Source organism: Apodemus sylvaticus, chromosome 9 (assembly GCF_947179515.1).
Source record: "Apodemus sylvaticus chromosome 9, mApoSyl1.1, whole genome shotgun sequence".
NCBI classification, from domain to species: Eukaryota; Metazoa; Chordata; class Mammalia; order Rodentia; family Muridae; genus Apodemus; species Apodemus sylvaticus.
This window is the reverse complement of record NC_067480.1, coordinates 61,123,268-61,195,356: the sequence shown is the minus strand read 5'-3', so window position 1 is coordinate 61,195,356 and position 72,089 is coordinate 61,123,268.

Here is a 72,089-nt window from a genome sequence, read left to right as displayed (position 1 = left end):
TTGCAAAGCATAAACATATAATTGTTACTATTTTATTTCTTTCTAATGATATTCAAATTATAAAGTTTGACATGTTCTATAGTTCTATGATTCCAGCACTTGGGATGCTAAAGAAAGAAAATGATTACGAGTTTAATTCCTGCCTCAGTCAATTTCAGTAATGCATAGATAAATGCAAAGTGGGAATTTCTGATTTAGCATTCTTGACTCATTTGTGTCATGTGAATTTTTGAAAACTATTATATGAGAGGATGTTTTACTGAATCAGACATGTAAGAGTATGTTATGCTGAGAACGGACACAGGGTGTTTTTCTGGAAGCAACTTGATGAAAAGTTATGGGGACAAAAGGGTGCGGGGGTGGCAGCGGGTCCTGCATAGGAAAAGACTGAGGGTCAAAAGCTATATAGGGGAAACACTGGCAAGCAGCACTCTAATAGGAAATAGGGAGATGGGGGATACTGGCTAGGCCTGCACACTGCACCAGGATAGGGACAGTGAGAGCCCAAGTACCTGTGGAGCAAAAACTGGCTAGTAAGAAGGTTTTTTCCCAGAAGGTGGGACCATGCAAATACCTGTAGAAGAGCTGCTTGGTTGAGAAGAGGCTCAATCCTTCCCTGGTGGCTGGAAATGCTGAGGCCTGCTCCATGCTTCTAAGCAGGGAGGTTGATAAAAAGAGACACTTCATAGTTTCAATGTTTTATTATAGAAAGGTAGGAAGAGAAAAGGAGATAAAAGGTAAAGAGAAAATAGAAGCATGGCCATGACCATGTGGAAAGAGGGGAAAGAATGGAGAGAGAGAGAGAGAGACAGAGACAGACAGAGAGAGAGAGAGAGGCAAGAGAGGTCAGTGGGGGAGAGAGAGGTAAGAGGAGCAAGAAGCCTTCTTTTATAGTAGGTGGGGAAAACCTGGCTGTAGGGGTGGAGTCCAGCCAGAAGGCAAGGGGCTTGGGGCATGGCCATATGTAACCAATGGCCACAGTATTATGGAGTTGAGGAGCCAGCAGTCTCCTCAACTTACGGGTTCTTCCTATAAGCATAGCTTATGGGTTCCTTCCCTTGTAGAAGGCTCTACTGGGTCTCTGGAGTGACTTTGCTCAATTAAGCTACAGACTGTCTCATACCATGGTCACACAAAAAGGCATGCAATGTTTTGCTGGAAATGACTCTTAAGAAGACAAGTGATGTTTAGAAAGAGTATAAGTATAACCCAACATACAGTGGACAATGCTCTTGCATTGGTTCCCCTTGCAACACTTTGCTGGTATTATTTGGGCTTTGCTGGCATTCCTCTCTTGCATTGGTTTACCTTGCTTTCATCTTCTGATCTTTGCTTGTTGTGACTGCATAGAGAAAAACAAACCAAAGAACATCTAATGGTATCCAGCTGCTTCTTGCAGCTTAGACTGTCACTGCTACAGATTCATGCTTTGTGCTCCCTGAGGGGACTGGACTGCCACTGCTTATCTGTGTTTGGTGTTTTGATAGTCAACTGGACTGCTGACAAAAACAAAATAAATAGCCCCAAAGAACTATTTCTAAACAGAAACACAACCCCTGTTTCCTATTAACCTTTCTTTCCCCCAACCTCTAGTGCATGGTAGGCCTGAAGGAAGGTTGAAACACTAAAGAAAACATAATTAAATAGGTTTTAAAAGATCTAAGTATTTGAGGCCATTCCTCAGAAACAAGAGCAATCAAACAACATAAAATCCATAAACATAAAAGAAAAACATAAAAGAAACAAATGGGTTTTGTGTGAATATCCAGAGAGGCAGATGATGGAAACTAGGCAAAAAGGTCTCTCCCCAAGCAAAACACTGCTTTGTCCCATCCCCTGTTTCTCTTTCTTTCTCTTTTACTCCATTTTCTCTGTATAAAAGCACTGGATGTTCTGAAGGCAATATGTAGACCAGGCTGTCCTTGAATTCATGGAGATCTGCTTACCTCTGCCTCTAGAGTGTTGGGATTAAATGCAGGTGCTTAGACTTCACAAAGCAAAATTCTTGAATCAATGTCAGGATCCCCTTAATAACAATGAATTAATCAATGAATATAGAGAAATGCACTATATGACTCCTTTTATATTTTATTTTGGAAACAATAAGATGATAGATTATGCTTTTCCAGGTCATAGCTCTTATAAAATTTTCACAGTTCGTTTGAGAATATGTTGGACTTCTAGGGAAATTATTGACACCTTTATTTTACCTTTTAGTTTAGATGCCAGGAAACATCAGACTATTTACAAGCCTTCCAAATTCTGTTTTAAATCATGTAGTGGTCATTTACAAGTATGTTTTTGTCATATTTGTGTCTCTCAGCAATAGTGTTTTTCAGGTCTCCATGAATAAGAATATAGGACTCATTACATTAAAAGAAAAGTAGCCCAAAGACAGTCTAAAACAATCTAATTCGGGGATTATTTTGGGCCAGTTGTAAACCTTTATCATCTATACACCATCTGTCTATCTATCTGTCTATCTATCTATCTATCTATCTATCTATCTATCTTTCTTTCTATCTGTATATATATAATCTGTCTATCTATCTATCTATCTATCTACCTATCTGTATATATATAATCTATCTGTCTATCTATCCTTCTATCTCTGTGTATGTGAATATCCATATGTAGTGGGTATGTGTGCATGTGTATGTCCATAGATAGTTCATGCTGGTCTTAAGTTTGAGATATCTAGCTTTCTCAAATCTAGAGATTTGACATCTCTAGAATTATAGGCATGTACCACTTACCAATTTGTAAGCTTATTATTAGCTGGACTCATGGATGCTTGCTCACATAGATGAAAGTTTGATACCATCAAGTACTTTCCTGATATATCCTTTCAAATTATATATAGTCTGTCTGTCTCTCTCTCTCCATATATTACACACACACACACACACACACACACACACACACACACACACATATATATATATATATATATATACATAATTTATATATATATATGTGCATATGCATGGATGTGTACATGTACGTGAATATGTGAATATATAGATCCAGTTATGTGAAAATGATCATCTTAGATCATCCATTCAGTAAGGCCAATCTTGTATTCCTGTACAGATGCACGAGTGTGTTCACTTATGATATAGTGAATATATCTCAAGCTTGCAGAACTCTTCTGCTAACTTAAGGTGTGTCAAGAACAATAAATTTGCCTGGTGGTTTATGGCACAATTCTATGATTTGAGAGTCAAAAGCAGGCAGAACACTGAGTTGGAAACCAGCCTGATCTACAAAACTAATTCTTGATCTGCCAATACTACAGAAAAGAACCCTATCTCAAAAAGCAAAAATAAAGTGAAAACAACAAAATAATAGTGATTGCCAGTTTTGATATAGGCCACTATATATGTAATTTATTAGGTAGTAATAGCATCCAAGTAATTTTTTTCATATTACTTTAATTTAGTAAGACAATTCCTCTTCCCAACATTTTCCATACTTTCTTTTTAGGTTTGTGTGTACTGCTTTCAAAGTGTCTACCTATATACTATCTTAAATTTATAGGTTTTTAAGATTTATTTATTTTATTTATATGAGTACATGGTAGCTGTCTTCAGACACACCAGAAGAGGGCATCAGATCCCATTATAGATTGTTGTGAGCTACCATGTGGTTGCTGGGAATTGAACTCAGGACCTCTGGAAGAGCAGTCAGTGCCCTTAACCACTGAGCCATCTCTCCAGCCCCTATGTTTATAGTTTTATTCCACCTAAAGGTAGAACATATTTTAAGTAAAGAAGGATTTAATTGTTTACTTTATTTTTTTTTCTGCTGTGTCTCAAACTCCTACAAGCCTCCAAATGGGAGAAACAACAAATGAATGTTTAGTCACTTAGTACTTCCTAGCAATTTAGTGTATTATTTCATATAGAATATTTGGTTCTCTTACCTAAATAAAGATTTCCTTTGTTCTTTGGTTTGGTAAATATGTTCACAGTTACAAATGCTGTTATCTGTTAATCATACTAAAACATTAATATAATTGAATATAATCAAATGTATAGGAGTAACACTAAAATTACAAAATAATATAATAAGTGGACAAACCACAATTACTTCCTTTAGCATATATATATATATATATACATACATATCTGTGTGTATATAAATATATATCATGACTTTATATACATATGTATACATATATATACACACAGATATGTATGTATATATATGTATATAAAGTCTGTTTCTATACACAATGTGAATTACTTATTTGTGGGAATTTCTCAGGTATTTATTATTTCATTATCTCCAATAATGAAATAAATATTGGTGATTTAGAAAAACAACAATGTTTATTTGTACCTTGCATCCCCTTCACACATGCAAAAATGTTAATTTGAAAGAGGCATGTATAGTTTTTAGATCGGTATAAACATAGTAATTTGCTGCATCTGTCATGATATAGTCATTTGTATATTTCAGAGTATTCCCTTAAACATTGCATTAAATTTGATATTAAGATCTGTCATCTCCAATTAAAAAAAAAACTACATTGGCTTTGGCACAATTTTACCAGTATTTGATACTATATTTTATTAATGAGAGGATCTTAATGTATTTTGTGGGAAGAAAATATATGAAAATTGTTTCAGACAAATTATGCTCCTTTTACTGATATTCAAAGCTTATAACTGCAATATTTGAGAAGGCATTTTCTAAAACGTCCTTAAGGTTTTTTTCCTAAAAATTAAAATCATGATCATTATGTTTAACAACCTTAGAAAGTGTTGTAAAATATTGGGAACATCTCTGAGTTTATAATAAAACCACATAGTTTTTCAAGGCATAATAATTATGCAGTCTCTCACCCCATTACTGATATAATGTGAAGCTAATAAGCCAAGTCATTAGTATGCTTTAGGTCAGGCAATTCACCTCAGTAACTGAAGGCCAAATGAAGACAGAGCTATGTAATATTAAACATACAATCAAAGGAGCAGTAAAACATTACAATGAAAACCTGAAAGACCCCTTAAAAATTAATTGATTTTTGTTTGATTGTGGAAAAAATATAAGAGATTAACACCTTCTGCTACACTAGTAGATATTTATAACAAACAATACACTATTAAAAGAAACACACATTATACATGTATGTCAATTATAACCTAATGTGTGTTGTTCTCCAACGACTATTATAGTCTCTTAATTATAAGTAGATTTTGTTGTAAAAGGAGTAATAAGTTTACATCAATTAACTCTGAATCAAAACTGAAGACCTCTGAAGGAGGCAGATGCTGGAGGAGGGCTCATGGGACAATATGGAGAAGTGAGTTCATGGTACATAAAGGAGCAGGAGGTAAATAAGTTCTTTTGCAGTGCATTATAATGAAAGTCTTGCTTGGATGACTCTTCTGAGTTAGCCAAAGCTAGATGAGGTGCCAAGCCTTTATAACCTAGCACTGCTAAGTGGCCAGTGCATTTAGACTGCACCAGTACAACTAGACTTTTCTGTAATGCTGAATCCTAAATTCACTGACAAACAAGTGTTATTTTCTATACATAAAACTCAAATAGGTTCTTGATTTTTGAGACTTGTCTCTGTCATATAATGCAATATCTAATATTCTGGCCATGTTTTTGCTTATTTTTATTCTAGAGTTTTCAGATGTGCTGTCAAGCCACTAGTGTATGCTCTCCCCAGTTTCTTTTTGGAGGCACTTGGAGCTATAAGTTTTCCTCTTAGCACTGCTGTCAATGTGGCCCATAAGTTTGCATATGTTGTGGTTTCATTTTCAGTAAATTCTAAACAGTCTTTAATTTCTTTCTTTATTTCTTCTTTGACCAAGTTATCATTAAGTAAGAGTGTTGTTCAGCATTCATGTGTATGTGGGCTTCTTGTTGATTTGTTGTTGTTGTTGCTGTTGTTGTTGTTATTGCTATTGAAGAACAGTCTTAGTTTGTGGTGATTTGATAGGATGCATGGGATTCTTTCAATTTTCTTATATCTGGAAAGATCAAATAATAAAGAAAACGTCAGCATTTTCACCATTTAAACCATGCACATCATATGAAACTTAAAAGCCCTAAAGATGATAATGAATCACAGCAGGGTTTGTGCTGTGGTGCACACACCTTTAATCCCAGCATTTGGGAGGCAGAGGCAGATGGATTTCTGAGTGTGAGGCCAGCCTGGTCTTCTACAGAGTGAGTTTCAGGATAGCCAGGGCTACACAGAGAAACCCTGTCTCAAAAAACAAAAAACAAACAAACAAACAACAATAACAACAAAAAGACAAAAAAAAAAGAATCACAACTCCAATGTATTGGGGAATTAAGTTTTGGGACACACTTAAATTTTGTCAAGAAAGGCCAATAGATGTCTTCATCTTTTTGTGCCCAGAGTTAAAAGTTCTAAGGTAGATCATGCTACTTATTTTCATGCTCAGAATGAATCTACCCCCTTTTCCTTCAACAAATTGAATTTACTACTAGGCTCTTGAATTGTTCTCCTTTTTGTTGTTGTTTATATATTTTCCCTAAACTCTCTTTGTATCCTGTTATTATAGCCCCATACCTAAGTCTAAGACAAAAAAAATATATTTTCTTTTATTTATTAAAAATCATTTAATTCCTCTTTTGCAGAAATCAAATATTTCAGACACAATATAACGTAATGTAAGTGTTTAATAAGTGTACAGAGCCATATTGGGGCAGTCTTGCACTTGGTCAGAGTTTGACTTTGGTCAAGGTTAACTTCTCCCAGAAAGCCAGGATCCTGCTCCACCTAGGGTGGAGCGCTCGTAGTAAAGGTTAAGTTCATTGTTCCTCCAGGTATAAGAATTCCTGAATTAAACAGGTGACCCACCCAGCTGCCGGAGCAGTCAAGACGAAGACCTCCAAGAGAAGCTAGACAACTTCCACCGGAACTCAGCCTGGAGTCTGGGGGGAAGGGTTTGCTCAAACTGTTAAAAGGTCTGGCGCCATTAAAGTTTACGGCTTTGATCAGTGAACATTGACTTAGCCGCGCTTTCTTTTCGCCCCTCTTCCCTATAACCCCAAAATTCTCTCAACAGGTAACCCGGTTTACATGTGGCTGCTGGCAGCTACATAATTGGCGCCTGAACGTGGGGCGACCTGGTACGAGAGAATTTCCTGAGGTAGCCCTATCCAGCGAAGCTTCGCAGAAAAGGTGGTAAGAAGTAGTATCCACACGGTAAGCAACATAGAGATCAAAACTAGCGCTAGTGAATTCGTGTCTATTGTTGTGAGTGCAGGAAGGGATACAGTTTTTCAAGCAAACTGTGCAGACCCGGCACAGGGACTGCTTGGGTTGAAAAGATAGGGAAATATGGGGAAGGAATTTGGTAGGCATTTGCCCAAAGCTCGTAAGAGCTGATTTCGGCGAAAAGAAAGGGGTTTTTAAAAATAGGCATATGCCCACAGCTTCTAAGAGCTGTTTAAAGAGGAAAATGGATGCAATTGCTTAACAAGCACGCTTAACTTTCTGTGTATCTTTCCGTGTTTGTCCCGGTGCACCGACTGTCTATGTGTATGTTTATGTCCTCTCTGTGTCTTTGTGTGAATGACTGTTTCATGTTAAAAAGGAAAATTGGTAAGGATTTCATCTGCTGGCAACCTCTTGAGCCAGCCACAGTTTGTGTGGAGATTGATTTAAAGGCGCGCCGCAGCAGCGTAGCTCACTCACCCAAGAGGCAAGCATGGCTGGGGAAAAAGCCGCTTTTAATAGCCCAGAAACCTCAAGATTTGGGAAGACTTTGGTTTGGCTTGTGAAATTCATGTAGTCGCTTTATACTTGTTTCTAATTGGTTTTAATGGTATAAGGCTTTACATTTCTTGACTAAAGAGTTATAAATTAATTGGTTATTATGTAAAAGGTATAGTGTTATTAAGAAAAGGTTAGTTTAAAACTAGTGATTCAGTGTTAGAGCCATCTTAACTACACGTGGCCTAACGCCACTCATGCTTTGTTCTTGTTTATAATTGGATTTAAAGGTATATTTTGCATGTCTTGACTATAGAGTATTGGCTTAAGTCACTGGACATGATTTAAAAGGTATAATGTTATTAACAAAAGTTAGGTTAAAGCTGGTAGTTTAAGGTAGTCGCCATTTTTAAACAACACGTGACATGATGGTTAAAGCTGGTAGTTTAGGGTAGTCGCCATTTTGAACAACACGTGGCATGACGCAATCCAGGAAATACAGACCTTTGGGACGCTCCTAAATTGGCATGGTGTTTCATGTAAATCTTGGCCTAGAGATTGGACTTAATGAAGATTAAGATTTAAAATATTGTCTCTTTAATAAGTTACACTGTCATACACTTGAACATAAGAACTGGCAGACAAACCTTGTGCTGTAAATATGTGTTTGCCATTGATTTTAAAGAAAATAGATTGTTTAAAATTGGGATTTGCTTCCAAAATTACAATTGTGCTCTAATATTACAAGAAAACATTGAGTTACAATAAAAATCAGTGTGTCATTGGCTACAGTTTTCAGTTTGCAGGCTCATAATTGTTAACATTTTATAATTATGATAATTTTGAGAGTGATGCAGCTATGGGTTTTAGAGGCCCATTGCCACTTTTCCACAAGTTTATAGGCTACAATGGTAGGAGCAAAATTTAACCCTCCAAGATTAAAAAGGATATCTCTGTGGAAATGTATTTGATATCAAGTAGGTTCCTTTGACCATGGAATTACAGGTTTCTTTTGTTTAATCCTGAAAACGTCCTAGCAGGTTTGGGTCTGGTCTTAGTTAAAAGGCTCAGATCTAGTCCTTGCCAAGGACTAAAGGTAGATCCTAGGGCAGATAAATTAAAAAAAATGTGTTTTGTCTCTGTTTCAATACTAGAAGTTAAGATCTTAAAATTTTCAGTGTATAATGTTCATAGAATGTTTGTTACAGGCCCTTGCTCCTATGGACTTTTAGAATTTTTAGGTAAATGGCTTTCAAAGGTTGTTAGGATATATTAATTGGCTTTATCTTATTTACCTCATTTTAAGCTTGCCACAAAAGGTCTTAAACCTCTGTTTTCAAGGTAGGAAACGTTTGTTCCTTGCTTCAAGCAACAATCAAATTTATTATTAATGGTTGGTCTATTACATGGCAAGCATTTTTAGGCAAAATTAATAATTGTTATCCAAAAGATAATTTGTACTATCAGATCACATGTTTATTCCTTTAAGTTTCTCCCTGCTTCAACACAGATACCTGAATTGGGTGCTATAGCAGCTATTTTTAAGATGTTAAAGGTCAAGCTTTTAATAATAGTAGATATATATAGCTCATGGTTTATAATTGCTTAAAATTGGTCCATTTTTAATACTGCTAATTCTTAATTTCTACAGTTTATACAAATGTGATTCAAATTTCTAAGAACAAAGGATATGTTCTCTAAATGACTGTCCTTTAGGTATTTGAAATAATTTTATATTTTGTGCACATCAAATTGTAAAGATTTGTTCTTGATGTCCTCAATTTCTACCTCTACCACGTAATGGTGTTAATCCTAGAGGACTTAGTTATTACAGATAAATTATATTCATATTTCTAATTTAGAAGATTAAAAAATATGTACATGTGACTAATGATTCATTTTTAGGCTGTCTAGTTGCAACTGCTCTAACAGAAAAAACAACTAAAAATGCTATGTTTATTTTATATAATTACATAGTTATTGCCTATGTTATGGTTTATACTTTGTGTTCCAACTTAAATTAATAAAACAATATCTTCTTGGAAGAAAGAAGAGAGGGGAAATTGTGTCCCTGTGCATATCAAATTATCCTTACATGTTTTTAAGAAAATTTTAAAATTTGGATGCCAAGAAACTCCTTGCTAAATGTATATGACATCTTGTAATTAGACATATTGATGTCTAGGTGAAATGAAAGAATTCACTTACTAACATATGCCATGATCCTGATTTAATATTGGGAGAGAAGACATGTCCTCTGTTTTTTCCACAGAATGCTACAGAAGATATGCTGACTGTGCTTGCTGAATGCCCAGACCATGGTAACATAAGAGCTATATTGGGTATATGTTCTTGACTTACCTCAATTGTTAAATGTCCCAGGTTAGATAAATTGCCTAGCTTCAAGCTTTTAGACTTTGTGGGACAGAACATAGAGACTGTTATGCTAGCTTAGGAAAAATTAATCTAGAAGAGTTAAAATGACTCTTCTCCTTATTGTGTTCAGCTGACTTAACCATAGACTAGTCTAGAAATAATTCCAATATTGAAGATTCCAATTTTGAAGATGGCTAACAATCTTCAGCCAGCTGTGTTAATTTAACATATAGTCTCCACTTTTCCTGAGAAGTAACAGCTTATTTCTTGATTCACAAGGCTACCTCTCCCACCTCAGAGGCCAAGCTTTGGGTCCTTAAAGTTGTTAATTTACAACTGAATTGGATACTTCAGGGACAAGTTAATCCTATTCCACCTTTAACTCTTGACCTTGTCTGTTAAGCAGACTGGCTGTCTCCACCCAGGCTCACCTGGATGGAGAGATTACATGTCTGTTAAAGACACTTGCAGACCCCCCTGGCTTCAAAACTTACACAAGTGGATCTCCAAAGAGAGAGCCACATAGAACTCAGATCTATGTGTGTTTGTTTATGAACAAACATGGGTACCAGCGAGACGTGCGAGGCAAAGCACTGCATGGGGAGGTGAATTTCTGCTTCTGAGTCCCCAGGAAGTACACCTAATTACATAGGGGTTAACGTCGAGAGGCTGTCCTTAAAATAATAAGGGAGCCTATTACCCCTCCTCTGAAAAAGACGTTATACAATATTTAAGAAGAATTACGGTCAATGCTTCCCCTCCTGGTTAAGGCCCGCCTTCTTATGAAAGATATTTATCCACTTGTTTTCTACCTCCTCGTGTTCAAATTAATAAAAAAAGGGAGGACATGTACAGAGCCATATTGGGGCAGTCTTGCACTTGGTCAGAGTTTGACTTTGGTCAAGGTTAACTTCTCCCAGAAAGCCAGGATCCTGCTCCACCTAGGGTGGAGCGCTCATAGTAAAGGTTAAGTTCATTGTTCCTCCAGGTATAAGAATTCCTGAATTAAACAGGTGACCCACCCAGCTGCCGGAGCAGTCAAGACGACGACCTCCAAGAGAAGCTAGACAACTTCTACCGGAACTCAGCCTGGAGTCTGGGGGGAAGGGTTTGCCCAAACTGTTAAAAGGTCTGGCGCCATTAAAGTTTACGACTTTGATCAGTGAACATTGACTTAGCCGCGCTTTCTTTTCGCCCCTCTTCCCTATAACCCCAAAATTCTCTCAACAGGTAACCCGGTTTACATGTGGCTGCTGGCAGCTACAAACAAGAAATATTTTATTTCCCCCAATAAAATAAAAGGTACTCATTTTATTGAACCTATTAGGTTCAATTTCTTTTTAAGTATTTACATTGAAAATGCTTATTCTTTACTGAATCTGGTAAAGAATATCTGGATGTCTCAATGTTATCCACTATTTTCACATATATTGTAAGCTTCATATTGTGGTCTTAGTATTTTTCAACCTAACTCACATCAGAAAATGATAAAAGCAATATATTGGAACCTTGGGCTAGACTTATATTTGAATAAATACAATGGCTACTCTATGTTCCCATATTGAGAAACTATAGCTGTAGGACTATCAAAGTCACTCTGAAATATTCAGTTTATTGCTTACATAATATCAGACTTTCCAATAACAAACTTTCTCCTGTACTTTATGGTTTTTGCAGGCCTTTTTTCACTCAGTGGAATGAATACACCTTAGACATTACATAAATCACCTGTAGAGGAATGTGTGTATCTGTCAAGCTGAACAAATATTCTACACTCCATTTATTGCCATGAATCTACCAGCTGACTGCTTATATATTCATTGTGTTTTGCACATCTGATTTATTAAGGAACTAACCTACATGATTGGGTGCTGTAAGTACTATACCAAATTTAATAGTAAACAATTTGAAAGGTTTGGTATAGTTAAAAAAACTATTCAATTGTAATTAGAACCTGAAGGGCTTAAGTCTGCATAACTTTCAATGTAAAAAACAACCTAAAACAAACAGAATGGGCAGATGAAAAACCCTTGGCACACATTTGAAGCCTCTGTGGCCTTTGTTTATTCAAACTCTTCTCTTGTATTTATCAATATATTGAGAGTCATAGGAAGCTACATGTAATTATTTTCTGCTTCCATATAAAATTTACTTTTTCATAGATAGTAATTGAATTAGGTAAGTAGTATCTAATAGACTTCTGCTTAATATAAATATGAAACATTTCTACTTTGTCTTTTCCTGCTAATGATATATCTATTCATGTTTTAGTCAAAAAAGTTTTATTAAGCCTAGGGCCTCAAATGTTCACTGCATCTCTGGGATAAATCCCCAGTTCTTGCCTTTGCCCTCAAGTAGGCATTTAAAAATATGACTCTGAAAATTGATGAATCAAAATCACCTTTGCATCCATAGACTTTATTCTCTTGATATTACTGCTCAGAACCTTTGTTGTGTCTAGCACTTGTGAGTATCATCAGCCATCCATTCAGACAGTGTTACTCAAGGGTGACTGAAAAATGCAGTGTTCAAGATGCATATTCTATCTTAGTACTTTAAGTTCTATGCCTTCAAATTACAATTTTATCCTTCATTATGCAATTATAATATATAAATATCCATTTTAACAGGCTGATCCTGTCATTTTCTAATTATTCTAAAATTTTTGCATTCATTTAATGATATATTTGGTTTCACAAATATTCATAATCCAAGATGGCCAAAAAAGTTTTCCTTGCACTTTTCATAATTTTTGCTTGTGAATATATCCATGAAAGTAGAAATTAATCATTGAATATTATACTAAAATTTCTATCTATGGGTTTAACATCATGACCAAAATTAACTTGAGGAACAGTGGTTTTGTTTCATTTCATTTTGCTTTCTTATTTATCTCACTTTATAGTCCATCATTAAAGAAAATAATTTGGAATAAGAAACTGATACAAAGACCATCAAGGGTTACTACTTATTGGCTTGATCCTTACAGTGTATTTAGTTTTCTTTCTTATAGTTCCTAAAATATGAACTCAGGTGAAGTACCACATATGGTGAGTTGGGTCTTCCATAAGAATATTCAATCAATAAAATGAACTACAGGTGTACCCAGAGGTGAATTTAACAAAGTATTTTCTCAATGGAAGTTTTCTCTTCCGAAATGACTGTAGCTTATGTCTAGTTGATATAAAATTAGCACGACTGCTATCATGCCTAGATTGTTGCTTTCTATATGGCTGTTTATTAATTCTTTCAATACATGCAGTAAAGGCTAAGAATCCCTTCCCTGGATCATCCTTTGGTGGTTGAAGGATCCATCTTCACAATGGTAGGCTTGACTCGCAGGAGCTATGACATAGCCAGGACTTCAGGATCACAGAATCCTGGAATCACAGGATCACTGAGATGGCGAGACTCTGAGAAGATCTGACACAATCAGAATCATAAGAAGGACAGGCTCAGTCAGTACAGCAAGAGCAGGTAACACTAGAGATAATCAGATGGCTAGAGGCAAGCATAAGAACATAAGCAACAGAAACCAAGTATACTTGATATCATCAGAACCCAATTCTCCCACCATAGCAAGTCCTGGATAAACCATAACACTGGAAAGTAAGAATCAGATCTAAAATCACTTCTCATGATGATGATAGAAATCTTTAAGAAGGGCATATATAACTCCCTTAAAGAAATACAGGAGAACACAGCTAAACAAGTAGAAGCCATTGAAGAGGAAACACAAAAGCTATTAAAGAATTACAGGAAAACATAAACAGGCAAAGGAAATGAAAAAAACTATCCAGAATCTAAAAATGAAAATAGAAATAATAAAGAAATCACAAAGGAAGACAACTGTCGAGTTAGAAAACCTACAAAAGAGATCAGGAATCATAGATGCAAGCATTACCAACAGAATAAAAGAGATGAAAGAGAGAATCTAAGGTACATAAGATACTATTGAAAACATTGACACAAAAGTCAAAGAAATGCAAAAGGCAAGAAGCATCCAGAAAACCCCACTCCATGACACAATGAGAAGATAAATCCTAAGAATAATAAGTATAGAAGAGGGGAGTTCCCAACTTAAAGAGCCATAAATATCTTCAACAAAATGATTGAAGAAAACTTCCCTAACCTAAAGAAAGAAATGCCCATGAACATACAAGAAGCCTACAGAAACCAAGATAGACTGGACCAAAAAAGAAATTAGTCCCATCACAAAATAATCAAAATACCAGAAGCACTAAACAAAGAAAGCATATTAAAAGCAGTAAAGGAAAAAAGTCAAGAAACATATAAAGGCCAAACTCTAAGAATTACACTAGACTTCTTACCAGAATTACACTAGACTTACACGAAAGCTGGTAGACATTCTGGCCAGATGTCATACAGACCCTATGAAAACATCAATGTCAGCTCAGGCTACTATACCCAGCTAAATTTTCAATTACCAAAGATAGATTTCTTCCTCCTAAGCACCATATTTTTTCTGGGTTGAATCATGGGCCTTGTGAGTTTTGAGGCCAATAGCCACTTATCAGTGAGTACATACCATGTGTGTTCTTTTGTGACTAGGTTACTTCACTCAGGATGATATTTTTCAGTTCTATCCATTTGCTTGTAAATTTCATGAAGTCATTGTTTATAATCTCTGAGTAGTATTCCATTGTGTAAATGTACCTTTTTTTCTACATCCATTCTTCTGTCAAAGGCCATTTGTATTGTTCCCAGCTTCTGTTTATCATAAATAAGGCTGCTGTAAACAGTGAAGGATGTGTCGTTGTAATATGTTGGAACATTTTTGGGGTATGTGCCCAGTAATAGTATAGCTGGATGTTTGGGTAGAAAAATTTCCAGTTTTCTCAGGAACCGCCAGATTGATTTCCAAAGTGGTTTTACCAGCTTGCAGTCCCACCCACAAAGAAGGAGTGCTCCTCTTTTACCATATCCTTGTCATCATCTGCTGTTACCTGCATTTTTTATCTTAGCCATTCTGACTAGTGTGAGTTAGAATCTCAGGGTCATTTTTGTTTGCATTTCCCTGATGACTAAGGATATTGAGCTTTTTTTTTTAAGTTTTTTTTTCCCTTTTTCTTCTTCTTAATATTTTTTATTAGATATTGAGCATTTTAAATGCTTCTCAGCCAGTTGAGATTCCTCAGTTGAGATTTCTCTATTTATTTCTGTACTACAAATAGATCAAAAGGGGCAGGAAGAATTTATCTATTTAGAATCGAGAATAAATTGTCAGGGTGAAATGAGATAAGTTCATGTTCTTCTCTGAGACCATACTATCCTAAAGTGACTAATACTGGTTTGTTTAGGTTAATCTACTCACTGAAAATTATTTTTTTAGAAAATTACCCGAAATGAATAAAGATAAAATATTGGATGCTTGCCATGTATGATGTTGCCATAATCTGCTTATAAGTCTAGCTTATATGTAAGTTTGGCTTATATGTAGCATAACTGCTACATTCTTATATACTGTTTTTTAAACATTTTATATAAAATATTTGGTATCCACACTTTTAAAGTTTTGATGTGACTATTTCTATATTGTGAGTTATAATTTTTACTTTTATATACCTTTTTTCCTATTCACAGAGTTAATGTCTATTTATTTTCTAACTTATTATATCTATCCTTCATTTCAAAACTAAAGTGATAAAAGTAGGTTTTTCATTAAGTTCTTATATTTAGGAGGAGGCATTGCTTTTACTGCATACCTCCCACAAATTGTTGGAAAAGTACTGAATCAGTCAGTGAATATTGAATTCAAGATAGGCAAAATAGCATAATCTCATTGTACTATTAAGAGATAGTATTGAAACAGATGGAGACTGCTACAAAAAGTGGCAAACAATCAAAATATGTAAACTTGCAAAGCCCAGTCACAGTGAATACATCTACAAAACATTCCTAAACCCAAGACTCAGAAAACTTAGAAACAGTATAAGAGCCTGGGTATCAGGAATGTGGTATATGTAAGATTGTGTTTGTTAGTAATCTCAAAGAATATACACAAAAAGCCTCACCAACATGAACTGGCTAAGTATGGATTGAACTAGGACTATACAACTAGACATGCCAAAGTTGATGGGGAAAGACAAGGATAAGGGGCTCTGTGAGATTTTGTCTCCAGTAGCATCAAAAGCTGTCTCAGCATTATGACAACTCAAACATGTCAAAGAATTTGAATGTATGTGTATGTGTATGTGTATGTGTGTGTGTGTGTGTGTATGTGTATGTGTATGTGTATGTATATGAATGCATACATATACATAAATACATACATATACATATAAACAGCGTGCAATAAAAATTGGGTTTTTTTTTAAGAGGCCATGAATTTGAAGAAGAGTGAGGAAAAGAATATGGGAAGGATAGGAGGGAGGAATGGGAAGGAGAAATGCTGTAATAAAATAAAATATAAAAACAAATACATCACTTCTTGACATTTTGGCTAAGATCAAGTACAAAAACAAATACAATGAAAAAACAAATAAATGTTTTAATAAAAAAAACATGAATACCAGATCCAGTATAAAAGTTTAAATGTTTTAAAGCATACCAGAAACACAGAATTTATGTGAGTAATAAATACATGATAAAATATATTAATACTCATAATCTCTACACTTGAAAACAATAATTAAGCTAAAAATGCAAATGAAAAGCAAAATTCTTCAGTGATGAACTCAAATTGCAAAATGCAAGGGTACCCATAAGCATAAATGAAACTTTACTAAAGCTCAAACCATACACTGAAACTCAAAAATTAATACTGGCACACCTGAATACCTGACTCTCACCAATACACAGATCATTGAAACAGAAACTAAACAGAGATGCAGTGCAACTAACAGAAGTTGTGAGCCGAAATGATTTAATAGATATCTACAGAACATTTCACCCTCAAAGAAAATGTCTTCTTCTTAGCACCACATGGAAACTTCTCCAAAAAATGACCATATAATCAAACACAAGACTCAAAAGATAGATTGAAAAAAGTCCCATGCATGCTATCAGATCCCAGTGGACTAAGGCTGGAGTTTAATAACAATAAAACAATGGAAGGTCACATACTCATGGAAACTAAAAAAATATTTGCTCAATGATAACTTGGTCAGGGAAGAAATAAAGAAATAAAAGACACTCTAGAATTCAATGAAAATGAAGACCCACCATATCCAAATTTATGTGTCACAATTTAAGCAGTATTAAAATGAAAATTAATAACAATAAGTGCTTTCATAAAGAAATTGGAGAGACCCAATACAAGCAACTTAACAGCACACCTGAAAGCTTTATAACAAAAAGAAGCAAGCATAAAAGAGGAGTAGAAGACAGGAAACAGTCAAATTCAGGACTCAAATCAACCACTTAGAAACAAAGAGAACAACACAAAGAATCAACAAATCTAAGAGTTGGTTCTTTGAGTAAATCCACCAGATAGCTCTAACCAAACTATCTAAAGACCACCGAGACAGTATCCAAATTAACAAAAACAGAAAAGAAAAAGAAGACATAACAACAGAAACTGAAGAAATTTAAAAAAAAATCATCAGAACCAATTACAAAAGCCTTTACAAAATAAAATTGGAAAGTCTAAATAAAATGGATGATTTTCTAGACAGAAACTATGTACCTTAAATCAAGATCAGATAAACTATAAAAACAGTCACCTAACATTTAAGGAAATAGAAATAGTCATTTAAAAACTTCCCACTCACCCATTCCCCCCATTCCCAAAAAACAGGGCCAGATGGATTTAGTGCAGAATTCTACCAAACATTCAAAGAAGAGCTAATACCAATACACCTCAAATCATTCCACAAAATAGAAACAGAAGGAACACTACATAATTCATTATATGAAGCCACAGTTACTCTCATACCCAAATCACACAAAGATACAACAAAGGCAGAGGACTTCAGACAAATTTCACTTAAGATTTCTGAAGCAAAAATACTCAATAAAATTCTTGCCAACCGAATCCAAGTACACACCAAAATTATCATTCACCACAATCAAGTAGGCTTCATCCCAGGAATTCAAGGATGGTTCAATATATGAAAATACATAATGCTCTATATAAGCAAAATCAAGGAAAAAATATTGCAGGATCATCTCATTAGATGATGAAAAATCCTTCCACAAAATCAAACACATCTTCATGTTAAAAGTCTTACAGAGATCAGGCATTCATGGCACATACTTAAACTTAATAAAGCAATAGGTAGCAAACCAACAGCCACTTTCAAATTAAATTGAGAGAAGCCTAAAGCTATCCCTCTAAAATCAGGGACAAGAGAAGCTTGCCCATTCTCTCCCTATCTATTCAATATAGTACTTGAAGTTATAGCTAGAATAATTAGAAAACAAAATGAAATCAAAGAGATACAAATTGGAAAGTAAGAAGTGAAAGTATCCCTATTTGCAGATGACATGACAGCATACATAAACATCCCACCAGAGAACTCCTATGTACATAAGGTACATCTCTGAAATTCCACCAGAGAACTCCTACAGCTGATAAATAACTTGAACAAATTAGTAGCCTTCCTTTATAGAAATTTCTTTCTGAGAAAGAAATTAGGGAAACAACACACTTCATATAGTATAAAATATCTTGGTATAACTCTTACTAAGAACGTGAAAGATCTGTATGACAAGAACTTTAAATCCCTGAAGAAAGAAATTGGATAAGGCCTCAGAAGATGGAAAGAACTCTAATGCTTGTGGATCAACAAGATTAACAAAGAAAAAAATGTTCATTATACCAAAAGCAATCTACAGATTTAATGCAATTCCCATCAAAATTCCAATACAATTCTTCACAGACATGGAAAGAGAAATTCTCAATTTCATATAGAAAACAATCCAGAATTGTCAAAATAATTCTCAACAATAAAAGATCTTCTGGGGGAATCACCATCCCTGACCTCAAGGTCTACTACAAAGCAATAGTGAAGAAAACTGAATGGCATTGACACAGAGGAGAACAGGTCAATCAGTGGAATAGAATTAAGAACCATTCTATAATGGTTCATAAACCCACACAGATATGGACACTTGATCTTTAACATAGAAGCCAAATGCATACAGTGGGAATAAAAAGCAAAACCACATGGTCATTTCATTGGATGCTGAAAAAGCATTTGACAAAATTCAGCATCCTTTCATGCTTAAAGACTTGGAGAGAACAGGAATTCAAGGCCCATACCTAAACATAGTAAAAAGCAATATACAGCAAACCGGTAGCCAGCATCAAACTAAATGGAGAGAAACTTGAAGCAATCCCACTGAAAACAGGGACCAGACAAGGCTGCCCCCTTTCTCCTTATCTTTTCAATATTGTACTTGAGGTACTAGCTCGGGCAATTCGACAACATAAGGAGGTCAAAGGGATACAAATTGGAAAGGAAGAAGTCAAACTATCATTATTTGCAGACGACATGATAGTCTACCTAAGTGACCCAAAAAACTCAGCTAGAGATCTCCTACAGCTGATAAACAACTTCAGCAAAGTGGCAGGTTATAAAATCAACTCAAGCAAATCAGTGGCCTTCCTATACTCAAAGGATAAGCAGGCTGAGAAAGAAATTAGGGAAATGACACCCTTCACAATAGCCACAAACAGTATAAAGTATCTTGGGGTGACTCTTACCAAACATGTGAAAGATCTGTATGACAAGAACTTCAAGACTCTGAAGAAGGAAATGGAAGAAGACTTCAAAAAATGGGAAAACCTCCAATGCTCATGGATCGGTAGAATCAATATAGTTAAAATGGCCATTTTGCCAAAAGCAATATACAGATTCAATGCAATACCCATCAAAATCCCAATTCAGTTCTTCACAGAGTTAGAAAGAGAAATTATCAAATTCATCTGGAACAACAAAAAACCCAGGATAGCTAAAACTATTCTCAGCAACAAAAGAAAATCTGGGGGAATCAGTATCCCTGACCTCAAGCAATACTACAGAGCAATAGTGTTAAAAACTGCATGGTATTGGTACAGTGACAGGTGGGAGGATCAATGGAACAGGATTGAAGATCCAGAAATGAACCCACACACCTATGGCCACTTGATCCTCAACAAAGAGGCTGAAAACATCCAGTGGAAAAAAGATAGCCTTTTCAACAAATGGTGCTGGTTCAACTGGAGGTCAGCATGCAGAAGAATGCAAATTGATCCATCCTTGTCTCCTTGTACTAAGCTCAAATCCAAATGGATCAAGGACCTCCACATAAAGCCAGACACTCTGAAGCTAATAGAAAAGAAACTGGGGAAGACCCTTGAGGACACTGGTACAGGGAGAAAGTTTCTGAACAGAACACCAATAGCGTATGCTCTAAGAGCAAGAATTGACAAATGGGACCTCATAAAATCACAAAGTTTCTGTAAGGCAAAGGACACCATCAAGAGGACAAATCGGCAACCAACAAATTGGGAAAAGATCTTCACCAATCCTACATCAGATAGAGGGCTAATATCCAATATATATAAAGAACTCAAGAAGTTAGACTCCAGAAAACCGAACAACCCTATTAAAAATGGGGTACAGAGTTAAACAAAGAATTCTCACCTAAAGAACTTTGGATGGCGGAGAAGCATCTTAAAAAATGCTCAACTTCATTAGTCATTAGGGAAATGCAAATCAAAACAACCCTGAGATTTCATCTTATACCAGTCAGAATGGCTAAGATTAAAAATTCAGGAGACAGCAGGTGTTGGAGAGGGTGTGGAGAAAGAGGAACACTCCTCCACTGCTGGTGGGGTTGCAAATTGGTACAACCACTCTGGAAATCAGTCTGGCGGTTCCTCGGAAAACTGGGCACCTCACTTCCAGAAGATCCTGCTATACCACTCCTGGGCATATACCCAGAGGATTCCCCACTATGTAATAAGGATACATGCTCTACTATGTTCAGAGCAGCCCTATTTATAATTGCCAGATGCTGGAAAGAACCCAGGTATCCCTCAACAGAAGAGTAGATGCAAAAAATGTGGTATATCTACACAATGGAGTACTATTCAGCCATTAGAAACAATGAATTCATGAAATTCTTAGGCAAATGTATGGAGCTAGAGAACATCATACTAAGTGAGGTAACCCAGACTCAAAAGGTGAATCATGGTATGCACTCATTAATAAGTGGTTATTAACCTAGAAAACTGGAATACCCAAAACATAATCCACACATCAAATGAGGTACAAGAAGAAAGGAGGAGTGGCCCCTGGTTCTGGAAAGACTCGGTGAAAGAGTATTCGGCAAAACCAGAACAGGGAAATGGAAAGGGGTGGGTGGGAGGACAGGGGAAGAGAAGGGGGCTTACGGGACTTTCGGGGAGTGGGGGGGGGCTAGAAAAGGGGAAATCATTTGAAATGTAAATAAATTATATCGAATAAAAAATATTTAAAAAAATAAAAAAAAAATGGGAAAACCTCCCATGCTCATGGATCAGTAGAATTAATATAGTTAAAATGGCCATTTTGCCAAAAGCAATATACAGATTCAATGCAATACCCATCAAAATCCCAACTCAATTCTTCACAGAGTTAGAAAGAGCAATTATCAAATTCATCTGGTACAACAAAAAACCCAGGATAGCTAAAACTATTCTCAGCAACAAAAGAAAATCTGGGGGAATCAGTATCCCTGACCTCAAGCAATACTACACAGCAATAATGTTAAAAACTGCATGGTATTGGTACAGTGACAGGCAGGAGGATCAATGGAACAGGATTGAAGATTCAGAAATGAACCCACACATCTATGGCCACTTGATCTTTGACAAAGAGGATGAAAACATCCAATGGAAAAAAGATAGCCTTTTCAACAAATGGTGCTGGTTCAACTGGAGGTCAGCATGCAGAAGAATGCGAATTGATCCATCCTTGTCTCCTTGTACTAAGCTCAAATCCAAATGGATCAAGGACCTCCACATAAAGCCAGACACTCTGAAGCTAATAGAAAAGAAACTGGGGAAGACCCTTGAGGACCCTGGTACAGGGAGAAAGTTTCTGAACAGAACACCAATAGCGTATGCTCTAAGAGCAAGAATTGACAAATGGGACCTCATAAAATTACAAAGTTTCTGTAAGCAAAGGACACCATCAAGAGGACAAATCGGCAACCAACAAATTGGGAAAAGATCTTCACCAATAAAAAGCATCTTCAACAAATGATGCTAGTTGAACTGGCAGTCAATATATAGAATAATGAAGAAATACCCATATTTATCAACTTGCATAAATATCAAGTCCAAGTCAGTCATGGACATCAACATAAAACCAGATGTACGGAAACTAATAGAAGAGAAATTGAGAAATATTCCATCATTCTATGTGCTCCTGTACAAGAAACTTTGGAATAAATCCATTTATAAATACAAGGAAACACTAAAAGAATAGATTGGTTCAACAACAAAGGTAAAAACTTGTATCCACATATGTTGCAGAAAATTTTACTGCTTATGTGATTTTGGTGAAATTCACTATTAATCTAACCTAATTTATCACTTTGTATAGCTACCTAAGAAATAGTGTTAATTTTTTAAGATATATTATTTATTTACATTTTAAATGATTTCCCCGTTCCTGGTTTCCCCCTCCCTGAAACTCCCATAAACCCTTTTCCATTCCCCTGTTCCCCAATCAACCCAGTCCCACTTCCCTGTCCTGGTACTCCCCTACACTGCTGCATCAAACCTTTCCAGGACCAGGGACCTATCTTCCTTCTTCTTGGAAATCATTTGACATGTGAATTATGTCCTGGGTATTCCAAGATTTTGGGCTAATATCCACTTATCAGTGAGTGCATATCATGTGTGGTTTTTTGTGCTTGTGTTTCCCTTTCCTGTGTTATATTAAAATGGCTGAGATATATAATATAATGTTGAAAATAATACATAATATTAAAATTTCTTTCTCACATGTAGAAAATCCTTTATTTGCAAATAATATGTGCAAATCAAATGTATAAATCTATACAAAAATACAGAGCAATTTATGCAATTGGATAATATTGTATAAACATACCATACCTTGTCAATTTGTTCAAATGGGTCAATGGTCAAAAAAAGATTTTTAAACATAATGCATCGCTGTCAATTTATAATTTCATTTTAGACAATATCACATTGTGATTCCTTTTCTAAAGTTCTGCTATAAGATACATGTATAATTGTAGTTATTACATCTATCTGAAAAACTGACCCCAATGTTGAAAAACTTTCATATTTGGTTTATTTTGTTTTAACAGTGGTTTTATCTGAAATAATTATTATACCTACTTCAATTATTCTATGCCTTCTCTTTAAGCACATCTTTTACTCTTACTCTTATTCTCTGAAAATTTTTAATCTAATAAAACATTGTTCATTTTAAACAGAGAATATTTTTTGCTAATATCTAATGTATTCATTTATCTAATTGTAATAGTTTTATAATCATTTACTTTATACCTAATGCCTCTGTGTTTCCTCTCATTCTTTATTTTGCTATTTAATTCAATACTATTTTTATATTGAAATTTTATTATAAAATAAACCTATAGTTTTCATTATTTATTAATTTGTTAAAATAAGAGTAAGAATATAATTAGGCAGGAATATTAAAAGTGCCTACTTTACCATAGCTAATGGTGAAAAAAACCACACCATCAACAAATAAAACCCTCATTTTTTCCATTTATTATTCTAGTTTAATTATTTTTTCATTATTTAATTACTTGCTTATTTATTTATTTAGATGTTTCTTTATTTAATTTTAAATGTTGTCCCCTTTCCTGCCCACCCCAAAATGTGGGCTTTCTGTTTTTTTATTTGTTTGTTTGTTAATTTCTGTTTTGTTTTTTGCTATTGAAGACCACTCTTACTCCATAATTAAGAGGAATGTGATTATTTCAATCTTCTCATATCTGTTAAGGTCTGTTTTTTGACCAATTATATGGTCAATGTTGGAGAAGGTACCATGAGGAGCTGATAAGCTGTTATATTATTTTTATTTAGGACGAAATGTTCTACAGATATCTGTTAAATCCATTAGGTCCATAACTTCTGTTACTTTCTGTGTCTCTGTTTAGATTGTGGTTCCCTGATCTGTCCATAGATGAGAGTGATGTGTTGAATTCATCCAAAATTATTGTGTTAAGTGCAATGTGTGCTTTGAGCTTTAGTAAAGTTTCTTTTATGAATGTGGGTGCTCCTGCATTTGGAGCATAGATGTTCAGAAATGAGAGTTCATATTGGTAATTTTTGTCCTTTGATGAATATAAATTTTCCTTCCATATCTTTTTGATGACTTTTGGTTGAAAGCCAATTTTATCTTGTATTAGAATGTGTACTCCAGCTTGTTTCCTGGGACCATTTGCTTGGAAAATTGTTTTCCAGACTTTTACTCTGAGGTAGTGCTTGTCTTTGACATTGAGGTGCATTTCCTGTATGCATCAAAATCCTAGGTCCTGTTTATATATCCATTCTGTTAGTCTATGTCTTTTTATTGGGGGAATTGAGTCCATTGATGTTAAGAGATATTAAGGAATAGTGATTGTTGCTTCCTGTTAATTTTTATGTTATTTTTATGTTTGTGTAGTTACTTCTTTTGGGTTTGTTGAAAGAAGATTGCTTTCTTGCTTTCACTAGGGTGCAATTTCCCTCCTTTTGTTGGAGTTTTCCATCTATTATCCTTTGTAGGGCTGGATTTGTGGAAAGATACTGTGCACATTTGGTTTTATCATGGAATGTCTTAGTTTCTCCATCTATGGTGATTGAGAGTTTTGCTAGGTATAGTAGTCTGGGCTGGCATATGTGTTTTCATAGGTTCTGTATGAGATCTGCCCAGGACCTTCAAGCTTTCATGGTTTCTGGTGTGAAGTCTGGTATAATTCTGATAAGTCTGCCTTTACATGTTACTTGACTTTTTTCTTACTGCTTTCAATATTCTTTGTTTAATGCATTTGGTGCTTTGATTATTATGTGATGGTAGCAATTTCTTTTTCGTTCCAGTGTGTTTAGAGTTCTGTAGGCTTCTTTTATGTTCATGGGCATCTCTCTCTTTAGGATAGGGAAGTTTTCTTCTATAATTTTGTTGAAGATATTTACTGGCCCTTTAAGTGGTAAATCTTCACTCTCTTCTATACCTATAATACTTAGGTTTGGTCTTCTCATTGTGTCCTATATTTTCTGGATGTTTTGGGTTATAAGCTTTTTGTATTTTGCATTTTCTTTGACTGTTAAGCCATTGTTTTCTATGGTATCCTCAGCACCTGAGATTCTTTCTTTTATCTCTTGTATTCTGTTATTGATGCTTGCATCTATGACTACTGATTTCTTTCCAAGGTTTTCTATCTCCAGAGCTGTCTCCCTTTGTGAGTTTTTTATTGTTTCTACTTCCATTTTTAGATCCTGGATGGCTTTGTTCAGTTCCTTCATTTGTTTGTGTTTTCCTGTAATTCTTTAAGATATTTTTGTGTTTCTTCTTTAAGGGCTTTAACCTGTTGACCCTTGTTCTTCTGTATTTCTTTTTTTTAATTTATTGATATATTTATTTACATTTCAAATGATTTTCCCTTTTCTGTACCCCCACTCCCCGAAAGTCCCATCAGTCCCCTTCCCTCCCCCTGCCTCCTGTATTTCTTTAAGGGAGTTATTCATATCCTCCTTGGAGTCCTCTATCAGCATCATGGGATGTGATTTTAAATACAACTCTTGCTTTTCCAGTGTGTTGAGTTATCTGGGACTTGCTGTGGTGGGAGAACTGGATTCTGAAGTTGCCAAGTAGTCTTGGCTTCTTTTGGTAAGGTTCTTAAGCTTGCCTTTCACCACTTGGTGATCATTGGTGTTAGTTGGTCTTGCTGTCTTTGTCTGGAGCTTGTCCCTCTTGTGTGCTTGTGAGCCTGTGTCTGTACTCCTGGGGACCAACTCTCTCCTGGCTGACTGTGCACAGAAGTCTGTGGAGCTGCCTGGTTCCCGGTGCAAATGCTGATGGAAAGGCTCCTAATCCAGCTGCTCCACTGATCGTATGCCCTGTGTGCTTCTAGCTGTTCTCCAGAAAGAAATTGGAGATCTCACCTCTGAGCTCAGAAGTGAAAGCACTGCTGGGAGATCACTTGCTCCTGGTTGGCTGTGTACAGAAGGCTGTGGAAACTCCTGACTCCCTGGTGCAAGTGTTGACTGGAAGGCCTATTTATTTATTTATTTATTTATTTTCAGATTTTATTCCCTCCCACCTGGTCCTCTCTTCATCTGTTACACATCTCACACTTCTTCCTGATCCTTCTGTCTCAAGGAAAATGTCTTCACACCCTAACCCTACTCACCCTCACCTCAACCCCTGATCTCTAATCTTGCTGGGGCCTCCTGTCTCTTGAGGGTTAGGTACATCACCACTGATTCCACCCAGACTCTGCAGTCCTTTACTGTATATGTGTTGGGGGCCTCATATAAGATGGTATAAGCTGTTGACTGGTGAGCCAGTGTTTTAGAGATCTCTGGGATCCAAGTTAATTGAGACTGCTGGACCTCCTATGGGGAGCCCTCCTCCTTAGAGTCTTTCAGCCTTTCCTTAATTCAACCACAGAGGTCAGCAGCTTCAGTCCATTAGTTGGGTGCGAATATCTGCATCTGATTCTTTCAGCTACTTGTAGGTTCTTGCAGAGAGTGGTCATACTAGGTCTCTTTTTGTGAGTGCCCCAAAGCCTCAATAATAGTGTCAGGCCTTGGGGCCTCTGCTTGAGCTGCGTCCCACTTTGGGCCTCTCACTGGACTTTCTTTTACTCAGGGTCCTCTCCACTTCCATTTCTTCAGTTCTTTCAGATAATGTTGAGATATGGGATAGCAACCCCTTCCCTCATTTGATATCCTGTCTCCCTGCTGGAGGTGGGCTCTATAAGTTCCCTCTCTCTATTGTCAGGCATTTCATATAAGGTCCCTCCCTTTGAGTCCTGAGAGTTTTTCACCTCCCAGGTCTCTGAGCATTATGGAGGGTCCCCCCAACCTCCTACCTCCCAAGGTTCCCTGTTTCCACTCTTTCCACTGGCCCTCAAAAGTTCAGAAAAAAAGCAAAATTAGTAGAGAAAGGAGGGGGATACAGAACAGGTTTTCAGAATTATCTTGAATATGTCTTAAGTTCACAGTTATTGTGAACTACAGAAAATCCTATCACATCTATCTATATATCTATGTATCATCTACCATCTATTTTCTTTCTATCTCTATAACCTATCTATCATCTCTGTCTAACTAACTTATCTCTCTTTCCATACATATGTGTATATATTTCCATATAAATGAAAATAAAGACAAAATATAAAGTATGTAAAAACTTTCAACAACATATATATTCTTTCAAGCTCCTTGCTAAGAATGATACGAGGGTGGCATCATTAAACTGTTGTAGAGCTTAATAAAGGGTAATTGTCAATTACTCTACTAATAATTAAAATCTTTATGTGTAGCCTCTCTGTTTATAAAATAAGCCATGCATTTTTCTTTTTTGTATCCAACTGTAATTAATTACAAACATTAAATTAAACATTTAATTTGTAATAATACTTCACTATTATGAAGACAGCAACTTCGAGGAGACATAGCTAAGCCTACATAAGTTGATTTGAAAGAGAACGTCTCTTGCATTAGCTGGAATACAAAACTAAAGTCAGGAGTAGAGTACAAGCTGAATTATAAAAAATGTGTTTCTTTATGTATGCATGTGTGCATGTGTAAGAGAGAGAGGGGAGAGAGAGAGCTAAAAAGAGACAGACACACACACACACACACACACACACACAGAGAGAGAGAGAGAGAGAGAGAGAGAGAGAGAGAGAGAGAGGGAGAGGGAGAGGGAGAGGGAGAGAGAGAGAGGGGGAGAAACAGATCAATGGTGCTATTGTGATCACTGTGTGTATGAGAGAGAGAGAGAGAGAGAGAGAGAGAGAGAGAGAGAGAGAGAGAGAGAGATAAACAGACAGAGACAGAGAGACACATAGCAAGAAACAGAGAGTGAGAGTCAAAGAAAGAGAGAAGCAGAATCTGGCTTACTTTGTCATTGTGTATAGCAGTAATTACCTAGTCTACTCTAAACTTACTGGCAGGTGGCAGCATGCTTCTCTACCCACCAGATGTTTTGGATTTATGAATGAAAGCATAACACACACACACACACACACCACACACACACACACACACACACACACACACACACGGGGAGAGAGGGAGGGAGAGAGAGAGAGAGAGAGAGAGAGAGAGAGAGAGAGAGAGAGAGCCTTATTTTTTAATATGCCTTGAATAGCACAATGGTTGGGCATTTCCAAACCTCCCCTGCAGCAAGCATACTCTCCCCTCCGATATTCCTGAATTATTTTCTAAAATATATTCCATACCATACCCAGCTGGAAGAGTGGCCCCTGGCTACACTATACCCTGATTCTAACATACTATATGCTTCCATTCACTCATGTAGTTCTCAGACTTACTCTTTTTGCTTCCCTATCATGGTGATTCTATTTCCTGCTTCTCACCATGGTCTCTTGCTGGGGAAATCTAAAGTCCCACCTCGTCTCCTTGCCCTTCTGGAAACTGTATTTACCAATTAGAATGATCTGGGGGAAGGGACCATCAGTATCTAACACACACACATGCAATTTCTTCTGTGATTTGGGGAGCCAAATTAACATAAATAGCATTAGAACCAATCCACAATTGTGTGTGTAGTTGTGTATATGTATGTACTAGTATATTTGTGTGTATGTGTCTGTGTGTGTGTGTATATGTGATTAAACCCTACTCATACATTGAGTTCTAAGGAAATTTTATGCAAATCTGGCAATATACTTGGTTTACAACTCAAACCTTTATATTCAGTAAATATAGAAGTTGATAAGGAAGCTAAGAGGATAAGAGTATAGGGAACTTGTTATATAATATATAAACTTATTATATAATATATTTAAATATCATCATCAGAGAATAGGAACTATTTAATGACAATTAGCATAAATTTTAAGGGCAATAATCTACAGAAAATAGAATAAAACTAATAATCTTGAAATTGCATTTGGAAAACTTAGAAAGACAGTAAAATTTAGGCCTTCAACTATGTAGAAATTAATTATTAAAAATAATCTGTGAGCCATGCAGTGGTCACGCATGCCTTTACTCCCAGCACTTGGGAGGCAGAGGCAGTCAGATTTCTGAGTTTGAGGCCAGCCTGGTCTACAGAGTTAGTTCCAAAACAGTCATGGCTATACAGAGAAACCTTGTCTTAATAATAATAATAATAATAATAATAATAATAATATAATAAATAATAATAATAATAATAACCTGTGTACTTTCAAAAAAAAAAACAGAAGAAAGTAAAACTGAAATTAATGAAGAGATAGAGTGAAACCAAAAGCTGAGATTGGGAGCAAATTATAAAGATAGAGCGGGACACAATATAAATCAAATTATATTCATAATAAAAATATGAAGGCCACATACAAATTGTTAAAACTCATGGCAACCAAATGATACTCAAAGAAGTTCATTCATATATATATATATATATATATATATATATATATGAATGTATTTTTCACACATGTATTTTTTGAGTGCTCCACCAATTGTGGGTTCCAAATATGCATCCCCTCCTTCAACTCTTCCAGGATATACCATCTTTTCCCAACTTTTTAACCTCCTCTTTTTGTAAACCCATCAAATCCATTAAATGCTGCTCATATATTTTTTGATATGTGTCCTTCTACTAAAGAATAGTTTATTTACCGGGTGTTATACTCTTAAAAGAATATTAACTTTCCATATCCTAGCAGCAATCAATGACAAGATTTCCTCCACTAGAGGTAGAATACCTTGTCCACCTCCCTACTTTGTTTTCAGATTTGGCCTGGCTAGAGTTCACACAGTTTGCTGTATGCTTTCAACTCTTCTATGAATTCTTATATCCAGCTGACCTGCTGTAACTGGAAAAGGCTGTTTCTTTGGTTTCAATTATAACTGGAAACTGTTTCAAAAAATAGCAACAAAATCTTGCAGACTGCCTTTTGTGTCAATTGTTTGAAACTCTATGAAATTATGCATATTTGTATGGATGCATCAATGGGTTGTGTGGTTCTAGTGAACATCTCAAAAAGGAATAGTTACTAAAAAGACTTGTATTTGCTTTCCACAAACTGAGGATATTGCACATGTCTTTGATCATGGAAAATTTTAGCTGATACCAGCTAGAGTCTTTACTAATATTTACTAGTGTTCATGATGCTATCAAGTTAATGATACTCTGCTTGCTACAAGAAGAGAAATATAATCACCAAAAGTTACAAACCCTGATATACAATGTTGTCCTGCAGCCATTAGGTTTTGGTTTAATAGTGTCACATTGCAGTAATAACCTAGCAGTCTCTGATTGGATTTAAGGCACACTTCATGTGATGAAATCCATATGGCACTGCTTAGGTAGCCATGAACCTAGACTGAGTAGATATGTCACGGGGCAAGGAGAACATGAATTAATATTTTTCCACTAAAGGGACATAGCAATAAAGTGACTTCTAATTGCATTCTGTTATATACATAAATCACTTGTGCATTTTTAGAGAAGCACTGTATAGTAGGTGGGAACAGAAAGATCTGCCTCTGTGGGCAATATTTAAAGACAGACTCTCAGTCTTATATAGGATGTTTTCATTAAACCTTCCCCTCAGGGTTCAAGAAACCATGCAGAAGAAACAGATTTTAAGATTCATTCATCAGGGAATGAATCATGCCAAGAAATATTGTCTTCTAGAAAAAAAATAAGACTGATGTACATATGAACTCACAGAGACGGTGACAGCATATGCAAGACATGCACATGTTCAACCTAGCTGGAATCCCAGTGATGAGAAACAAAAGTAGACATGGAATACTCACTTGCCAAGGAGACAGTTTTCTGTAATGAAGCATTACTGGATATACTAACTACCTTTAAGTGTCAGCAACATGCCCAGCAGGAAGACATTTTCAGCGTAAAACAAAATCATGTATTGCTATGGTCTTATAGTCTCTCACTGCTTTGTTTGGGCTTTTTTCATACCTATGAATATATATGAATATATTCATATTTTATATATATATATCATATATATCACATATATATATATATGATATAAAAGCTCACTGTTCATTTTCCTGTATATTTTGGTTTATAATTTTGTGGGTTTCATGGTATGCGTTTCTTATGTTCTCTCTGTTGTTGTTGTTGTGGTGGTGGTGGTAGTAGTACTAGTCGTGGTTGAAGAGGAGGAAGAGGAAGAGGGGGAGGAAAAATGGTTTATTTATCTCATAATTACAGATTGGTGATCGTCATAGCAGGAAAGTCAGGGCACAAAGTTATTGAAAGAGTAACATCACATCCAAGTCAGAGAGAGAGAGAGAGAGAGAGAGAGAGAGAGAGAGAGAGAGAGAGAGAGAGAGAGAATGAACCTAGGGAATGCTGCTACCTATGATGAGCTGGAAGTAACCTAATCAGTTAACTTAGTTAAGGCATTCGCACATAGACATGCCTACTGGCTAGACCAATATACACAAATCATTACTGAAACTCTCTTCTAATTGATTCTAGCTTTTGTCAAGTTAATAGTTGTAGCTAACTATCACAGACACCAGAAAATGCATATGCTCCATTCCCTTATACATCAAGCATAGTATATCCTCTCATAAATTTTTAATTCACTTCTGTACAATTTATCAAAGTTAATACAATAAACATGATCTGTGATTAGTAGTTATAATGTAGTATTGTTTAGAGAATGATGGCAGAAAAATATTTTCATGTTACTGACATGTGCATTTAAAAAAAAAAAAAAAAAACTATTCTAACCCGCCATTGATTGGACCTACCAGTGCAGAACCCATGGGAATGGAGAACTAATTAGACATCCATTATTTCTCTTTGGATGAACTGGAACACCATTAGATGACATTATTGCTCACATAACTGATCTAAAGTTGTATTACAAGAAGTGGCAAAAGAGCATACAAAAATGAAAAAACCTATGTAGTACTTAGTCTGTCCACCTTTCTTCCTATCCAAGTTACACCACTTGACATGGTGATTTAATGGGAGATACATTTGTTTCCTCATACCACTTGTGTTAATGTTCTATTGCTATAAAGAGACATCATGACTAAGGGTATGCCTATAAAAGTAACATATTTAATTGTGGCTTGTTTACATAGTCTCTATGGGGGGGAAGCATGGTGGCATGCAGGTAGACATGGTTCTGGAACAGTAGCCTCAGAATTATACATTAAGATCTGCAGGTAGCAGAAAGACAGGCAGTGCATTTGGTACTGTCTTCAGTTTTTGAAAGCCCAAAGCCCACCCCCAGTTACACACTTTTTCCAGCAAGACAATACTAATGCTATAAGACCACACCCCCAATTCCACACCCCCTGAATGGCTATTCCTAAGCATTCAAATATATGAGCCTAGGGAGTCATTCTCATTCAAACTATAACTTTTTAATCCCCAGCTCCAATAGGCCTATAACCACAGAATAATGCAAAAAGTAAAAATGCATTCAGTCCAACTTCAAAAGTCTCCATAGTCTATAAGTCTCAGTGCTGTTTCAAACTCCAAAGTCCAGAGTCTCAGATTCTCTGAGACTATCAATCTAATAATGGTGTTTAGATGGTGGCATACGTGTGGCACAGTGGAAAACTTGAGTTCATGAAATAAAAAGTATCCTTGACTATATTATACTCTTGAAAATGTTATATCAGAGTAATATAAATATCTTAAATAGACTTTGAACTTTTTAATATTCAATGCAAGTGTCTTCTGAGTAAAATCAAGATGGGCTGCAGTATATACTTTTGGCATTACTCTGTGCCATTTGCTCATTCCCACAAAAATAAAATAGTTTGAATACTCATTACTTAACTACATATTTAAATACTCTTTTGCATGCATGAGTATAATATTAAGTACATACTATTGATGCTGTCTATTATGTTATTTAGCAAAACTGTATTGCATGAAATAAAATGCTCCATTTCTTTCTCCAATTTTCTTCATATTTCTTTACTAAGAGTTCACATGGGGCCTTTCAAAGGAAAACATTTTATTTGTCTTTCTATTTTTCCCACATTGTGAAGAATTATATATTCTAGCTAACCCATATAAAAGATACAAAATCTGGTATTTTATTTATAGCTGGATGCCCAGGTTGGTTAGACGTTTTAGCTATTCTGATTTGCATCCCAGTCTTATAGCCCTTGTTACTTGATGTTTGATTCTCAACTATGCTGCTTTTTTGCTCCCTCAATCTGTCCTTAGGATAGAATTCTCCTGGCTAATTGCTAATGGTCCATTTTTTCTTATAGTAACCCCTGTTCTCTCCATATCCTCACTCACTGATGAAATCCATTACTGTATCCTAAACTCCTTCCTTTTTCTTCTGTTCAATCACTGGCTCTAGCCATTTATTATTCAATTGGCTTTAAATTGGAGAACAAGGATAACATAACAAATGAAGATATACTTGAGAATTCACTCATCTGATGTCAACCAAAATTTAGGGTGTTGAATTTAGCATTTTTTTATTTATTTTCTATACTCTTTGTTTACATTCTAAAACCTTTCCCCTTTCCCAGCCCCCCCATATGTTCCATAAGTCCTCTTCTCTCCATCCATTCTCCCCCTCCCTTTTCTCTCTCCTGATACTCCACTACAATGCTGGATCAAGGCTTTCCAGGATTAGGACCCTCTTCTTCCTTCATCATGGGAATCATTTGATATGCTAATTGTATCCTCAGTGTTCAGAGCTTAAGGGTTAATTAATATCCACTTATCAATGATTGCATTCCATGTGTATTCTTTTGTGATTGTGTTACCTCGCTTAGGATGATATTTTCCAGTTCCATCCATTTGCCTGAAAAATTCATGAATTCATAGTTTTGAATTGCTTAATAGTACTCCATTGTGTATATATACCACATTTTCTGTATCCATTCCTCCATTGAGGGATATCAGGGTTCTTTCCAGCTTCTGTCTATTATAAATAAGGCTGTTACGAACATAGTGGAGCATGTGTCCTTATAGCATGCTGGGGAATCCTATGGGTATAGGCCCAGGAGAGGTATAGCAGGGTCCTCTGGAAATGTCATCTCCAGTTTTCTTAGGAACCGCCAGACTGATTTCCAGATTGGTTGTACCATCTTACAATCCCAGCAGCAGTTAAGGAGTATTCCTCTTTCTCCACATACTCGCAAACACCTGCTGTCTCCTGAGTTTTTAACCTTAGCTATTCTGACTAGTGTGACGTGAAATATCAGGGTTGTTTTGATATGCATTTCCTAATGGCTAATGATGTTGAGCATTTCTTAAGGAGCTTCTCCGCCATCGAAATTTCTTCAGGCGAAAATTCTTTGTTATTAAAAATGTACCCCCTTTTTAATAGGGTTATTTGATTCCCTGGGGTCTAACTTCTTGAGTTCTTTGTATATATTGGATATTAGCCCTCTATCAGATGTAGGGTTGGTGAAGATCTTTTCCCAATTTGTTGGTTGCCATTTTGTCCTTTTGATGGTGTACTTTGACTTACAGAAACTTTGTAATTTTATGAGATCCCATTTGTCAGTTCTTGATCTTAGAGCATAAGCTATTTGGTGTTCTGTTCAGGAACTTGTCCCCTGTGCCTATGTCCTCAAGGGTCTTCCCCAGTTTCTTTTCTATTAGTTTCAGTGTGTCTGGTTTTATGTGGAGGTCCTTGATCCACTTGGAGTTGGTGATTAGTACAAAGAGATAAGAATGGATCAATTCGCATTCTCCTGCATGCTGACCTCCAGTTGAGCCAGCACCATTTGTTGAAAAGGCTATCTTTTTTCCACTGGATGTTTTCAGCTCCTTTATCGAAGATCAAGTGACCATACGTGTGGATTCATTTCTGGGTTGTCGATTCTATTCCATTGATCCACCTGCCTGTCCCTGTGCTAATACCATGCAATTTTTAACAATATTGCTTTGTAGTATTGCTTGAGGTCTGGGATACTAATACCCCCAGAAGTTCTTTTACTGTTGAGAATAGTTTTAGCTATCCTGGGTTTTTTGTTATTCCAGATAAATTTGAGAATTGCTTTTTCTAACTCTGTGAAGAACTGAGTTGGGATTTTGATGGGGAATGCATTGAATCTGTATATTGCTTTTGCCAAGATGGCCATTTTAACAATATTAATCCTGCCAATCCACGAGCATGACAGATTTTTCCATTTTCTGAGGTCTTTGATTTCCTTCTTCAGCGACATAAAGTTCTTGTTGTAAAGATCTTTCACTTGTTTTGTTAGAGTCACAATATAAGATACTTTATATTGTTTGTGGCTATTGTGAAGGGTGTCATTTCCCTAACTTCTTTCTCAGCCTGCTTCTCCTTGGAGTATAGGAAGGCAACTGATTTGCTTGAGTTTATTTTATAACCTGCCACTTTGTTGAAGTTGTTTATCAGCTGTAGGAGTTCTCTGATGGAGTTTTTCGGGTCACTTAAGTATACTACATTGTCATCTGCAAATAGTGATAATTTTACTTCCTCCTTTCCAATTTGTATCCCTTTGACCTCCTTATGTTATCTAATTGCTCTAGCTAGAACTTCAAGTACTATATTGAAAAGATAAGGAGAAAGAGGGCAGCCTTGTCTAGTCCCTGATTTTAGTGGGATTGCTTCCAGTTTCTCTCCATTTAGTTTGATGTTGGCCACCAGTTTGCTGTATATTGCTTTAATTATGTTTAGCTATGGCCTTTGAATTCCTGTTCTTTCCAAGACTTTTAACATGAAAGGATGCAGAATTTTGTCAAATGCTTTTTCAGCGTATAATGAAATGACCATGTGTTTTTTTTTTCTTTGTGTTTGTTTATGTAGTGGATAGCATTGATGGATTTCCATATATTGAACCATCCTGCATCCCTGGGATGAAGCCCACTTGATCGTGATGGATGATCGTTTTGATGTGTTCTTGGATTTGATTGGCAAGAATTTTATTGAGTATTTTTGCATCGATATTCATAAGGGAAATTGGCCTGAAGTTCTCTTTCTTTGTTGGATATTTGTGTGGTTTTGGTATCAGTGTAATTGTGGCTTCATAGAACGAGTTGGATAGTGTTCCTTCTGTTTCTATTTTGTGGAACAGTTTGAAGAGTATTGGTGTTAGGTCGTCCTTGAAGGTCTGATAGAATTCTGCACTGAAGCCATCTGGTCCCGTGCTTTTTTTGGTTGGGAGACTGTCTATGACCCCTTTTATTTCTTTAGGGGATATGGGACTGTTTGGATCTATTTGGTGTTTGGTATCTGTCTAGGAAATTGTCCATTTCCTCCAGATTCTCCAGCTGTGTTGAGTATAGGCTTTGGTAGTAAGATCTGATGATTTTTTGAATTTCCTCAGTTTCTGTTGTTATATCTCCCTTTTCATTTCTAATTTTGTTAATCTGGATACTGTTTCTGTGCCCTTTGGTTAGTTTGGCTAAGGGTTTATCTCTCTTGTTGATTTTTTCAAAGAACCAGCTCCTGGTTTTGTTGATTCTTTCTATGGTTCTCTTATTTTCTACTTGACTGATTTCAGCCCTGAGTTTCATGATTTCCTGCCTTCTACTCCTCCTGGGTGAATTTGCTTCTTTTTGCTCCAGGGCTTTCAGGTGTGTCGTTAAGCTGCTAGTGTATGCTCTCTTCAATTTCTTTTTGGAGACACTCAGGGCTTTGAATTTTCCTTGCAGCACTGACTTCATTGTGTCCCATAGATTTGGATACGTTATGTCTTCATTTTCATTAAATTCTAAAAAGTCTTTGATTTATTTCTTTATTTCTTCCTTGACCAAGGTATCATTGAGTAGAGTATTGTTCAGTTTCCATGTGAATGTGGGCTTTCTGTTGTTTTGGTTGCTATTGAAGACCACTTTTACTCCATAGTGATCTGATAGGAGGCATGGGATTATTTCGATCTTCTTATATTTGTTGAGGTCTGTCTTGTGACCAATTATATGGTCGATTTTTGAGAAGGTACCATGAGGTGCTGAGAAAAAGTTATATTCTTTTGCTTTAGGGTTAAATGTTCTATATATATATATATATATATATATATGTTAACTCTAATTGGTCCAAAGCTTCAATTAGTTTCACTGTGTCCCTGTTTAGTTTCTGTTTTCCTGATCGGTCCATTGAGGAAAGTACAGTGTTGAAGTCACCCACAATTATTGGGTTAGGTGCAATGTGTGCTTTGAGCTTTAGTAAAGTTTCTTTTATGAATGAGGGTGCCTTTGCATTTGGAGCATAGATGTTCAGGATTGAGAGTTCTTCTTGTTGTGTTTTTCCTTTGACCAGCAAGAAGTGTCCCTCAGTGTCTCTTTTGATGACTTCAGGTTGAAAGTCAATTTTATCTGATATTAGAATGGCTACTCCGGTTTGTTTCCTGAGACCATTTGCTTGTAAAACTGTCTTCAAGCCTTTTACTCTAAGGTAATGTTTGTCTTTGACACTGAGGTGTATTTCCTGTATGCAGCAAAATGTAGGATCCTGTTTACATATCCAGTGCGTTAGTCTGTGTCTTTTTATTGGGGAATTGAGTCCATTGATGTTAAGAGATATTAAGGAATAGTAATTATTACTTCCTTTCATTTTTGATGTTATCTTTTATATTTGATTGATTATCTTTTTTGGGGTTTAATGAAAGAAGGTTACTATCTTGCATTTTCCAGGGTGAAATTTCCCTCCTTGTATTTGTGTTTTCCTCCTATTATTCTTTGTAGGGCTGGGTTTGTGGTAAGATATTGGGTGAACTTGGTTTTGTCCTAGAATATCTTGGTTTCTCCATCTATGGTTATTGAGAGTTTTGCTTGGTATAGTAGTTTTGACTGGCATTTGTGTTCTCTTAGGGTCTGCATGAGATCTGCCCAGGATCTTCTAGCTTTCATATTCTCTGGTGAGAAGTCTGGTGTGATTCTGATAGGTCTTCCTTTATATGTTACTTGGCCTCTTTCTCTTACTGCCTTTAATATTCTTTCTTTGTTTAATACATTTGGGGTTTTGATTATTATGTGATGGGATGTATTTCTGTTCTGGTCCAGTCTGTTTGGAGTTCTGTAGGCTTCTTGTATATTCATGGGCATCTCTCTCTTTTGATTAGGGAAATTTTCTTCCATAATTTTATTGATGATATTTGCTGGCCCTTTAAGATGTAAATCTTCACTCTCATCTATGCCTATAATCCTTAGGTTTGGCCTTCTCATTGTGTCCTGGATTCCCTTGAAGTTTTGGGTTACAAGCTTTTTGCATTTTGCATTTTCTTTGACTGTTGAGTCCATGGTTTCTATGGTATCTTCGGCATCTGAGATTGTTTCTTCTATCTCTTGTATTCTGTTGTTGATATTTGCATCTATGGTCCTTGATGTCTTCCCAAGGTTTTCTATCTCCAACGTTGTCTCCCTTTGTGATTTCTTAGTTGTTTCTACTTCTGTTTTTAGATCCTGGATGTTTTTGCTCAGTTCCTTCACTTGCTTGTTTGTGTTTTCGTATAATTCTTTGAGAGATTTTTGTGTTTCTTCTTTCATGACTTCTGCCTGTTGATCAATGATCTCCTGTATTTTTTAAGTGATTTTTGCATTTCCTCCTTATTGGCTACTATTGTTTGACCATTATTCTCCTGAATTTCTTTAAGTGATTTTTGTGTTTCCCTTGTAAGGGCTTCTAACTTTTGATCATTTTTCTCCCGAATTTCTTTAAGAGATTTATTTATGTCCTTCATGTGTTCTTGTAACAGCATCATGACCAGGGATTTAAGATCTAAATCTTGCTTTTCTGGTGTGTTGGGGTATCCAGGACTTGCTATTAACAGAGAATTGAGTTCAGATGATGCCATATTGCCTTGATTTCTGTTAGTAACGTTCCTAAATTTGCCTTTTGCCATCTAGATCTCACTGTTGTTAGTTGGTCTTGTTGTCAATACAGGACTCACCCTTGCAAGATGCCTCCTTGCTGCTGGCAGCCAGATGCACCACTGGCCCTCTGCACTGCTTGGGGGTGGGGCACGTGGCCCACACTGCTCCTGATCTGGAGGTGGCTACCAGAAGGCGACCAGAAGGCTCCTGCCAGAGGCCTCTGCTTTGCTGAGAATTTAGCATTTGTATACACAGCAGTACCAGACCAAACCCCAACACTATATGCCTAGTGCAGTACTGAGATGGAACTGCAGAAAGATATCCAGTGAAAAAGTTAGGAAAAATAACATGAAAATTCTAATGTTTTTGAAATGAATATACAGCTCTTATGCTCTACTGCAGTAAGAACACTGTGGAAATCGGTCTACCTGACAAGAAGCAGCACAGCAACAGAGGAAAGACAGGAACACAATGGTGAAAAAGAGCAGCTATGTATTTCACCTGAGCATATGAGATTCTTGCTATGCTGAATAATGTGAATTATGTTTTAGTCAAACATCAGAATTCATGAGAGTTCAACAACCCATAAAGTATTAGCAAAATAATACCTGATAATGATGTTTAATAGTATATCATTACTATAGTTATAGTTTCTTTCCTTAATCTACATTTCAATATATTTTATATTTAAGGTTCATAAAATACAGTCTCTTAGTATATACACTTTCTAATGATTATTATTAAGTCATCTAAATATAGTCATTTTCATTGCAAACTTTCACATTTAGGTGAAGGGGAAATTGATTGTGTCAAATGTTCCACTTAGAAATTCGCCACTCACCTCATACAATACTTTAGTTCCTCTTCTTCCCAGTTCTTTTTATGTAGCTATGCCTATATTCTTAATTATAGGAATAACTATTTCCTTAATTTCAGGGATTTTTATATTACCAAAAAGAAAATGAACATTTTGGTTAATATTTCCTAAATGATGTGAAGTAAAACATGAATCCTGATATGTACTTTACTTTTAAATCCAAAAATATATTTCAGGATTGAAATTTTCCACAAATTAATTCTTCCATGAAAATATGCATACAAATTATGAAAGAAAGAAGAGAAGCAGTGGGGTGAAAACAGGTGGAAAGAAAACAGCAGAAAGGAAAATAGTCATGGAATATATTAAATGTCAAAGAATGGACAAGAATCAAAGCTGAGATTTCAATAACCCAGAAAAGACATTAAGAATTAAATCTGGTATAAATGATTTATGCTTCAGAATCATGAGGCTAAAGATGCTAAAGTTATAATGTTCACTCATCTAAGAATGTCAAGTGACTGGGACAGATAAAGAATTTGACAGTGATAAGATGTTTAAAGTGGATATATGCAAGTAGCACTGTCTGCCATAATAAATAGAGATGATAAAGTTTCATTCAAACATGCTCAGTGGAAATTAACACTACAGACCAGTCACCTGGACTGAAACTTGTGAATGCACTTATAGGCCAATTTACAAAAATGCATAAGGCCTAAGAACTATTTTTGAGTCTCAGTGAGACAACTGTCCCTTCCAAGATTATTGTTTTCATTTATCTATAATTTTTTTATGTAATGGTCCTCAATTTACTGTTTTTTTATTCGATATATTTTTATTTACATTTCAAATGATTTCCCCTTTTCTGGCTCCCCACTCCTCCCCAAAAGTCCCATAAGCTCGCTTCCCTCCCTCTATTCCCCCATCCAACCCTTCCCACTTCCCTGTTCTGGTATTCCCCTATACTGCTGCACTGAGTCTTTCCAGAACCAGGGACCACTCCTCCGTTCCTCTTGGATATCAATTAATATATGGATTATGTCTTGGGTATTCCACATTTCTAGGCTAATATCCACTTATCAGTGAGTGCATACCATGATTGATCTTTTGAGAATGGGTTGCCTCACTTAGTTTGATGTTCTCCAGATCCCTCCATTTGTCTAAGTATTTCATTAATTCATTGTTTCTGATGGCTGAATAGTAATCCATTGTGTAAATATACCACTTTTTTGTATCCATTCCTCCATTGAGGGACACCTGGATTCTTTCTAGCTTCTGGCTATTACAAACAGGGCTGCTCTGAACATAGTGGAGCATGTGTCTTTATTGCCTACAGGGAAATCCTCTGGGTATATGCCCAGGAGAGGTATAGCAGGGTCCTCCGGAAGTGTCATGCCCAGATTTCTGAGGAACTGCCAGACTGATTTCCAAAGTGGTTGTACCATCTTGCAATCCCACCAGCAGTGGAGGAGTGTTCCTCTTTCTCCACATCCTCGCCAACACTTGCTGTCTCCTGAGTTTTTAAACTTAGCCATTCTGACTAGTGTGAGGTGAAATCTCAGGGTTGTTTTGAGTTGCATTTCCCTAATGATTAATGATCTTGAACATTTCTTAAGGTGCTTCTCAGCCATCCAAAGTTCTTCATGGGAAAATTCTTTGTTTAGCTCCATACCCTAGTTTTTTTTTTTGTTTGTTTGTTTTTTTTTTGTTTTTTTTTTTTTTTTTTTAGTTCTCTGGTGTCTACCTTCTTAAGTTCTTTGTGTATATTAGATATTAGCCCTCTGTCGGATTTAAGGTTGGTGAAGATCCTTTTCCAATCTGTTGGTTGATGTTTTGTCCTTTTCACAGTGTCTGTTGCCTTACAGAAGTTTTATAATTTTATGAGATCCATTTGTCAATTCTTGATCTTAGAGCAAAAGATACTGGTGTTTTGCTCAGGAACTTTCCCCCTGTGCCCATGTCCTCAAGGGTCTTCCCCAGTTTCTTTTTCTATTAGTTTTAGTGTATCAGGTTTTATAAGGAGGTCCTTGATCCACTTGAAGTTGAGCTTAGTACAAGGAGATAAGAATGGATCAATTCACATTTTTCTGCAGGTTGACTCCAATTGAGCCAGCACCATTTGTTAAAAAAAAAAAAAAAAAAACTATCTTTTTTCCACTGGATGTTTTCAGTTCCTTTGTCGAAAATCAAGAGACCATAGGTGTGGGTGTGTGGATTCATTTCTGGGTCTTCAATCCTATTCCATTGATCCACTTGTCTGATATTGTACCAATACCATGCAGGTTTTATCACTATTGCTCTGTAGTAATGTTTGAGGTCTGGGATACTGATTCCCCCAGAAGTTCTTTTATTGTTGAGAATAGTTTTAGCTATCCTGGGTTTTTTGTCATTCCAGATGAATTTGACAATTGCTCTTTCTAACTCTATGAAGAACTGCGTTGGGATTTTTATGGGGATTGTGTTGAATCTGTAGATTGCTTTTGGCAAGATGGCCATTTTAACTATATTAATCCTGCCAATCTACAAACATGGAAGATTTTTCCATTTTCTGAGGTCTTCTTCGATTTCTTTCTTCAGAGATCTGACATTTTTGTGGTATAGGTTTTTCACTTGTTTGGTTAGAGTCACTCCAAGATACTTTATGCTGTTTGTGGCCATTGTGAAGGGTGTCATTTCCTTAATTTCTTTCTCAGTGTGCTTATCCTTTGAGTATAGAAAGGCTACTGATTTGCTTGAGTTGATTTTGTAACCAGCCATCTTGCAGAAGTTGTTTATCAGCTGTAGGAGTTCTCTGGTATAATTTGTTTTTAAGTGAATACTTTTTGTTTCTAATTTGACCAAAGTAATGCTACTTAAGAGTTAAAAATTGTCTCACCCTATAAAACTAATAGGAGCATGAACTTGAATATGACAGATGATAAACATAACATGATTATTCCATGAATCTTGAAGGTAATCAATGTATGGGAAATAAATTAATTTTATGGAATGATAACATTTAACTGGAATAACATATTCAAATTGATATATATGTAATTTATGTATATATATATAAATATAAAAGATGTGATGTTGTTTCATGTAAGTTAGTGATCAACTATAATTTTTATTTTCTAGTTAACATATATAATGTAAATTCCTGACAGGTGATGAATATAGAAAGAAAATTTAAATTTCCTTTGAAGTCTACTGTGTTCAACAGAGAAACAGCACACATTATCAATAATGACCATTCTATGCTCATCGTCTAGCTTCTTCTTATTGTAGTCAAACTACCAGGATTTGCATGTGTTTAATACATTTTCTGTATTGTAAATTGTATTATTTAATGCATTCACTGCTAATGAGGTTTAATAGATTAGACAGAAAATTTAAATAGAAGCAGCATTCTGACAAACATTCAAAATCTAGCCTGAATTTAATACAAAATTTAATTTGTAGAGAAATTAGCATATACTGTATAGAAGCATTATGTTTTTTTGCATCCATGCATGTGTGTGTGTGTGTGAGTGTGTATGAAATTGTAGTAAGTTTGAAAAACTACAGAAACATTAGTAACATAATTTTTAAAAAATTATAATTGTAACACCTGACATACTAAAAAAAAATTCCACATATACATTTTCTCTTGCTAAAAACCTTACAAATCACTACTGTCTCACCATCTTACCAGCTGTGTAATATCTCTTCAGTATAAAACAGTATAATTAACTAATTTCCTTGAGTATATCATTTGTGTTATATCATCATTATTTTATTAGCTTTCAATCTTAGAGAGTTTAAAATTGAAGGAAATAACATTGTTTAGTTGTTTCTTTGTGTTTTTCAAAACAGGAGTTGCCTGTTCAACAGGCCTGGCTATCCTGATCACTCTATATAGACAAGGCTTGCCTTGAACTCATAGAAATCCACATGCCTCTGACCACCGAGGCCTAGGATTAAACTCATGAGCCACCAGGCTTCTATTAACATAGATATATTTTATATTACTGTACAAATTAAATCTTCCTAAAAGTGCTATATTGTATTTTCATAATGATCCTATTGGAAATATCATTCTTTTTCTTAAATTTTGACAACTGGTAAAGAAAGCTATCATATTGTGACTATTTTAAATTGCATTTCTGCATTTAAGAGGGAGATATTTTCCAAACTATATAAAACAGTATAGTTTTAGATTTTGAGAATTTCTTGAATCTCTTAATTGCTTTCTGGTGGCATATTTTACCTTCATGCTTTCCCGTATAATCAAACATTTTTTTAAGAAACTTGGTTATCTATGTAAGGGCAATAAAAATACATCTAATTACCTTTCATTCTTAGAGGGAGAATATAATTTTTTTCTCAAAATGCCAAAGAACATACACTTCTTATAAACAGTGGCCCCTTCCTTTTTAAAGAGATTATGCTACATACCAGTAAAGATAGTAGATCAATGATAGGTCACTCTATGCATAGAGAAAGAGATAACTACATATTTGCATCAGTGTAGAACTCTGCCTGAAAGAGCCGAGCCACTGGTATTTTTCTTCATGAGGAATTACTCAACTGCTTTAATGGAATAAAACATGAAATCTGAGTCTGGCTCATATGACGGCAAAGAAAAGAATTTTAGGATATGTTATCCATGTAACTTTGTCTGACAATGATCTATGTCTGTTGGAGCAAATTAAAAAGTTCTGCTCTCTGCAAATACCCACATTCCTAGTGTGCATATGGTATTACAATTTACTGGGTCCTAAAACTCAGAGATTATTTACTTTCCTATTTTCTTTTTTATTCCACAAACTTATCTCTTTGAAGTAATTATTCTTTAGATTTTTTCACTCATTTTTCTATTGCTATAATTCTGTTGAACCTACAAATATTTAGTAACTATATGCTTTAATGATAGAATTACCATTTGAAAGTTTTTTACTGATTTATGCATCCTTATTTGGTCGGCACTGTTTGCTGAAGAAAAGACTAATGCTTTTTATCGTGCAAACACTGCATCTATTATTGCTTTGAATACATTTATTATCACTGATTTAAAGTATCTGTCCCATAAGTTTCATCATATATAGCGATCCTCGGGGAGTTTCTGTCTGTTAGCTTCTGTCTTGTGTATGAGCCGTAATTTATGGTTGCTATGAATACCTCATATTTTCTTTTATAAAACTGAAGATGTCATAACCTTATGTGAAAACCAAAGAATTCACATGAATACTCTAGAATTCCATTCACTGATGATTCAGTGCTTTCAATAAATGAGCCAGTTAGCTTTTGTATAAGGTTATGGCTCATTGTGGAAGATATACTTTATATTCATAATCATGCAGTTTTTTTCTGTAGCAGTTTCTTGTTAGATATTGCTATTTCTCTCAGAGAAGGCTGTGTTGGAGAATACACAAACCATTATCAAACTCGTTAACCTTTTTTAAAATTAGACATTTCCTTCATTTACATTTCAAATGTTATCACCTTTCCTCCTTTCCCTCCGAAAACCCCCTATCCCATACCCTCTTCCTCTGCTCACTCTCCCACCCACTCCTTCTTGCCTTTTCCTGGCATTGCGCTACACTGGGGCATCGATCCTTCACAGGACCAAGGGCCTTTTCTCTCATTGATGTTCAACAAGGCCATCCTCTGCTACATATGCAGATGGATCCATGGGTCCCTCCATGTATACTCTTTGGTTGGTAGTTTAGTCCCTGGGAGCTTTAGGGGTACTGGTTGTTTCATATTGTTGTTCCTCCTATGGGTCTGCAAACACCTTAAGCTCCTTGGGTCCTTTCCCTAGCTCCTCCATTAAGGACCCTGTGTTTAGTCCAATGGACAGCTCTGAGCTGTGTTTGTCAGGTACTGGCAGAACCTCTCAGGAGACAGCCATATCAGGCTCCTGTCAGCAAGCACTTCTTGGCATCCAAAATAGTGTCTACGTTTGGTAAAATATATGGGATGCTTTTTATGGTTAGATAAAAACCGAGCACAGCCTGAAATAATCCTTCTCCTCTTCCTTCTTTTCTTCTTCCTCCTCCTTTGCTTTCTACCTCCTTATCCTCCACATCCTCTTCCTTCAGCTGGATGTAATAATATGTGGTTTGCTGCATAGAGCATTCTGGTTTTGTCCAAGCTTTGAGTACATGAAATCAACATGTGTACTTTTAGAGCAGGTATAAGTTTTTGTTGGATAAATATGAGGGCTTCTAGGTATTGAAGGATTCATAAAATACTTGTTTCCAAACTACCTTCTCAAATATGTATACAAGAGCACACATCTTTGAGAAATTGACACATAGGTTCTGCTAAAGGGAGTGTATTTACTTTTCTAAAGTGTGGATAATGACCACCTTTTCATAGCTATAACCAAGCATATCAAAACAACCATCTCTTGGGGAGCTGAACAGATGACTTGGCAATTCAACGTACTGGCTATTCTCCCAGAGGACCTAGGTTTCATTCCGTACCTATATGACAGCTCACCACTGTCTGAAACTCCAGCTCCAGGCAATCCTAATGCTTCACATAGATAGACATGCAAGAAAAATGCTGATATACATTTTTAAAAAATCATCTCCAAGTTTTCTTCCTCTAGCTGTATTTGCTGAGCTCTCAAGGTCCCTCCAGATGAAAGGATGATCAGTTTTTTGAAACATATTAAAATATGAAAATATCACAATTTCTCGATTTCTCCATTATAAACATTCTTAGAGATGGGACATAGAAAACTAACACATATTTTTTTCTATTCTCATGAATGATAGAGTAAATTCATTCTGACTCATTGTCTTACAACCTAAAATGGTAAGTCCTATTAATAGCACGAGTATGCTCATATTTAGAATATCATTAACCTCCCATTTTGTTTCATATTTATCCACCTGGGAGTTTCTTATAATTTAGGATAAATTTCTCGGGTTAACATTCAAAAGGAGTAATATTTTGTCATTCTCACAGTATTATGCTATGGCACAAAATGTGTATAAGTACCATCTTGTTAAAGTTAAGATGATTATGTGATTAAGAACAATTCTTGCTGGTGTCATTGTTGAAAGAATACCTACTGTTATTTTCATTAATGAGAATCTCTGAATATATGTAAATAATCTCTTCTTCATGATTTAGTATCCATTGATGATTCTTATCTGAATTAGTTATGATTGTTATTACATACATGTAATGATTTCTTACTGTAATTATTCACTTCATTGTAGTGAATTAATAATTTATTTTGGAAAGAATTTACTTATATGACTAAGAGCTAATATGGTTTTATTTAATTATGCATAAGCCTTTGCAATAATTGTTTAAATATTCTAAATGTGACCAGTAGAGTTCCTGTTATGTTCTTGTGGTATTTATTGTTTTGCTTACTTTTCTTCTTGCTTATTTTGCAATATTCTATGGAAAATAAACTCTTCTCTCTGGATGCTTTTAGTATTTTGAGTGATGTTATTTACAATGAATATATGTATGCTAAATTTACATATGTAATGAGTAACATCCCATTGCTAGTATGTTATTTTTTCCAGACAGGAACACTGAAGGAATTGTAAATGTATGATCATATTCTTACATGTGTTTCAAAAATAATATATTTGGAAAGTGTAGCTGGTAAACAACAAAACTGATACAATATTTGGAGCAACATAATGAGCATAGGAAGGGCATGCAGAAACATAGTCTTACGACAGGATAAAGGAAAAGCTAAAGTAAGAGACAGCGTGGTGGATTGGAGGAAAGATAGAGAGAAGTGGTACCTAATGCTAAGGGTCTCTGAAAGTCAATATAGAAACCTACTACTCTAGACTCTTCCTAAAATATATAATAATATAATAGTAACCTAAAAAAAAGTCACCATATAATGGAAGAAGAAATACTTCAACTAGATATTACATGCTGAAAATATAACTTTTATTAACCAGATGTAATTATTATCTCAGAGGGTTTCTGTTGAATAAATGTACTCTTTCTGACTCTGGCTCAACTGTTCAATTCAGGTGTTCTGGCTCAAGCTCCTCTTCCAGCTGATTGATTCAAATTGTCTTCCCTCTGTTTCTGACTGGATTGTGGGTTTTGGAACTGAACTGTTTGAGACTCACCTGAATTGAACTCAGTTGAACTCCTTGCATTTCCTGAAGTCAACTGAAATGCACTCACTGAACTGCCCCCCTTTCCCTTGCTGTTCTTTATGACCTTTCTCTTGAGAGGTGGGCACATTCTCTAACTCATTATTTTATATCTTTCTCTGATTTGTCACTTTGTCATTAAGAACTGCCAAAATTAGACTGAATAACACCTTATTAACTTTAAATTTTTTGAATGCCAATGAGGCAGCAACAACAGCTATTGAAAGACACTGTAATATAGAAATTAAAAGAAATAAACCGTAATGAATAGAAATCAGTGAATGTGTTACATTCATTACATTGTGGAAGAGGTTTCAACTATACTTCAACAGGTGATGAAACACAGTGGTTTCCATTAAAATTGATAAAGAGTCTCTCTGAGTAAGAGAAGATTGCATATGAAAGGCATGACTTATGGTAGGAAAAGATGCAGAAATATAGCAAAACAGGTGATGCCGAAAGCTGAATCTGACCCCTGAGTGAGTACATCTTAACAAACTAACTGAAGAACAGACTGATATATTGGAAACCTTGAGACTGAAATTGGCACATTTTGAAGGACAGATGATGCATCAACAGATCTTCATAAGTGTTTTCAGACTGTTAGGATAGTGGGATTGATAATTATTTCTCTTTTAATAGTAAACTGCATATAATATTTAGCTAAATCAGAAAGGAGGAGATACAGAGTAATTTTAAGTCAGTAACATGGCTGCAATGGTATTGGATCACATCTAAAGATATGATCGGGGTGGAATGGAGACAGACCACACACTAGAATATAGACATACCTGTTAATTAATTAACATTTCAAATATTGCTCCTTCTCTCCATCCCTCCCCCTTCTTCTTCTATGAAAGGGTGGTGCTCTCCCTGGGTAGCCCCCAGCCTGGTGCTTCAAGTCTCTGCCAGACTTAGATACATATTCTCCCAGTGAGGCCATACAAAGCAGCCATGAAGACTTTCTGCTACATATGGGCATATGTGCTGGGGCCTTTATCCAGCCACTGTATGTTTTTTGGTTGGTGACTCAGGGTCTGGGAGTTCTCAGGAGTCCAGATTTGTTGACTCTGTTGGTTTTTCTCATGGGGCTGTAATCTACTTCAAGGCCATCAATCCTTCCCCCAACTTTTCCATAGGAGTCCCTGATCTTTGTCTAATGTTTAGCTATGGGTATATGCACTTGTTTCACTCCAGTGATTGATAGAGTCTCTCAGAGGACAGGTATGCTAGGCTCCTTTCTGAAAGCATAAGAGAATATCATTAATAATGTCAGAGTTTGGTGCTTGCCCATGGGATGGGTTTCAAGTTGGGTCAGTTATTGGTTGAACTTTCCTTCCATCTCTATTCCATACCTGCATTTCCTTTACATGGAAAAAATTTAGGTCTAATATTTTGTAGGTGGGTTGGACTCCATATTCCTCCACTGGGTATCCTGCCTGGCTATGTTGGTGGCCTCTTCAGGTTCCATGTCCCCACTAAGATCACATGCATTGAATCCTGGGAGCCTCCCCTATCCCAGGTCTCTGGGGGCATCCTAGAGATTTGTCCCTATCCCTATCCCCTGCAGCTGCAGATATCCATTTATTCTCTTGAGCCACTGGACCTCTTTCCTGACTCTATCCACACCTGATCCTGCTTCCTCATTCTTATCACCCACTTCTCTTTTTCCTGAACCCCCTAGTTACCACACTCCCTATGCCTCCTATGACTACTTTGTTTCTCCTTATAAGTGTGATTCAAGCAGGCTTGTTTGGGTCTTCTTTTACATTTAATTTTTTTTTTGTGTGTCTGTGAGATATACCTGGAACATTCTGTACTTTATGGCTAATACCCACTTATCAGTAGTTCATACAATCCATGCCATTTTGGGTCTTGGTTACCTCACTCAGGATATTTTCTAGTTCCATCCATTTGCCTGCAAAATTTATGATGTCCTTCTTTTTAATAGATGAATATTGTTCCATGATTTGAATGAACCAGCTATATTTTCTGCATCCATTTCTCAGTTGAGGGATATTTGGGTTGTTTCTGGTTTCTAGTTATTATGAATAAAGCTGCTATGAACTAGTGGAGCATATATCCATGGAATATAGTAGAGCATCTTTTGTGTATATACCCAGGAGTGGCATAATTGATTAGGTCTTCTGGTAGAACTATTTTCGATTTTCTGAGAAACTGCCAGATTGATTTCCAGAGTGGTTATACAAGTTTGCAATCTCTCCAGCAATGGAGGAGTTTTCATCTTTCTTCACATCCTTGCCAGCATGTGCCTTCCCTTAAATTTCTGAGCTTAGCCATTCTGATTAGTGTAAGGTTTCCGAGGTGACTAAGGATGTTTAACATTCCTTTAACTGTTTCTCTGTCATTCAAGATTGCTCTGTTGAGAATTCTCTGTTAAGTTCTGTGTCCCATTTTTAAATTGGGTTATTTGGTTTATTAGACTTTGACTTCTTGAAAGTTTTATATATATATATATATATATATATATATATATATATATATATATATATATATATATATATATAATATTTATATAATATTTTGGATATTGACCCCCCCTGTCAGATGGAGGCTTAGTGAAGATGTTTTTCAAATAAGTAAGCTGCCAGATTTTGTTTTCTGTTGACAGTGTACTTTGCCTTACAGAAGCTTTTCAGTATTATGAGTTCCCACTTATAAGTTGTTGTTTGTAGGGTCTGAGACATTGGTGTATTATACAGGAAGTTGTTTTCTGTACAAATTCAAATTGCCCACCTCTCTTTCCCATTTACTCTTCTATTAGATTTAGTGTTTCTGGTTTCATGTTAAGGTTCTTGATATATTTGGACAAGAGTTTTGCACAGAGTGGTAAATACAGATATATTTGTATTCTTTTACATGCTGACATCCAATTAGACTGATACCACTTGTCAAAGATGCTCTCTTTTTTCTTTTTTTCTTTTTTTCTTTTTTGTCATATTCTGAGAAGTAGGACAGAAGCCTTCGGAACTTCTGTGGGTTTTTTTTTCCCATGATATAATTGATATCATATCTACTCAGTTGGCCACAGCTTGTTTTACTTTATTTTTTATTTATTTTCTATATTCTTTCTTTACATTCCAAATGCTTTGCCCTTTCCCATTTCCCCCCTCCCCATATGTCCCATAAGCCCTCTTCTCTCTACCCATTCCCCAATCACCCCTGCCATTTCTCTGTCCTGGTACTCCCCTACAATGCTGGATCAAACCTTTCCAGGACCAGGGCCCTCTCCTTCCTTCTTCTTGTTCAAATGATAGCATATCAAATGTTGTTCTTGAAAATCATTTGATATGCTAATTGTGTCTTAAGTATTCAGAGCTTCTGTGATAATTAATACTCATTCATCAGTGATTGCATTCCATGGGTATTCTTTTGTGATTGTGTTACCTCACTTAGGATGACATTTTCCAGTTCCAATCATTTGCCTAAAATTTTCATGAATTCATTGTTTTTAATTGTTGAGTAGTATTCCATTGTGTAAATATACCACATTTTCTGGATCCATTCTTCCATTGAGGGACATCTAGGTTCTTTCCAGCTTCTGGCTATTATAAATAAGGCTGCTATGAACATAGTGGAGCATGTGCCCTCATTGCATGCCTGGAAGTCCTCTGGGTATATGGCCAGGAGTGGTATAGCAGGGTCCTCAGGAAGTATATATGCCCAGTTTTCTGAGGAACCACCATACTAATTTCCATAGTGGTTGTACCATCCAGCAATCCCACAAGCAGTGGAGAAGTGTTCCTCTTTCTCCACATCCTGGCCAAAACCTGCTGTCTCCTGAGTTTTTAAACTTAGCCATTCTGATTGGTGTAAGGTGAAATCTCAGGGCTGTATTGATTTGTATTTCCCTAATGACTAATGATGTTGAACATTTCTTAAGGTGCTTCTCAGTCATCCAAATTTGTTCAGGTGAAAATTCTTTGTTTAGCTACCTACCCCATTTTTATTAGGGTTATTTGGTTCTCTGGGGCCTAACTTCTTGAGTTCTTTGTATATATTGGATATTAGCCCTCTATCAGATATAGGGTTGGTGAAGATCTTTTCCCAATTTGTTGGTTGCTGTTTTGTCCTTTTGACAGTGTCCATTGCTTTACAGAAAATTTGTAATTTTATGAGTTCCCATTTGTCATTTCTTGATCTTAGAGCATAAGCTATTGGTGTTCTGTTTAGGAACTTTTTCCCTGTGCCCATGTCCTCAAGGGTCTTCCCCGGTTTCTTTTCTGATAGTTTCAGTGTGTCTGGTTTTATGTGGAGGTCCTTGATCCACTTGGAGTTGAGCTTAGTACAAGGAGATAAGAATGGATCAATTTCCCTTCTTCTACATGCTGTCCTCCAATTGAACCAGCACCATTGAAAAGGCTATCTTTCTTCCACTGGATGTTTTGAGCTACTTTATTGAATATCAAGTGATCATAGGTGTGTGGGTTCATTTCTGTATCTTCAATCCTATTCCACTGATCCACTTGCCTGGCACTGTACCAATACCATGCAGTTTTTAACACTATTGCTCTGTAGTACTGCTTGAGGTCTGTGATACTGATTCCCCCAGAATTTCTTTTACTGTTGAGAATAGTTTTAGCTATCCTGGTTGTTTTGTTATTCCAGATGAATTTGAGAATTGTTCTTGCTAACTCTATGAAGAACTGAGTTGGGATTTTGATGGGGATTGTGTTGAATCTGTAGATTGCTTTTGGCAAGATGGCCATTTTTACTCTATTAATCCTGCCAATTCACAAGCGTGGAAGATTTTTCCATTTTCTGAGGTCTTCTTCAATTTCCTTCTTCAGAAACCTGAAGTTCCTGTCATACAAATCTTTCACTTGTTTGGTTAGAGTCACACCAAGATACTTTATATTGTTTGCGGCTACTCTGAAGGGTGTCATTTCCCTAATTTCTTTCTCAGCCTGCTTATCCTTTGAGTATAGGAAGGCTACTGATTTACTTGAGTTGATTTTATAACTAGCCACTATGCTGGAGCTGTTTATCAACAGTAGGCGTTCTCTGGTAGAGTTTTTTTGGGTCACTTAAATAGACTATCACATCATCTGCAAAAAGTGATAGTTTGACTTCGTCTTTTCCATTTTGTATCGCGTTGACCTCCTTATGTTGTCTAATTGCTCTAGCTAGTACCTCAAGTACTATATTGAAAAGATATGGAGAGAGGTGGCAGCCTTGTGTGGTCCCTGATTTTAATGGGATTGCTTCAAGTTTCTCTCCATTTAGTTTGATGTTGGCTACTGGTTTGCTGTATATTGCTTTAACTATGTTTAGGTATGGGCCTTGAATTCCTGTTCTTTCCAAGACTTTTACCATGAAAGGATGCTGAATTTTTTCAAATGCTTTTTCAGCATTTAATGAAATGACCATTTGTTTTTTTTCCTTTGAGTTTGTTTATGTAATGGATTGCATTGGTGGATTTCCATATATTGAACCATCTTTGCATCCCTGGGATGAATCCTACTTGATCCAAATGCAAGGGCACCCTCATTCGTGAAAGAATGAATATAAAGCTCAAAGCACACATTGAACCTAACACAATAATTGTGGATGACTTTAACACTCCACTCTCCTCAATGGACCGATCAGAAAAACAGAAACTATACAGGGACACAGTAAAACTAATTGAAGCTTTGGACCAATTGGATTTAATATATATATATATATATATATATATATATATATATATATATATATATATATTATGAAATGTTAATATATGAAAGGTTAAATATATATAAACATTTCATCCTAAAGCAAAAGAATATACTGTTCTCTCAGCACCTCATGGTACCTTCTCCACAATCGATCATATTTTGATCACAACACAGACCTCAAAAAATATAAGAAGATCAAATCCCATGCCTCCTATCAAATCACTATGGAGTAAGAGTGGTCTTCAATAGCAACAAAACAACAGAAAGCCCACATACACATGGAAACTGAACATTACTCTACTCAATGATACCTTGGTCAAGGAACAAATAAAGAAAGAAATCAAAGACTAATAGCCACAAACAGTATAAAGTATCTTGGCGTGACTCTTACCAAACATGTGAAAGATCTGTATGACAAGAACTTCAAGACTCTGAAGAAGGAAATGGAAGAAGACCTCAAAAAATGGGAAAACCTCCCATGCTCATGGATTGGTAGAATCAATATAGTTAAAATGGCCATTTTGCCAAAAGCACTATACAGATTCAATGCAATACCCATCAAAATCCCAACTCAATTCTTCACAGAGTTAGAAAGAGCAATTATCAAATTCATCTGGAACAACAAAAAACCCAGGATAGCTAAAACTATTCTCAGCAACAAAAGAAAATCTGGGGGAATCAGTATCCCTGACCTCAAGCAATACTACAGAGCAATAGTGTTAAAAACTGCATGGTATTGGTACAGTGACAGGCAGGAGGATCAATGGAACAGGATTGAAGATCCAGAAATGAACCCACACACCTATGGCCACTTGATCCTCGACAAAGAGGCTGAAAACATCCAATGGAAAAAAGATAGCCTTTTCAACAAATGGTGCTGGTTCAACTGGAGGTCAGCATGCAGAAGAATGCAAATTGATCCATCCTTGTCTCCTTGTACTAAGATCAAATCCAAATGGATCAAGGACCTCCACATAAAGCCAGACACTCTGAAGCTAATAGAAAAGAAACTGGGGAAGACCCTTGAGGACATCGGTACAGGGAGAAAGTTTCTGAACAGAACAGCAATAGCGTATGCTCTAAGAGCAAGAATTGACAAATGGGACCTCATAAAATTACAAAGTTTCTGTAAGGCAAAGGACACCATCAAGAGGACAAATCGGCAACCAACACATTGGGAAAAGATCTTCACCAATCCTACATCAGATAGAGGGCTAATATCCAATATATATAAAGAACTCAGGAAGTTAGACTCCAGAAAACCAAACAACCCTATTAAAAATGGGGTACAGAGTTAAACAAAGAATTCTCACCTGAAGAACTTTGGATGGCGGAGAAGCATCTTAAAAAATGCTCAACTTCATTAGTCATTAGGGAAATGCAAATCAAAACAACCCTGAGATTTCATCTTACACCAGTCAGAATGGCTAAGATTAAAAATTCAGGAGACAGCAGGTGTTGGAGAGGGTGTGGAGAAAGAGGAACACTCCTCCACTGCTGGTGGGGTTGCAAATTGGTACAACCACTCTGGAAAGCAATCTGGCGGTTCCTCCGAAAACTGGGCACCTCACTTCCAGAAGATCCTGCTATACCACTCCTGGGCATATACCCAGAGGATTCCCCACCATGTAATAAGGATACATGCTCTACTATGTTCATAGCAGCCCTATTTATAATTGCCAGATGCTGGAAAGAACCCAGGTATCACTCAACAGAAGAGTGGATGCAAAAAATGTGGTATATCTACACAATGGAGTACTATTCAGCCATTAGAAACAATGAATTCATAAAATTCTTAGGCAAATGGATGGAGCTAGAGAACATCATACTAAGTGAGGTAACCCAGACTCAAAAGGCGAATCATGGTATGCACTCACTAATAAGTGGATATTAACCTAGAAAAACTGGAATACCCAAAACATAATCCACACATCAAATGAGATACAAGAAGAAAGGAGGAGTGGCCCCTGGTTCTGGAAAGACCCAGTGAAGCAGTATTCAGCAAAACCAGAACGGGGAAGTGGGAAGGGGTGGGTGGGAGGACAGGGGAAGAGAAGGGGGCTTACGGGACTTTCGGGGAGTGAGGGGCTAGAAAAGGGGAAATCATTTGAAATGTAAATAAATTATATCGAATAAAAAAAATTTAAAAAAAAGAATTTAATGAAAATTAAGGTACAACATACCCAATTCTATTGGACACAATGAAAGCAGTGCTAAGAGGAAAACTCATAGCCTGGAGTGCCTCCAAAAAGAAACTGGAGAGAGCATACACTAGCAGCTTAACAACACACCTGAAAGCCCTGGAACAAAGAGAAGTTAATTCACCCAGGAGGAATAGAAGACAGGAAATCATCAAATTCAGGGCTGAAATCAATCAAGTAGAAACAAAGAGAACCATACAAACAATCAACAAAACAAGAAGCTGGTTCTTTGAGAAAATCAACAAGATAGATAAACCCTTAGCCAGACTAACCAAAGGGCACAGAGACAGCATACAAATTAACAAAATTAGAAATAAAAAGGGAGATATAACAATAGAAACTGAGGAAATTCAAAAATTTCATCAATACTACAAAAGCCTATATTCAACATAACTGGAGAATCTGGATTAAATGGACAATTTCCTAGACAGATACAAAACACCAAAATTAAAACAGGATCAAATAGATTATCTAAACAGCTCTCTTTTTTCAGTTTTAAGGTTCTGGCCTCATTGTTAAAAATCAAATGTCTGAAGTTATGTGGGTTTTGTTCTGGGCCTTCAATTTTATTCTCTTGTTCAACCTGCCTGTTTCTATACTAATGCCTTGCAGTTTTATCATTATTGCTCTATAGTACAGCCTGAGGTCCCAGATGGTGATTCTTGCAGAGGTTCTTTTATTCTTTAGGATTGTTTTGTCTATCTTGGGTTTTATTTATTTATTTTTTTCATATGAAGTTGAGACTTGCTTTTTCCAAGGCTATGAAAATAGTGACTATTCTAAAGGGTGTTGTTCCCCTAATTTCTCTTTCAGTCTCTTTATCCTTTCAGTTCAGTCGAAGAAGGCCTGTGATTTGTTTGACTTAATTTTATTCCCTACCACTTGTCTGAAGTTGTTTATCAGGTTTAGGAGTTCTCTAGTGGAATTATTGGGGTCACTTAATTATACTATCATATCATCTGCAAACACTGATATCTTGACTTCTTCCTTTCCAATTTGTACATCTTTGACCTCCTTTGCATGTCTAATTGCTCTGGCTAAGTCTTCAAGTACTATAGTGAATAGGTATGGAAAGAGAGGCCAGCTTTGTCTAGTGTGTTATTTTACAGCGATTTCTTCAAGTTTCTCTCAATTTAGTTTGATATTATCTACAGGATTGTTGTATATTGCTTTTACTATGTTTAGGTATAAGTTTTGAATTTCTGATCTTTCCAAGAAATTTATCAGAAGGAATGTTGGATATTGTCAAATGATTTTTCAGCATGGAACAAACTGATCATGTGGTTTTATTATTTCAGTTTGTTTATATAGTGGATTACATTAATGGATTTCCATATATTGAACCATCCCTGCATCTCTTGGATGAAGCCTACTTGATCGTGACAGATGATCATTAAGATGAATTTTTGGATTCAGTTTGTGAGAATTTTATTCAGTATTTTTGAACCAATATTCATAAGGGAAATTGATCTAAAGTCCTCTTTCTTTGTTAGGTCTTTGTGTGGTTTAGGTATCAGAGTAATTACAGCATCACAGAACAAATTGATACAGAAATTGTGGTATATATACACAATGGAGTACGATTCAGCTATTAAAAACAATGAATTCATGAAATTCTTAGGTAAATGGATGCAACTAGAAAGTGTCATCCTGAGTAAGGTAACCCAATCATAAAAGAACACACATGGTATGCACTCACTGATAAGTGGATATTAGCCCAAAAGCTCAAAATAAACAAGTTACAATTCACATACCACAGGAAGATCAAGGAGAAGAAGGATTGAAGTGGAGGTGCTTTGCTTCCTCTGAGAAAGGGAACAAATACTAACAGGAGCAATAGTGGAGACAGCGTAGAACAGAGTCTGAAAGAAAGGCCACCCACAGACTGCCCTTCCTGGGGATTCATCCTATAAACAGTCAGGAAACCCCAACACTATTATGGATGACAAGAAGTGCATACTGAAAAAATCCTGTTTTGGTTGTCTCTGGAGGTGCCTTTCCGGAGCCTTACAGATACCAAGGCAGATACTAGCAGACAGCCATTGCACTGACTGTGGGGTCCCAATGGAGGAGCTGGAGGGTGGACTGGAGGAGCTGAAGGGGTTTACAGAGCAGTGGGAAGAATGTTGGCCACCCAGACACCCCAGGACCCATCAGTCAAGGGGTACACATGGTTCCAGCCAGAAGTATGGCAGGGGAATGCCTTGTTGGGAATCAGTGGGAGGAGAGGTGTTTGGTTCTGTGAAGGCTCAATAAATACCCCAACAAAGGGAAATCGAGGGGGGGAGGTGTGAGTGGGTCAGGTGGGCATTATTTCAGTCTTCTTGTGTCTGTTGAGGCCTGTTTTGTGATCAATTATATGGTCAATTTTGGATAAGGTACTGTGAGGTGCTAAGAACAAGGAATGTCTTATTTTAGGATAAAATGTTTATAGATCTTTGTTAAGTGCACTTGGTTCATAACTTCTGCTAGTTTCACTATTTCTCTGTTTAGTTTCTGTTTCTATGACTGTCTATTGAGAGTGGGGTGTTGAAGTCTCCCACTATTATTGTATAATGTACAATGTGTTCTTTGAGCTTCAGTAAAGTTTCTTTTATGAATATGGGTTTGAAGAATAGATATTCATTTGAATAATAGATATTCAGATTGAGAGTTCTTCTTTGTAGACTTTTCTTTTGATGAGTATGAAGTATCCTTCCTTATCTTTTATGATAACTTTAGGTTGATGGTTGATTTTAAGTCAAAATATTTGCAGATGATTTGATAGTATCCTTAATTGTCCCCAAAATTCTACCAGAAAAATCTTAAATCTGATAAACAACTTTGACAAAGTAACAGGAAATAAAATTTAAGTCAAAAAAATAAAAGATCAGTGGCCTTCCTCTACTCAAAGGATAAACAGGCTGAGAAAGAAATTTCATCTTTCATAACACCCTTCACAAAAGTCACAAATAATATTAAATACCCTGGTGTGACTCTAAGCAAGTGAAAGATCTATATGACAAGAACTTCATGTCTCTGAAGAAGGAAATTGAAGATCTCAGAAGATATAAAATTCTCCCATGTTCATGGATTGGCAGGATTAATATAGTAAAAATCGATATCTTGCCTAAAGCAATCCATAAATTCAATGCAATCCCCATCAAAATTCCAACTCAATTCTTCATAAAGTTAGAAAGAGCAATTTGCAAATTCATTTGGAATAACAAAAAAACCAGGATAGTGAAAACTATTCTCAACAATAAAACAATTTTTGGGAGAATTACCATCTCTCAACTCAAGCTCTACTATAGAGCAAATGTGATAAAAGCTGCATGGTATTGGTATAGTGTCAGGCAGGTAGATAAATGAAATAGAATTGAAGACCCAGGAATGAACATACACACCTATGGTCACTTGATCTTTGACAGAGGAGCTAAAAACCATCCAGTAGAAAAAAGACAGTATTTTCACCAAATGATGCTGGTTCAACTAGAGGTTAGTATGTAGAAGGATGCAAATTAATCCATTTTTTTATTGGATAGTTTCTTTATTTACATTTCAAGTGTTATCCCCTTTCATGGTTTCCCCTCCAAAACCACTCTATCCCATCCTCCCCTCCCCTGGTCAACAATCTACCTATTCCTGCTTCCCTGTCCTGGTATTCCCCTACACTGGGGTAATGAGCTTTCTCAGGACAAAGGGCCTCTCCTCCCTTTGATGTCCAAGAAGGCCATCCTCTGCTACAAATGCAACTTGAGCCATGGGTCTCTCCATGTGTACATTGTGGCTTGGAGTTTAGTCCCTGGAAGCTGTGGGGGTACTGGTTGGTTCATATTTTTGTCCTTCCTATGGGGCTAAAAGCTCCTTCAGTTTCTTGGGTCCATTCTCTAGCTCTTCCATTGGGGACCCTCTGCTCAGTCCAATATTGGCTGGGAGCACCCACCTATGTTTTTGACAGATAGTGGCAGAGTCTCTCAGGAGATAACTATATCAGGCTCATGTTATCAAGTGCTTTTTGGCATTCACAATAGTATCTGGTTTTGGTGACTGTATATGGGATGGAACCCCAGGTGGGACAGTCTCTGGATGTTCTTTTCTTCAGTCTTTGTTCCATACTTGGTCTCTTTATCTCCTCTCATGGGTATTTTGTTCCCCCTTCTACCAAGAACCACAGAGGAATGGATACAGAAAATGTGGTACATTTACACAATAGAATTACTCAGTTATTAAAAAAAATTTCATGAATTTCCTAGGCAAATGTCTAGAACTAGGAAATATCATCCTGAGTGAGGTAACCCAATCACAAAAGAACACACATGTCATGCATTCACTGATGAGTGGATATTAGCCCAGAAGCTTGGAATACTCAATATACCATGCATAGACTAAAGGAAGCTCAAGAAGAAATTGATCCTTTCTTATATTCTTGTACAAAGCTCAAGTCCAAGTGGATCAAGGACTTCCTCATAAAACCAGATGCACTGAAAGTAACAGAAGAGAAAGTGGGGAAGAGCTTCAAGCACACGGGGACATGGGAACATTTCTTGAACAGCATACCAATAGCTTATAGTCTAAGATCAAAAATTGAAAAATAGTGCACCAATAGAATTGCAAACTTTCTGTAAGGCAAAGGGTACTGTCAATAAGACATAATGACATCCAAAAGATTGGGAAAAGATCCTTACCAATCCTACCTCAGATAGAGGAACTAATATCCAATACATACAAAGAACTCAAGAAATTAAACTCCAGAGAACCAAATAACCCTATTAAGAAATGGGGTACAATGCTAAACAAACAATTCTAAACTGAGAAATACAGAATGGCTGAGAAGTACCTAAAGAAATGTTCCGTGTCCTTAGCTATCAGGGAAATGCAAATCAAAACAATCTTGAGATTCTATCTCACACCAGTCAGAATGGCTAAGATCAAAATCTCAGGTGACTTCAGATGCTAGCTAGCATGCATGTGGAGAAAGATGGTATTTCAAGCTGGTACAACCACTCAGGAAATTAGTTTGGCAGTTCCTCAGAAAATTGGACATATATTACCTGAGGACTCAGCTATACTACTCCTGGGAATATACCCAGAAGTTGCTCCAACATATAATAAGGACAAATGTTCCACTATGTTCATAGCAGCCTTATTTATAATAGCCAGAAACTGAAAAGAACTGAGATGCCTCTTAATAGAAGAATGGATAGAGAAATTGTGGTACATTTGCACCATGAAGTACTACTCAGCTTTTAAAACAATGAATTCATGAAAGGCCTCTATCATCTTCATGAGGTAGGATTTAAAGTCAAATTTTTGCTCTTTAGGTGTGTTAGGATATTCAGCACTACTGCATTAGGAGAACTGGGTTTTGATGATACCATACCATATTGACATCTTTTGATTTTTTTCTTGTGTTTGACTTTGGTGTTGGTTAATCTGAGTGTCCCAAATTGTAGCAAGCCTCCAGGAAGGCAGGTAAAGCTGTGTTCCTCAAGTTTGCACAGGCCTCCTGGAACAAAGGCACAGCTGTGCTGTGGACCATCATGTGCTGAGTTGTGACTGTTATGTGTGTTGGGTTATAGCTGGCCTCTTGTGAGACAGGCAGGGTTGTGGGTTGGGATGGGACAGACAAAGTGCAGAATTAGAGAAAGGTTTGGCAGGATGAGTCAAAGATAGGATCCACTAAACTCTAAGAAGAAATAGAAACTACTTAAAGAGCATAAAAGGAGAGGAGGGCAGTTCAGTGAGTGTGGTTCAGTTGAGTCCAGGCAATGCAGTGGAGATCAGCTGAATTCAGAGTAGTTCAGTTTTTATAGTTCAGAGGCTGTTTTTCCAAGCAGAGTTATTCAATAGTAAACCAAAAGAAGATAAATAATCAGATTGCAGAGAGGTTTAAGCTGGAACAGCAGAGCAGACCAGCTAAAATTCTGAAAGTACTATAAAGTGTCAGTTTATTCAGGAGTAAGCCCCCCAGTTGATACTTATATCTAGATAACAGAAGTTACTTTTAAAATATGCTACCAAACAGAACCTCATTACCATAAATATCTTACTTATATTTGAGTTGTTAGCAAAATGGCTCTAATAGATCCTGCCCCCAACATTACAGGCTCTAGTCAGTGCTATTGATTGCCATCTAAAACTTTACTATAACACCTTAATTGCAAAAAAAATCCCATATTTATGGTACAGAGTATGAAAAAAATCAAAGTTGACATTAAATTGCTAATTTCACCCCACTGCTTATGTTTCATATTACTATAAAAAAGCTATACATGTTATAAGATAACAAGTCTCATAAACTATGAACCTAGTGATCTACAGCAACATCTTAAGTGTGTGGGGTCTAATGTAAATGTATCTCTTGATACCTAGTCACAAAACTCGAATTTTATTCTATAACTGTCTCCATTTTTACAGAGTCACTCCCTTGATTATGGGTGAAGACTATACTTATCTGTGGATGCATAAGGACAAATATTTAGAATGTAGTTAGGAATGTTGTTTGTAGAGAAATTAGGCCATTATGGATTTTTCTCCAAGATCCATGCCTTCTCAAGCCTATGTAGTAGCCTAGAGTTACAGCAATGGGCATGAGCTTCCTGTTGAGTGGGTAATAAATCCATTTGAAGAACTCTTTGTTACAGCTGAAAAATAAATGTCACTACTGCACTCATAAGTTTATTGTGCCATGATACTCCTTGTGGTTTATACATGTCATAGCTGAGCAGGATTGTTTGTTGATTCCCATCTTTGGAAACTTATATGCACATTCATCATGAAATTGATTCAGGCCAGTTCCAATTAAAAGGCATCTAGTCTGTGTGTCTGAAGAGAATGATATAGTCAGCCATAGGAATTTACCTTCTACTTCTAGAAGACAATCAAGGGTAATAGACTATAATATTTTAGGAGTAGCTTGGACAAATTCAACCAACAAGTCAGAAAAGGGCTTTTTTGTGTATAATGTTGGGGTTTTTGTGAAAAGGTATTTAACTATTGGATTGAACATTGCCAGCCCAGATGAAAATCTTAATTCCTTCAACAATCTTAGGAAACTCAAACTGCTTGTGAATATCTTGATAAGAATTAAACTACCCAGGCATAGCTTATTCGTAAGCAGCTGACATGGGAAAATAGAACACACAGTCTAAGCATCTCTGAACATCTGTAGCAAACAGTAGAGTTCTTTCATTTGTTTGTTTCCTTTCTTCAGTTTAGAAAATGAACACTGATGCATTTGCAGCACACAATAATGAGAGCAACTATTCTAAAGGCTTTCAGATGCAAACTATTTTAATTGCCAAAGACTTGGAATAAATCTTGGCTCACTTGCATTAACATTTTCTTCTTAGGGCTTTTATATCTTTTTTTTTTTTTGCAAAGTTTGTATTATTAGTGCTTACAAAAATTTTCTATTATGATGTCCGTTTTTGATCCTAGGAAGAGCAAACAAATGAAATAACACATTTACTGAAACTGAATTTTATAACTTGTCATACTACCAGAATGTTTTTTAAAAACTTTACATAAAAATTGATAACTCTGCAAATCAAGTCACCATTTGGAAGCTCTCGACTTTTGAAGTTTTATGAAACAGAGATGGTGTGATACAATTATAAAATTTAACTGATCTCATATATCTTTCAGTACATAAATCTTTGTTAAGGTTTTATGTGCTGCAAATGGAAATACCTGTGCTACATATAGTGTAAAGGGAGAAGCTACAAAGCACGAACATTTAAACTTATATACAATTATATCAATAGAGATCTTCTATCTTGCCCATTCATGAAAAATAGATATATGTGTATATGTATCCAAATACACTCTCACACAGTATGTTTATTGTGGATATTACTTGAATTTCCCCTAATATCAGTTTTATGATACAATGTTCCAAATTTTGTTGTAATTTTCCTGGATTATTCATAATTTCTCTGTATATATTAAATGCTGGAATTAAACTTTTACTATTTTATAATGCATTTTTGAATGGAAATATTAATAAAGTACAAAGTATAAATATTTTCTTATACTATTATACCTCAAATAAGTGTTCTCTACCTTATAGTCATGAAAGCAGTATACTGTTTTCTTACAACGATTTGTTTCTTTACTCATACTTGCACATTTATTTATCTTGTGTCAGTTTTGTATACATTTGAAAAATAGTAGTCCTTTTTTACATAACTTTATATTGTTTAACTATTCAAAATCATCCTTTTAGCTACAAATGACATTTCATCTTGCCTTTTTTTGAAATAAATTGTCCATTTTCTGTGTGTCTATATGGGGTGCTTTTCTTTTACTTCTGTTGGTTTATTTGTTTACCCTTATACATTTCCTTGTGTTGTACTTATTCTTTTCATTCTGGAACTCCTTGGATATTTTTCTTAAATTATAAGCATATGATCATTATAAACATAATACCTATTTTGCAATGTGTATTAATAATATAGTTAATAATATAAATTATAATTTTTAGTTTGTAGTATGGATTTTTTTTTCTTTGGATATAATGTGAGTTATACTGTAGAGCAAAGAGAATTTTGATCTGGTATTCTGGACATAAGTCAGAAAAATCTTAACCGAAGTGGCTAGAACTTTGGTCATAGTAATGGAGCTGTTGATATTTCCTAATGAAATGAGGAAAAGGATAGTTCCTACACCATCACCTGCAGTTGCAGTATTCTCTTAGATCTTCGCCTAACTGCAAGTGATTTGGGGAGATGTTAGAAAATATAGCAACTGGAAAACTGACTGAAACATGGTCATGATGATGTCATTTTGTGATACTGAAGTTGCTTTGTATTTACACATTATAAAATCTGACTTCTAACTCATAATTTGTAAGAAAAGCCAACAGATACATATGTTCTAAAGTTGGACTTCAGTGGAATCAACATGTTGATAAATCATTGGTGCCCTACATTGAGAACCAATGTTTTTGCTGTCTTCCAGGTAATACAGCACAATTAAATAATATGTATATTTACTGGATATCAATGAAAGTAGTGATGAGTGATTATGATTACAACATCTACATTTTATAATTTTACATTTATAATACTTGATAATGATAGCAGTTATCTTTATTCCTTTATAAATCACTTAATTTGAAGACTGATTGGTTGTTTTTTTTTTCACCCAAGAGACTAATGGTATATAAGATATCAACACAATTCTAAATAGAAATGAGCAACTAGTTTCATTTCAGATTTCCCATAGTGATCATTCAGCTTTCTTTATTAAACACTATATTTTAAGTTTTTAGGAGAATAAATTTTCTAAAGTGGAAGACTAGAAAAAAGTACCCTTTTGTCGAGACGATAGGAAGAGGAAAATTGAAGAAAGGAGCTTCAAATAAATCCCCCAGCAGAGTGACTATACAAATTTTTTGATTTTTTTTTTGTGGTTGGCAAGAGGCTGTCCAACATGCAATATAGTCTGTGTAGCAAGGAGTATGGTAGAATAAGCTCATATTTTATCTTGCCTGTAACAATGGGTAAAGCTAGTTTTGCGTTTTTCCACAATCACCCATGTACTTCCAGTCAGGGACCTGTCAGCTACAGGCAGTTGTCTTACATCTGGCGAGAGCATAAGGCCGCTAGAGATTCTGGGTTCTAACATTTGGACTACAGAGGGGCCAAGATTAAGACATACAGCCTTCATGTATAGACCAAGTAGGGAGTCCTTTATATCTCTTTAAGACATCAGCTTGAATAAAGGGGTTTCTCTGTCTTGCATATTTTTCCCTCTGGGGGATGGAAAACAGTTCCATACAAATGATTTAGTCTGGTCTAGTCTGAGAACTAAAGAAGCAAACACAGTGTAGGATCAAAAATGTATCCTGCAGTTGCGAAGGGCAGGGCCTGAGTTTGCTTTCCTCAGTGAGAGACCTGTTTGTTCTAACCACTCTCAGAAGGGGATGTCAGTTCTGTACTTGAAACAATAGAGGTCAAGACATGATTTCTGAGTTAGATAGAAGCTGCAAGAATCTCATGTTAATATTGTATACATTTTCAATATTGGGTGACTTATATAATTAGAGTACTTTTGGTTAGTTCTCTTTTTTCCTATATTCATAGATTAATTGATATGTGGTTTTGAATTTAAATCTCTAATAATATATGTTCATTTAACCATATTTAATATTAGGATACTTTATTGTAATAAATATATGTTCATAAAGTTATACTGCTCTTCAACTTCCTATAATTTTGAACTATTTTTGGTAAACTCAAGTATAATTTCTTTCTTCTTTTTTTAAGGAGACAGCTTTTTTGTATTTTTTTTTAAAGATTAATTTATTTTATGTATGTGAGTACACTGTAGCTGTCTGCAGACACACAAGAAGAGGGCATCAGATCCCATTACAGATGCTTGTGAGCCATCATGTGGTTGCTGGGAATTGAACTCAGGACCTCTGGAAGAACAGTCAGTGCTCTTAACTGCTGAGCCATCTCTCTAACTCCCTCACGTATAATTTCTTACATATGTTAAAGTTCCTTGGGAAACCAACTGAATTTGAATCTTCCCCTTTGACAGTTTTATATTACAGTCTAACTTTTATTGCATGAACAATAGGCCAACAAGATTAGTTATTGCCTACACTATTTTTAATATTAAATAATTATTTAAAATTAAAATTAATATTTAATATTAAATAATATTAAATAATTTTAATGATGGAATTATATGTAATATTTAATTATATATCAAAAGTTTTGATTTGTAGTATTTGCATTTTTAATATATTTTTATTATTGATTTGAATAACTCTTATTTTGGAAAGTAACACTAATAGTCAAACAATTGTGAATATTCTTGTTATTATTAATAAACCTGTTTGATTTGATTTCTTCCTCACCTGAATCTTTCTCATGAAAGTATTCCTTGAAATGTGTTGATGCTTGGTTTATAGGATAAATATTGTACTTAAGTAATTATTATATATAATCTTTTGTTTTTATTTTCTATATTCTTTGTTTACATTCCAACTGATTTCCTGTTTCCCAGTTCCTCCCTCCCCATAAGTCCCATAAGCCCTCTTCCCTCCACCCATTCCCCAATCACCCCCTCCCAAATCTCTGTCCTTGTAATCCCCTACAATGCTGCATCAAGCCTTTCCTGGACCAGGGCCCTCTCCTTCATTCTTTTTGGGAATCATTTGATATCTTAATTGTGTCTTGAGTATTCAGAGCTTTTGGGCTAATATTCACTTATCAGCGACTGCATTCCATGTGTATTCTTTGTTATTGGGTTACCTCACTTAGGATGATATTTTCCAATTCCAAACATTTACCTAAAAATTTCATGAATTCATTGCTTTTATTTGCTAAGTAGTATTCCATTGTGTAAATATACCACATTTTCTGCATCCATTCCTCCATTGAAGAGCATCTGGGTTCTTTCCAGCTTCTGGCTATTATAAATAAGGGTGCTCTGAATCTTAATAAGAATATAACTTTGGAAAACACTAGACAATGTGTTTTCATTCATTGTTAAGAAAATTCTGGTATATAGAGACTTTTACAGGATATAGTTTAAAAATTTTATTCAAATTATGAGAAATTTTATTTTACTACATGTAGTCATTAGTTTACTTCCATCACCTTGCTTTATATAAATTTCCCACAAATATTTTAGGCTTATGTCACTGAATACACTGACAGATCTTTGCAGATAATATTCAGTAATGATTTATAGCTTTGACTTTATCTGTTATAAACATAATAACTTATTTTTCAAATATCTCAATGTATATACTGAATTTCTGCATGTGTAGAGAGGTACATGAATTCAGGTACCCAAAGATATCAGAAGAGAGAACAAAAGTTTTTGGAGCTTGAATATATATATATATATATATATATATATATATATATATATATATGATTTTGAACTACTTGATATGGGTACTAGGAACTAAACTTCTAAGAGAAAGAAGCATTAATAATTGTTAAGCAATGTCTCTAGGATTCTCAATGTATTCTTATGAAAAATTAAATTTTCCACAACTAGGAAGATGTCTCAATATTTACGAGCACTTGTTACTCTTGCAGAAGGCATGAGTTTGTTTGCCAATATTACATGGTACCTTCCGGCCATCCAGAACTTCATTTCTGGGGCATCCAACATACTTTTCTGATTTCCATAAGCAATAATCATGCATTTTGTACACATGCATGAATGAAGGTAAAACACTCAAACATATAAAATAAAGTAAGTAAAAGAAAAATATTCAAAGTAACTGTGAGTGGTGTTATGTGCATCAAAACATATTTAATTGATAAATGTCTTTCAATGCATTACGTTTTTATTTACTGTCTGTTACTTTGATAAACATGACTGAAAACAAATCGTTGGAAAAAGTGTTTATGTAGCTTTCACTTCTTGCTCACAATTTATTATTTAAAACATTCAGGGCAAAAACTAAGGCAGAAACAGAAATAGAAATCACTAAAAAAATGCTTCTTATTGCCTTGATCCTGGCTAGTATTTTTGCATAGCCTATGACCACTTGCCTATGGAATAGTTTCAGCCACGGTTAGTGGGGCATTTCTATGTCAGTCATTAATCAAGATAATTCCCCACTGGTAAAGGAGGATGTTCTTCAATTAAAATTCTACAATCTCAGATGTGTAAAATTGACAGCCCAGATTAGCCACCATAATATATTATGTCAATTTGACATGCAAGTGTATCACTTTTAAAGCATAGCCTTCCCTTCCCCCCCCCCATTTTTTACTGGTTATTTTATTTATTTACATCTCAAATGCTATCCCCCTTCCCAGTTTCCTCTCCACAAACCTACTATCCCCTCCCCTCTACCTCTGCCTCTCTAATGGTGCTCCCCACCCGCCCACCCACACCTGCCTCAGTGCCATAGTATTCCCCTACACTGGGTCGTCGAGCTTCCAGAGGACCAAGGGGTTGCCCTCCCAGTGAGGCCCAGCAAAGCAGTTTTCAGCTACATATCCATCTAGAGCCATAGGTTCCCCAAAACCCGTGTGTACTCTTTGATTGGTGGTTTAGTCCCTGGAAGCTTTCAGAGGTCTGGTTGGTTGAAATTGTTCTTCCTATGGGATTGCAAATGCCTTCTGGTCCTATAGTTCTTGCCATAACTTCTCCATTCAGGTCCCCTCACTCAGTTCAGTGTTTGGCTGCATATATTCTCATGTCAAACTCTAGCAGAGCCTCCCAAGGGACAGGTATATCCCAGGCTGTATCCCAGGTTCCTGTCAGTAATCTCTATTTGGCATCAATATTAGCGTCTGGGTTTAGTTTTTGGGTTTGGATGGATCCTTAGGTGAAACAGTCTCTGAATTGCCTTTCCTTAAGTTTCTGCTCCACTCCTTGTCCCTGAATTTCCTTTTGACAGGAGGAATTCTGGATTAATGTTTATAAGGTGGATGCATGGTCCTATCTCTCAACTGGGGGAGTGCCTATCCACTGGATATGGTCTCTACAGGTTCTATCTCCACTTTGTAGGGTATTTTTGGCAAATGTCCTTGGATCCTAGGAACATCTTGAGTCCCTGGCATCTGGAACTTTCAAGTGACTACCTCCAGTTCCCCATTCCCCAGGTTTAACTACTGCCTTTCTTATTACTGACCCACTACACTTTCAACTCATCTCATCCCAAAACTGAACTGACCCTTTTCTCTCCCTCTCCTCTTTTGCCCCTCTCTCACTCTCCTTCTTAGAGATTACTTTCATCCCCCTTCTTAGTAGGACAGTTGCATCCACATTGGTATGATCATCTTTCCTGTTGGGTTTCATATGTTCTGTGAGTTGTATCATGGGTATTCCTCATTACTTCTTGACTAATATCCATTTATCAGTGAATACAAACCATGTCTGTTTTTTTGTGCCTGGATTACCTCACTCAGGATGATAGTTACAAGTTCTACCTGTTTACCTGTGCATTACATGAAGTCATTCTTTTTAAGAGCTGAATAGTATTCCATTTTGTAAATGTACCACACTTTCTGTATCAATTGTCTGTTGAGGGACATCTCCATTGTTTTCAGCTTCAGTCTATAACAAATAGTAGAACATGTGCCCTTGTTATATGTTTGAACATCTTTTGGAAATACACCCAGGAATGGTATAGCTGGGTAACTCAGGTAGATCTATTTCCAATTTTCGGAGGAACTTTCAGACTGATTCCAGAGTTGTACCAGCTTGCAATCCCACCAGCAATAGAGGAGTGTTCCTATTTCTCCACATCTTCTCCCAAATATGCTCTCACCTGAATATTTGGTCTTAGCCATACTGACTAATATTAAGGAGGAATCTCAGTGTTGTCTTGATTTTCATTTCACTGATGACTAAGGGTCTTGAAAATTTATTTAGGTTGTTCTGAGCCATTTGAGATTGCTCAGTTGAGAATTCTATGTTTAGTTCTGAACCCAATTTTTAATAGGGTTATTTGGTTCTCTGGAGTCTACCTTCATGAGTTCTTTGTATATTTTGGATGTTATCTCTCTATGCGACATAGGGTTGGTAAAGACCTTTTCCTAATCTGTGGATTGCTGTTTTTTCCTATTGAGAGTGTCCTTTGCTTTATAGAAGCTTTTCAGTTTTATGAAGTTCCCTGTGTCCGTGTTCTCAAAGCTCTTTTGCACTTTCTCTTCTATTAGTTTCAGTGTATCTGGTTTTATGTGGAGGTCATTGATCCACTTGGACTTGAGCTTTGTACAAGGAGATAAGAATCAATCAATTTGCATTCTTCTACATGCTGACCTCCAGTTGAACCAGCACCATTTGTTGAAAGGCTGTCTCTTTTCTACTTCATGGTTTTAGCTCCTTTGTCAAAGATCAAGTGAACATAGGTGTGTGGATTCATTTCTAGATCTTCAATTCTGTTCCATTGATCTGCCTGACTGTCTCTGTACTAATCACATGCAGTTTTTATCACTATTGCTCTGTAGTACAGCTTGAGGTCAGGGATGGTGATTCCCCCAGAAGTTCTTTTATTGATGAGAATAGTTTTCACTATTCATTTTTTTTATTCCAAATGAATTTGAGAATTGCTCTAAATCTGTGAAGCATTGAGTTGGAATTTTGATGGGGATTGCATTTAATCTGTAGATTGCTTTCGGCAAGATGGAAATTTTTCTTTGTGAATCCTGCCAATCCATGAGCATGGGAGATCTTTTCATAATCTGATGAAAAGACATCTTCTGATATCTTCTTCAATTTCTTTTTTCAGAGACTTGAAGTTCTTGTCATGCAGGTTTTCCACTTGCTTTGTTATCTTCACACCAAGATATTTCATATTATTTGTGTAATTATTTCATATTATTGGGTCATTTCTGTTTCCCTAACTTCTTTCTCAGTCCATTTATCCTTTGAGTAGAGGCATAGTTTTAATTGAATCAAATCAAAATAAAAATTTAAATACTGTAAATCTAAATTCTATAGCTCATTGCTGAGTATCTAGGACTTAGCCAATATATTCTAGGTTCTAACATACTTAGGTAGCTCTGCATTTCTTGCTCTGTATCTGGCAAAACAAATACACCTTAATTCATGTGCTCAGGCTAGAGAAAGGCCACTTTTGTTGCTGTCCTTCGCAGGCATACCATTCTATCCTGGGGGTTTTAGTGTCTTAGGTTCTTCTGTTTTTCTATTCTTGGTTATCAACTTGAATAATGTAGAATTAACTAAAAACCCCAATGGAAGGTATACATGTGAGGGGTTTATACTTAATTTGAAGTGGAAAAATATACACCAATTTGTAATCTGTGAGCCAGAAAATACACCCATAATGCAGATTTTTTAATCTACACCTAATCTGGGCTATAACTTCTGCTTTAAGTCTATATAAGGACATGGAAGAAGAAAGTATTTGCTCTTTGCCTCATTGCTCTCACATTGCTAGCAATGCCACTGGATCCTACTTCCTAACAAAGACTAACTGAGAAACATCCTCCTATACTAAGCGAATACTAGATTCTTGGACTTTCTCTTCATAACCAGTCATTATTGAGTTGGTTAAAGTACAGCCTGTATATCATTGTAAATCACACACACACACACACACACACACACACACACACAGACATACACACACACATACACATCCTATGCATATATGCAATCTATAAATTTTGTTATCTTAGAGAACACTGACTAATACAGTTCAGTACTGCAACTGATCCTGAATTTTTACCAGTACTCTCCCTGTCTAGGCCTTTCTGCAGGGATTCCTACAATATAATATGATGTTAAGCCTCAGAAACTTTCCAAAACCCTCTCATGCCTTCACATACAACATGTAGGAGATTTTTAA